Below are 72089 nucleotides of genomic sequence, written 5' to 3' on the forward strand. Positions count from 1 at the left end.
AAGGTTTTTTGACTTTATTACCAGAGGCCAATTTAATGCCATCCAGGTTAAGTGATTGACTAAACAGTTTCTTTTTCAAAGACTTGGGTCCAAAGATGACAACTTCCACAGTGTCTGCGTTTGGAAGCAGAAAATTTTAAATCATCCAAGTTGTTATGTCTTCAACGACATGCTTGTAGTCTATCTAACTGGTTGGGCTCATCAGGATTTATGGATAAGTAAACCTGAGTATCATCAGCATAACAGTGAAAATTTATCGTATGCTGTTTGATAATTTGACCTATTAGAAGCATATATATAGTAAAGAGAATTGGCCCAAGTACTGAACCCTGTGGTACTCCACAGTTAACCCTGGAGTTTGAAGATGATTTATCATTTACATGAACAAACTGGAATCTTTGAGACAAGTAAGATTGAAACCAGCCTAGTGTTGTTCCTCTGATACCTACAGCATTTTCCGGCCTTTCTAAGAGAATATTGTGATCGATTGTATCAAATGCAGCACTGAGATCTAACAGGACAAGTACAGACACAAGTCCATTATCTGAGGCCATAAGAATATCATTAGTGACTTTCAGCAGAGCTGTTTCAGTGCTATGATGAGCTCTGAAACTTGACTGAAACTCTTCAAACAGATCATTGCTGTGTAAATGCTCAAACACTTGATTAGCAGCTATTTTTTCAAGAATTTTAGATGAGAATGGTAGATTGGATATAGGTCTGGACTTTATTAAGTCACCTCGATCAAGCGAAGGTTTCTTAAGTAAAGGTTTAATTACAGCTACCTTAAACCAGAAAACCAGACGTCTTTCTAGGGGCACCTGACTTTGACTGGTCTACGTTGAAATTGTCCTTTCCACTTCAGGATTATGGTTGCAGCAGCGCTCACTGGAACAGTCAGAAGCTTAGAAATGCAGCTGTAATCATCAAGTTTTACCCTTAACTTTCTTTGTGGAATAATTGGCTTTAATTTCTTATTATATGAGGAGTATTTGATAGTTGCCAACATCTGGTGTGAATTCTAATGTCATTGTTTTTAAAATAAATATTTAAACAGAAAAAACGTTGACGTGTTCATTGTTTATTGTACCTGCTTTAAAACCTGATTATTCCACATTGAAACTACTGAAAATATTAATTATACGGCACACTGGAAACAATTGTACACAAGCGAGATGGAGACAAAAAAGACTAAAATGGTTTCAGTATATGGTTGTTAAGAATAAGTGAAAAGATCATGACATAAATCAACAGACATAAGAAGCAACAATGCAAAACAAAAGGATAAGAATAAATGGTAATTAAATAAAATAATTTAATGTAATGAAAGCACCTAAATATATCTTTATTAAAAAGTCACCCAGTCCAGGCTGAAGTCAAAAAACTTTCTAATATGCATGATGTGTTTCAGTGTTTCCTGCAGATGTTAAGCAGATGCTGATGGTTAAAGAAGAAGCTCCTGTAAACCACAGACCTTGTGCTGGCCTACATGACCCAAAGCCCCACCACATAAAGGAGGAACAGGAGGAGGTCTTCAACAGTCTGGGGGGAGAGCAGCTCAATGGGAAGGAGGAGATTGATGCCATCAGGTTTCCAGTCACTGCTACTCCCATAAAGAGTGAGGATGATAAACAGTCCCCTCTGCTCTCACAGCTTTATCAAGACCAAATTAAAGGCAGAGCGCTTCCAGAAGACATCAATGGTGGAGAAGAATCCATCAAGATACAAGATCATGGAGATGGTTCCATTTCCTCAGAAACTGAAGACACTAAGAAGGATGAAAAGGCCGATGATGTAAAGCACCCCGTCTCTGAGCTCAAACACTTGTCAGACTCTGGACTGAAATCTAAGGATATGGACAATGACTGGAAGGACAGCAGAGCTCCTGAGTCAGATGGAAACATTAACAAACCTTTTAGCTCGCCTGAGTTTGCTGAAGAATTTGTTCACCGTGGCTTTCTTCAGAAAGACATGATAAATTCAGAAATAGGTGCTTTAAGCTCGCTGGATGGGAAGAAATTTTTCACAGAGAAGAAAAATGTGGAATCACCAAAGAAAGTTCAGACAGGATTGAAGTTTCGCTGTGAAGACTGTGGTGAAACCTTTATTGGAAAATGCACTTTAAACAGACATAAGAGAATCCACACTGGAGAAAAACCTTTCTGTTGTGATCTATGTGGACAAAGATTTAACCAAAAAACAAATTTAAACAGACACATGAGAATCCACACCGGAAAGAAACCTTTCTGTTGTGATCTATGTGGACAAAGATTTAACCGAAAGACAAATTTAAACACACACATGAGAATCCACACTGGACAGAAGCCTTTCTGTTGTGATCTTTGTGGACAAAGATTTAACCGAAAGACAAATTTAAACACACACTTGAGAATCCACACTGGACAGAAGCCTTTCTGTTGTGATCTTTGTGGACAAAGATTTAACCAAAAAGGAAGTTTAAACATACACATGAGAATCCACACTGGACAGAAACCTTTCGGTTGTGATCTATGTGAACAAAGATTTAACCGAAAAGAACATTTAAACACACACTTGAGAATCCACACTGATCAGAAGCCTTTCTGTTGTGATCTATGTGGACAAAGATTTAACCAAAAGGGAAGTTTAAACACACACATGAGAATCCACACTGGTCAGAAGCCTTTCGGTTGTGATCTATGTGGACAAAGATTTAACCAAAAAGGAAGTTTAAACACACACATGAGAATCCACACTGATCAGAAGCCTTTCTGTTGTGATCTATGTGGACAAAGATTTAGCCACAAAGGAAGTTTAAACATGCATAAGAGAATCCACACTGGAGAGAGACCTTTCTGTTGTGATCTATGTGGACAAAGATTTAACCGAAAAACAAATTTAAACACACACATGAGAATCCACACTGGACAGAAGCCTTTCTGTTGTGATTTATGTGGACACAGATTTACTGAAAAAGGACATTTAAACACACACATGAGAATCCACACTGGACAGAAGCCTTTCTGTTGTGAACTATGTGGACAAAGATTTAGCCGAAAAGAACATTTAAACACACACATGAGAATCCATACTTGTCAGAAAACGGTCGCTGTAAAAGTTGTGATGTGAAGTTCAAGGCCAGTGGCAGGAATACTTCTAATCTGAGGAATCACCTAGTTAAGCACCAGATGTTCATCAAGGTTGAGGAGTTCACAATTTTGGTCAGCCTCAATATATGGCTAGAACTCCTGCATTCAGCACCGTTAACACGGCTGCTAATGGATGCAATTTGTGCATTAAATTTGTGCCTTATTAAGGAAACAAACTGCATAGTTAAGGGTTTTCATGCTGAAAAAATGTTTGAAACATCTGAGATGTTACAATACAAACAGCTGGATGTTGTTTTGTTATATTCAATAAAGTTTATATATTGAGAAATACATACACTACCGGTCAAACGTTTTAGATACACTTTCTCAATTAATGGGTCTCTTTATTTTCATGACTATTTACATTGTAGATTCTCATCAAAGGCAACAAAACTTTGAAGGAACACATATAGAGTTATGTAGTAAACAAAAAATGTGAAATAATTCTAAACATTTTTATATTTTAGATAACAGCTTTATTTTAGATTTACAGCTTTTATTAAAGCTATAATTTTTCTATTTTAGATTCTTCCAAATAGCCTCCCTTTGCTCTGATTACTGCTTTGCTCTCGTAACATTCTCTCCATGAGCTTCATGAGGTGGTCACCTGAAATGGTTTTCCAAAGAGTCTTGAAAGATCTTACCAAAGGTTCATTGAGAGACGGCCAAAGGTTAATAATTCAGTCATTACAGCAAAGGGTGTCTACTTTAGGCAATCTAAAATATAAAACATATTTAAAGTTCTTTTACAATTTTTCATTTGCTACATAAATCCATATGTGTTTATTCACAGTTTTCATGCCTTTGGTGAGAATCTACATACAAATTGTCATAAACATAAAAAACATTGAAAGAGAAAGTCGTTCTAAAACATTCGACCGGTAGTGAATGTTAAATGGAAAATTTTATTTTATAACATTTAATACCACATAACACCAGCGAGTATAGTTGATGCAGAAAATCCTTCAAAGGAAACTGTATGTCTTGCTGTCAGGAATGTTGCTGTTGCACTTAAACTGTTAGTGTACAGCAGAAGTGCCCATGGTGTCGACTGCAAACATTCAGTGATGTCAGGTTGTCCTCCTTAGCAGAGTGTTGCGTGTCCCTACCTGCCACACAGGACACCAGGCTTTAATTCTGTGTAAAAAGTGTAATAGTGGTTTATGTCATCAGACATACATAGCTTAGGTTTAGTTAAATTTTAACTGTGATTCTAGATGAGAGCCTCCACCACTCCCTAACACACAGACACACAAGAATAATAAAAGAAGAATTTCACAGAACTGCAAGAATCAGTGAAAGCAATAATTTAGTTGCTATCACATTTTGAGACTTCAAGCATTATCTATTGATATATTTCTGGGTTTCCAGGCATCATTTGCTGCATACATGACAGTTACATTCACTGAATAAAGGAGATTGTTTTATTTGTTTTATATTCTATTGCACAGTTTATCATCTGCTCAACAAGTGTTAACATTGATTCTGTCATCTGACTATGCTTTATATATTCTTGTATTATATCTCAATCTAAAGTACATTTTGAATCTTTTTTCTTTTCCATCAATGCCATATCCACCACTGCCTCTGGCTATAGCCACAGTGGTACCACCGGCAAAGGCAACATTGAACTTATTTCTTTATGATATATTTGAAATTCTTCTATGTTATTGATAATCCAACCAAAATTCTTAGTTTTTTTTTTTTCTTTTTCCCAGCATGGTTTTAAAATATCACGTGTTTCCAGGCATCATTCACTGCATACATGGCAGTTACATTCACTGCTCCTTCACTGAATAAAGGAGATTGTTTTATTTGTTTTATATTCTATTGCACAGTTTATCATCTGCTCAACAAGTGTTAACATTGATTCTGTCATCTGACTATGCTGTGCCTCATTTAATTAATCTGAATATGTGTGGAAGCTTAAAGCTTTGTTTGTTAGATTAGAAGTGTTATTGTTTTTACCATATGTAAAATGAATTGTGTGAAGAGGAAAAGTTCCTGGCATAAGGAAAGATTGATGAGCTTGTTATTGTAGTTAAGGCAGGACATCTCTTGATACCCTGACTCCTGCCAGGTCACTTTGACATTAGTTCAGCAGTCCAGTTTAGCGCAGGAATGAAGAGTTGACCAAAATCATGAGATTGTTATTATGTAACTGTCACTAGGCCAATCTGAACTTTTCCAGATGTTTGGCTGGAATTGTATTCCGGGAACTGTGATTGAGAATCAATGTTGTTGTGAAGTTTTACATAAATGAGTATGATGATTTCAATTGGTCAGGAGGACCCCATTCACACCAATGCTTTGTATCTGTATAAAAACGCCCTGTAAGAACTAAAAGGAGGAAACTTCTGGAATTTTTGAAGATGTTTTGTGCGTTGTAAGAAATAAAGTTCCCCCCTGTGAAGGCTGGGAAGAGAGAAAGACTGTGAGTTTTGTGTTAATTGCTTTTATCTTGGTAGTAAGGCCGCACTCTTCCACATATGCTTTGTTGATAACCACAAAGTTTGTTCAAATGTAAATTTAATGTTTTGTGGGTTTTGTTCTCTTTTACTAGATAGCCTCTTTTTGTGAGTGCTCTTTTTCCTGATTGGTTCTTCTATTATTTTTTGGTGGTTGGCCAATAACTTTGAGGTGTGCATTACCGCCACCGACTGGTATGGAGTGTGGTTCTTCATGGGTTTTAAATTTACTTATGTATTATTACAATAATCAAATTCTACAACCCTGAAGCAGGGTTAAGACAGTCTTGCCCACGGCCAAAATTGAATAGGTTAAAAAATAATCTAAAAGGAGGAAATCAGGAAAATCTCATAAAAATAAAAACAACTCAGACTGAAAAGAAAAATAAAACAATTAAATGTGGCCTACTGAACATAAAATCTCTCTCTTCAAAGACTTTGCTAGTTAGTGACCTGATTTGTGACAAACAGATTGATTTATTTTGCCTCACAGAAACCTGGCTGCAGCAAGAGGATTATGTTACTATAAATGAGTCAACTCCTAATTATTTAAATTTTCACATTCCTCGAAATACTGGGTAAGGAGGAGGAGTAGCAACCATCTTTCAGTCCAATTTATTGATTAGTCCCAGACCAATCAATAGCTACAACTCTTTTGAATATTTAATCCTTAGTTTTCCTCATCCAAATTGCAAAGCAGTAAAACCACTTCTGTTTGTTGTTTTGTACCGTCCACCAGGCCCTAACTCTCAATTTTTAGATCAGTTTTCAGACCTTTTATCTGATTTAGTGTTAAATACAGATAAAGTTATTATAGTGGGGGATTTTAACATTCATGTTGACGCTGAAAGTGATAGCCTAAATATAGCGTTTAATGCTATCTTAGACTCAATTGGCTTTGCTCAAAGCATTAACAACCTACCCACCTTTGTCTTCATTCTCTGGACCTTGTGCTGACATATGGCATTAAGTGTAAAGACATAACAATATTCTCTCATAACCCTGTCCTGTCTGACCATTTATTAATAACTTTTGAGTTTAATTTAACCGAGTACTCCACACCTGAAAGAAAATTTCATTAAAGTAGATCATCAGGCGATGCTGTAACAACCTTTAAAGAATCTGTTCCACTTTTAATTTCCTCATTATCACTGAAAAGCACAGTGGAGGGCAATAATTCTGTTTCTGCCCCTTCTCAAATTGATTCTTTTATTCATAGTGTTTCTTCATCATTGCGTGCATTAGACAGTGCAATAATTCTGTTTCTGCCCCTTCTCAAATTGATTCTTTTATTCATAGTGTTTCTTCATCATTGCGTGCATTAGACAGTGCAGCCCCCTTGAAAAAGAAGGTAATCATTCATAGGAGGCTAGCTCCTTGGTTTAATTCAGAGCTGTGTACTTTAAAGCACAATGTTCGAAAACTGGATAGAAAATGGTGCTCTACACACCTAGAGGATTCCTACTTAATCTGGAAAAATAGCCTAATGTTGTATAAAAAGACACTTCGCTGAGCCAGAACAGCTTATTTCTCATCATTAATAGAAGAGAACAAGAATAATCCTAGGTTGCTCTTTAGTACAGTTGCTAAACTTACACAGAGTCATAGCTCTGTTGAGCCATCCATTCCCTTAGCTCTTAGCAGCTATGACTTTATGGGATTCTTCTTAAATAAAATTGATTCTATTAAAAAGAAAATCTTTGACATACTCCCGAAGATGATTACTTCATCCTCAGCAAGTCAAACAACATTGGAAATAACTGCAGAATTTCATTTGTGTTTGGACTGTTTTGATCCTGTGGAGCTTCCTGAGTTATCAGAAATATTAGCTTCATCTAAATCTTCAACTTGTATGTTAGACCCAATCCCACCCAAATTATTTAAGGAAGTGTTCCCTCTGATTACCACCCCCATTTTAGATATGATTAATCTATCTTTAGTAAATGCATATGTACCACAGGCTTTTAAGTTAGCTGTAATTAAACCTTTACTTAAGAAACCTTCACTTGATCGAGATGACTTGAAAAATTACAGACCTTTAACCAATCTTCCATTCTTATCTAAAATTCTTGAGAAAATAGTTGCTAATCAAATGTGTGAGCAGTTACACAGCAATGACCTGTTTGAAGAGTTTCAGTCAGGTTTCAGAGCTCATCATAGCACCGAAACAGCTCTGCTGAAAGTCACTAATGATATTCTTATGGCCTCAGATAATGGACTTGTGTCTGTTCTGGTTCTGTTAGATCTCAGTGCTGCATTTGATACAGTCAACCATAATATTCTCTTAAAATGGCTGGAATATGCTGTAGGGATCAGGGGAACAGCGCTAGGCTGGTTTAAATATTATCTGTCTGACAGATTCCAGTTTATTAATGTAAATGATAAATCATCTTTAAACTCCAGGGTTAATTGTGGAGTACCTCAGGGTTCAGTACTTGGCCAATTCTCTTTATTATATATATGCTTCCAATAGGTCAAATTATCAGGCAGCATGGGATAAATTTTCACTGTTACGCTGATGATACTCATCTTTACTTATCCATAAATCCTGATGAGCCCAACCAGTTAGATAGACTACAAGCATGTCTTGAAGATATAAAAACTTGGATGACTTTAAATTTTTTGCTTCTAAATTCAGACAAGACAGAAGTTGTCATCTTTGGACCGGAGTCTTTATGAAAGAAACTGCTTAGTCAATCACTTATCCTGGATGGCATTAAATTGACCTCCGATAATAAAGTAAAAAACCTTGGTGTTATTTTTGACCAGGACATGTCATTTAAATCCTATATGTGATGGAAATTCTTGCAGTAAGCATTCCAAAGTGTATGACCTTTGGGTTACCTCACTCCTGTGAACCTCTGTGTTAGAGGAGGAAGCTGTAAAAAGCCATTATCAGAAGTTTAATGGTTAAGACCCATCTTTTAGGACGATGTCAGGAAGGGCAGTTAGGTCTGTTCCTAGATAACCTTGTCACCTTTGAACTCAAGAAGGGTTTGGGTCATAAAACACAGACTCTTTGAAGTTGAGATAACACAGTCATGTTCTGGTATAAATACTGTGTGTAAATGTTGATCGTGGCTCTGTTTCACTGACTAACCTCAGTGTCAGGGTCTTCAAACGCTGAATGCCTTTGAATAAAACTTATAAGACAAAGTCCGGATTTTCTCTTGTTATGAGTCAACTTCTACCCACTTTGATAAGAAAATTCCACAACAATTTTGGCGTCACGAACAGGATCTAACGTGCCAGAGGAGACCGCAGGAGGGGGACACGGACGCCTGGCCAGCCTGAGAGTTGTTCTCAGTCCACTTCCATTTTACGGTAGTGGAGTCCTCATGTCCGCCTGCGGCTTCTGGCTGATTAGATCCGAACTATTTGTCTTCAAATATATCTGGGTGAGAAGTTGCTCTGTATGATATAATGTATATTATTATTTTTATTACACATTAACCATCATCTCCTAACTAATTAATTAGGTTCCAGAGTTGCGAGAGGGAGGACATCAACTGAGGGCCCGGTTACCCTGCAAAAGGAATTGCAGGGAGGTTCTTATTGGTAACAATAAGATAAAGCAAAACACAGGGTTTTGCGGGTGGTTTTTAGCAATTTTCTACACCTCATAAAGGAGAAAAGCCAGTGGGCAGACGTGCCGCTGAACAGGTAAAAAAAAAAATGGTTCCGGAACCTTGAGGCATCAGGGGTGTCTCCTTCTTCAGACTCTGATTTATAAAATAATGAAAGGAAAAAGTGGGGATGATTGTGTTAAATGTGCTTTAATTTGGAAGATAAGTTTGGTTTTTCACAGTGTGGAAGTTTGAGTGTAAATAAGTGAAATAGTTTAAAAAGTTTCAAGTAAAACAGTTGATGGAAAAATAAAAAAAACATAAGAAAAGATTAAAATGCACAGAGTGCATCAATTAAGGGGTTGAAGAGTTAAAACTTTCCTGAAGGAAGTTTTGTTTGTCTTAAATATTGCGATCAGTCGGTAAAGAAGGTAAAAGTGAAAAGGGACATTAGAGATGCGAAAAGAAAGTTGATTTAGAAAGGAGTATAGTTCATGTTGTGGAAGGAAGTGACAGGCAGGGGGACAACTGACTGACTGACTGATAATATTTCTGTGTACAAAATCTGAACCTATACTAAACTTTTCTTCTGCCTCTCTCACACACAAATACACACATATATGGGATTTGAGTTCAACATCTGCGTTTTTGAGTCTGGATTTTAGAAACCTGCCCTTCTCCATGGCTACTCAGCCAGAGACGCTTCTCCAGCACGGCCTGAAAGAGAGAGATCTGCCTTCCTGCATGTTGAAAATCGCAGTGTGACTTTCTACAAGAAAAAAAAAAAAAAACGAAACTCAGAAGAAATCTGGACTCTCTGAGATGGACAAAGATCCATGCTGTTTGCAAGAGCCAGAAGAGTGATACACTGGATTTATATTGAAAGCATCTTATGCGGCAGAAGAGAAACCGGAGCAAAGTTTCTTCTTTCTCCCTCCTGGAGAAGTTAAAGTGGACAAAGAATGATTGAATGTCTCACCAACAGACCGGGGAAGGGCCTGGTTGTTTTTTGGACTGATAGAGGACTGTGTACCATGACAGTCTGACTGTGGAGCGATTTAGAAACTGATGGGGGTAACGTACAAACACACACACATTTGCATAAATCTTTTCCTATTTTCTGCAATGAAGAACGCTCATTAAACGCTGCTCATGTGACGCTTGCTTGACGTTGACAGATATAGCGGGTTAAAATATTATTTTAGGGTTAGAAAAGTATCTTTAAAAAGGTGATAACTTAGTTCATTTGATACTTTCCAGTTAATTCTTTCAGAGAAGCAAGTTCTCTTTCGTCGTGGAATATTCAGGGTCAATTATTCTAGTTATTAAAAGTTATTAAAAGCAGAGGAAGTTACAACATCTCCAAAACTCAGCAGTAACCAAGTGTTTCTATGTTATTCTCAGGACAGATCTCATGAAGGAGCATTTTTAAAACCCAGCGAATGCGTAAAACCTGATGGGTTTCTCCTTCAGGTATAATTTTCTGTTGTCAGAGTTTGTATTCCATAAATCTAATGGGTAGAGACCTCATTAAAACAGGCTTAGTTCTACTGCAGATGGTCTTCATACAGTCTCTGACAGTATTTACAGTTTGGTGCAGTTTTTGTCCACAAGTGTTAACTGACGCTTATGGAAAGTACAAATTCATTGTTTTTCACAGCAGCTGCTGGGAAGAGGTTATATTAGTGTTTTTTGTCTTCCCTCTTCTGATTCATGCAGCGTGTTGATTTACACTGTACCTTATATCAGGTCCTGACAAAAAACTATGAAAGGTTTGGTTCTGCAGGTTCTTTTTTCTCCCTTTGGGGAAGGAAAGGACACCTGATCAGTTCTGTGTTGCATAGAAATATTAAAACACTTGTTGTTTTCTAAGATATAACCAGCTAAAACTTTTAAAACTTTTGAGAGTAATTGGTTTTGTTCAACACATTTCCCTTGGCAAAACAAACCTTTAAAATGAGTATGAAAAAATTGGGTTATTTAGAAAGAATCTGATTGGACAGTGGTACCACACAAAAATTAAACTAATCTCATGTTTCCTAAAAGACTCTGCATGAAAAGGCCTTCAGAACCGTGGAGTTATTTTCCATCACAGTAACAAGTTTTTTTTAAGCATGCTTTTTCTTTATTTTAAAACAGATCTGGTTTTTGTTTTGTTTTTGGTTTTTTTAGCATAATGTTTGTCTGAAGCTTCTTATGAACTGGGTTAGGAGCAAATATGATCTGAGGTAAATTAGGAGCTGTGAACTAATTATTTTAAATCTGATTATTGTCCAAGCAGAAATAATATATTTAGCCAATCCTTCAATCTCTGCAGAAAGTTAACACCATTGTTCAATGCAGTAGTATTCAACTTGTGGTTCCTGGACTCCTGAAGCCTGTAAGCCATAGATTTTGGGTCCATGAAATTATAAGACTTAATTAAAGGTAGGCTGATTACTTATTAAAATAGATCTAAGCCAATGATGGGTTCCAGTCATTTGGTGACTTTGAAATGCAATAATACTCAAAATTTCTACTTTGGGGAACACAGATTGGGGTTGAAGAGTTTAGTTTTGGAACCAAGGTTAGAACTTGTATAACGGAATAAAGACAAGTAAAATCCTTTATTTTAGGAAAAGAAAAGAAATAAAGGCCCTCTTAACAGTAAGAGGATGGTCGGCTCAAACTCAAGTCTCCTTGTTTGATTTCTTAAGGTTTAAAGATTAAAAGAATACATATGAGTACAAAGGTACACAAGGTGATTTCAGATTACTAAGAGATAAAATATTGGAACATTTATCACCATTTGGATTATTAAAGAGGGGTTCTAGTGATAAGTTCTCCCCAACTCACAAAATTTAAATAGCCAAATTAAAGAAAATTATGTTTGTTCTTTTTGAAACACTATGTGGGAAAAAGTCCAGTTTGGAGACAAGCTTCTTATCTTAATTTCTGATTAAGTCAAACACTGCAGTTTTGTTTAGTTTGGGTATAACATGAAAATGTCAACGCTGACTTTTTTAATTTCCCCTCGGGGATCAATAAAGTATCTTTGAATTTGAATTGAATTAAATTAAAAATACTTCTTTGCATTTAACTTGAAATTCTGCAATACAGCTGCAATAAAATTGAGCCAAACAAAAAGAGAACTATAACAATAACTCTCAGGATTGTAGTTATTATTACAGAGTTACAGTACAAAGAATTAGCAAAAGGTTTCAGCATCAGTAAATTTGGATTAATTTAAGAGAAAACTGTTGCTGTGCTTCTAAATACTTTGAGATTTTTTGGACTATGTGCACTCATTTAAAAAAAAAAAAACAATCCTGAAGATTGTCATAACAACATTGATCAATTATAGCATTAAAAGATATGGTTGAGAAAACATATTCTGAAAAGAGATTGTTAAAAATTTCTTTGAATTCTTGAAGCTTCAAATTTGGCCATTTGTCTGTCTTTGATGTTTTGTCTTTGTTTTGATGGAATGAATGTTTGATTATATGTTGCATGAAACAATAATCCATGTTTAGAATAATGTTTCTAAATCCCAGATTGATTCAACTTTGAGTTTTCAGGAGAGTTAAGAAGCAGCTTGTTTCTCAGGTAGGTGCATGTTAACAGTTTTGCAGTTTAAGTTACACTAATGTGGGATGGGATGAAGAAACTGTGGTTCCGCCCATAGACTGTCAATCAGAGGTTAGTTCTGCCTGACTCCGCCCACCTACCAGGTTGGTTCATGCCTTTGTTGTCATGGTAACGCTCAGCACCTCCCTTCCTGAGTTTTAACACTGTTTAAGAGACAATAGAATCAAAATGCTTGTAATGATTGTTGCCTTAAAAACATGTTTTTTTTTGTATAATAATTAAGGATGTAGCATGACTTTTAGATTTATGTGTTTTACTATTAAAAGGTTAATGAAATAGTTTAAACTAGTTTGAAGAATTAGTTTTGCATGCAGAATCATTGGTGATTTATTAGATTGAAAGTTTCCCTGGTGCCATTAAGTTAGCTGACAGTTCAAGATATGCAAAAGTAAGGAATATATTTTTGATAAAGAATCAGAGTCATGCCTTTATACTTGGTGGGAATTATTTATTAGATTCAATTTGTAGGGTTTATTCATCCAAATTACATTGGATGTCCATTAATCTAATACTCATCTTTGTACAAGACAAATTAGGATGATATGTGACTAATTTCTAAGTGAGACATTGATGACGTGAATAACTAAAGTTTGTGTTTAGTTGTTGATGGAACTGAATTGCAGTTAAAAACATCTGGATTTTCTTTGTGTTGCTTTCGTTAAATTCATAGTGACACATAGTTATGTCAGAATTCATTTCTTTGGTTCTAGGTTATGTGATCTTGGTTACTAAAACATTTTTGTACAAACTTTTTGCTGGATTGTCGCATGGGTTGGACCCTGCGCCAGAAGAGGGGAATGTCAGAATAAAGTAGCATGGGGTTCCAAAAGTTTTAGCACTCATGGGAAAAAGGGTAGCTCATACCTCCAGTGAGGACTTAGTGACAATGCGAGAGAGACGTTGTACTTTGTTTATATAAATGGTGCATAGCTCCCTAAGACCACATTATGAAAACCTCTCTGAAATTATGGTGTTGATTCTTTTGTGAAATTTTATATCTCCACAGATTAGACCATTTTTGAAATTCTTTTTGGGTATTCTGAAACTATGAAATGTTGACCTGTAATCAGACCTTCCTCAAACATCATGTCACATTTTTGATATTCAGAATATTTAGCTGATGGTCACTGCTAGTATATCAGGTGAAGTCAGAAGATCAATTATTTGGATTTTGTTGGATGTTTTGATGAAGTTCATGTAGTTAAGCACTTAGGTTTGAGAATGGGACTTTGAATTGAAAATTAGCCAAGTGTTGTCAAGGCTCTACCTATTGTTCTCACTTATATGAGATTGAGACAAAGGACACAGGCAAATCTCAGTCCTTTTGAAGTGCTGTGTGGCAGGTCTCCTAATTTGGACATGGAGTTATAGCCAAGATAATTTTCTTCCACATCTTTGTGTGAAGATAGGATGTTGTTTTACTGTCAAAACCTGTCCACTGTGTTTTCTCAAGTTTCACAGACGGTGAAGGCTGCATTACCAGAAACAGCCACTTCCACCCTCCAGTCCTTTATTCCTGGGGACTGGATTCTGGTCAGAGAATTTAGGAGAAAAAGCAGGAAGTCCAGGTGCTGGAATGGCCCATATCAGATCCTACTAGACACCCAGAAAAGCTGCAGGAAAGCTGCAGGAAAGCTCCAGCTCCTCCAGCTTCATCTGGCTTCCAGGACGCAAGTCATCTTCCAACTGGATCATCCACGGCCTGAAAGGTGTGAGGACAGCGGACCACCATAAGATAAAGAACTGTAAGCTGATCACTGGCAAGTGATTGAACAGGTGGTTGAAGAACACAGTTCTTACAAGGGCACAATAATCCCTTGGGCAGTGCAACGTTATTTCAGAATCTACTTAAGGCCATCGCATTGCCTGAAAGTTAGAAATCATAAGGTCATTTGCCTCACTGCACACACACCACAGTGAGAGATTCTTTCCTCCCACTTTGACAGCGAGACTGACTCTAAGGAGGATATCTCGGATGCTTTTATCTAACTTTTATGTTTATTGCTTGATATTTATCATTATGGTATTATTACAAATTTGAATGTGTTCATTTCCACCGTTGTTTAGTTGGACTATGGAAGCCTAACTTCCAGCAGGTTAGAGTTCCTGTTTCTAAATATATTTCTAGAGGAGCTTCCTACAACCGCCCACCTGTACCAGACTGGTAACAGGGCAGCTTGAAGCGCAGAAGCCACTCAGGAGAGGCAGCAGGATTTTTTTTTTTTTTTTTTTAAGTTGTGTTTATAATTTGTTTTCTTTGAGAAAAAAAACTGTTTGCTTTCAGTACCAGAAGAAAGGACATTCCACTTCAAGGTCATGAGGCAGCTATATGGAAGATAGTCTGTTCTGATGCTAATGATTGGTATTGCAAGTATTTTTATAACTCTTGTGTTCATTTTGGGAAAAGGTGCAGCAAAGACAATGTAAGGCTAATTTGAGGAATTGTGCTAATAATATTCATCAGCTGATTCGAAGAGAGATCCATCACTTTTCTGACTACTATGATCATGCTGATAATGTCTGGTGGCAACTGATGCATCAAACCGTGAGGAAGATAAGAAATGATAGTTGCTATGTTTGTTGTTTGATTCCACATGCTATTAATGATCAACCATTTTTGGTACCAGTTCCTATTGATACTGCTTATACTCTAGCTACTTTCTTTCCAGATAACCGGTTGGTGGAGGTCATTTTTCCTTGGGTGAGGAATTATACTGTAAGAAAAAGCAGAAATGTTAGTAAATTTTCTAGTGAGACTAATTTAACGTGTGCTTCTACAGGAACTCTTTATAGAATTCGGGGTATTAGAAATCCGATTAAAGATCCAGATATTTGTATTACACAGGAGGAAAGTACACCTTATTTCCTTGGAAAGACGGAGGGTTGTAAAACTATTATACCAGTTTCATGTGCCTCGACCCACATTAATACATCTAGACCTTGTCCTGTCAGGACTGATCCTTATACTATTTCAGAATGTTCGGCTCCAGATCCCTTTGTGTTAACTCTTAATCTTACAGCCTTACCGAATGGAAGTCAATTGTATGGCCAGGCGGATAAATTAACCAGGGTTTTTGTTCCTTTTCCTTATGAGATGGGTGATGGTTTTGAAGAATTTTCCTTTAGTTGTGATTATCTTGTAATCAGAAGAAGGGAGTGTGATGGAAATTCTTGCAGTAAGCATTCCACAGTGTATGACCTTTGGGTTACCTCACTCCTGTGAACCTCTGTGTTAGAGGAGGAAGCTGTAAAAAGCCATTATCAGAAGTTTAATGGTTAAGACCCATCTTTTAGGACGATGTCAGGAAGGGCAGTTAGGTCTGTTCCTAGATAACCTTGTCACCTTTGAACTCAAGAAGGGTTTGGGTCATAAAACACAGACTCTTTGAAGTTGAGATAACACAGTCATGTTCTGGTATAAATACTGTGTGTAAATGTTGATCGTGGCTCTGTTTCACTGACTAACCTCAGTGTCAGGGTCTTCAAACGCTGAATGCCTTTGAATAAAACTTATAAGACAAAGTCCGGATTTTCTCTTGTTATGAGTCAACTTCTACCCACTTTGATAAGAAAATTCCACAACATATATTAAACAGGTTTCTAGGATTTCCTTCTTTCACCTTCGGAACATTGCCAAAATTAGAAATATCCTATCCAGGAGTAACACTGAAAAACTAGTCCATGCATTTGTTACTTCAAGGCTGGACTATTGTAATTCTTTACTATCTGGATGTCCACAAAATGCTGTTAAAAGCCTTCAGCTGATTCAGAATGCTGCAGCAAGAGTTCTGATGAAAATTAAAAAGAGAGATCATATTTCTCCTACTTTAGCTTCCCTTCATTGCTTCCCTGTTAAATTTAGAATAGAATTTAAAATTATCCTCCTCTCATATAAAGCTCTTAATGATCTAGCTCCATCATACATCAGAGATCTGATTGTTCCATACGTTCCTAACAGGGCACTTTGTTCTCAGATTGCAGGTTTACTGGTGGTTCCTAGAGTCTATAGAAGTAGAATGGGAGGCAGATCGTTTAGTTATCAGGCTCCTCTCCTGTGGAACCAGCTTCCAGCTATAGTCCGTGAGGCAGACACCCTGTCTACTTTTAAGGCTAGGCTTAAAACTTTCCTTTTTGATAAAGCTTATAGTTAGAGTGGCTTAGTTTATCAGTGAGGGAGCCTTCCTCCCTCCCTGTTGGATGGAGTAAGGGGGAGTCAGGTTTAGCCTAAACCGGCTCAGTTATGGTTGAGGTGCAAACACACCCTCCATTTCTGCTACCTGTATGACCCCTTCTCTTTTCCAATGATTATAATCAGTCTGACAGAAAGAGGTATCCCAATCCTTGTGGTTTTTAGTATAACAATGACAATCAGAGAGACCCTTTGTGGGGTGCCTTGAGACGACATTGTTGTAAATAAGCGCCGTTTAACTAAATAAACTGAACTGACACTATCTGTTGTTGGGACAACACAGCCATGGGTTTTCAACACTAAAACTCCGGTACATACTTTCCTGGAACCTTTCAAAATAAAGTGCATTAACCTTCTTCCAGCACAGCCAGAAAAGGGGGTAACTGCGGACTTCCTGTGGCGCCAATACCCAAATAAAAGCCCCACCTTTCCACAAGTCTTTCTCTTCCACGCAGCTCTCCATAGGAACCGGATAGGAGGGGAAAGCGCGCTGAATGTCTTTTGCTGGTAAAAAGACATAAATTCAACTGGATCCAAGGACCGATCATATGCAAAAGTTAAGTAGAATGAAATACTGTCTGTGTATCCGGTATTTTCATTCATGAACGGGGAAATTAAGGTGTAAGAGTTGCTTACATTTTCTCTTCGAGGCCCCACAGAAGCAAACGGGTTCGAGAGAAGCCGGTGGAGAAGCTGTTTCGACAAGCCGAGTCTGGAGGAAAGACTACGGCCCGCAAACGTGTTTACGGTAACGAACAGCTGGTCACCTTCTGATCGGGAGAAACTGAGGAAGTTAGCGGGAAGCTAACCTTTCTTCACAGAACGAACGCACCTTCGGATCGGAAGAAACTGAAGAAGTTAGCGCGAAGCTAACTCTTTGTTCACGACGGATATCTTCTTCAAACTTCGCCCTTGGACAACATTCCCTCAACAGGTTCAGAGGTTGGGTTTTGGGCAGATTAACAGATTGGTTTAGGATGAAATGATCTAAACGTTTTCATGTTATGAAGTTTGTTTTGTGGAACTCGGCTATCTTGGTGCTAGCATGCTACCTGTAGCACAAAGGCCGGTTCGTGTTCTTTGTATGTTTTGAAGCTAAGATAAACTTTATTTAAAGGGTGGTTTTAACCAGAACATTGCTCATAACGCACCGTCAGCGCTTATGCATTTTAACCCTGGTATTTTAAAGGTATGTGTTGATTCTGGCGCTACGCTATCTCTAGCTTAACACTTTAGCTAGCTTCTTTATTAGCCCAACGGCCAGCCGGTAAGAACACGTGTGCTAGCATTAAGGCTAGTCAACAGAAAGGTTGTTAGTTTTCAAGCTAGTGAATAATAGTCCCTGAACATCATTTTCTAGAGTTGATAACTAAGTCAACACCATTAAGCCCCATTTCTCCAGAAAGATTTGGCTCTTTTCCAAAATACTCAATAATATTTCTTCAAATATTATTTTAATAAATAAAGGCAGTTAATTAGACACCGTTGAGAATTAGTCATCCAGGAGGTTGGTTTTATTCAGCAGATCATTATTTAAAACATTATTTTATTAAAATAATATTTAATCTGATCTTGCATTGTGAATGGTTGTCTAAAGGTTGCTGATTATTTTCTAAGTTAGTTTCAAAACTAACTTAACTTCACTTCCAGATACTTCAAGATAATCCTTGGTTCTCAAACATAAACATTGCATGGTAATGTTGCATCACTCTTTTTGGTCATGATTTCTAATCATCTTTAATCAACTTGTTTATATTGTACATAGTCCATTAGTCTTCATTATTCTTTAATTCTGCTTGGTAGTTTAGTTGGATTGTTTTAGCATAGTAAAGAGTTTGTTGATTGAAATATGTTTGACTATGAGTTGACTTATTTTTGTTAATAAATTCTTGTATTTTAAGAAATTGTGTGAATTCATTCCATATATGTGCAGAGTTTATGCTGTTCAATAATGCCTGAGCTCGTCTCACACCTTTCTATTCTGTCCTAATACCATCGCCGTAATGGGGCTGGTATTCACAGGACAATCCTTAACAGACCGGAATATTATTTGGTAAAATATTTAAATATTAATATTTAAATATTAAATATTAAATAATATTCTCAGATTCATATTTACAACACTGTTTAGTTATGCTGCTATAGGCTTAGGCTGCTGGGGGACATAACGACCACTTTCACACTCTTCGCTACATTCTCACACTGCTCTCCAATTTTGCATTATTTGCTGTTATTTCAGCTTTTAACCTTGTTCTCTCTATTCTCTTCCTAGAAGCTACACCTGGCCTGGCTCTGTGTCTACCCGTGACACCTTTCTGGATAGGGGAATCGTCCGAGGTTCTGCTGGCAACAACTTAATGCTCACCCTCTACCGATGATCCACATAACCCTGTCTTTTAGTGTTTAGCCCTTTCTCTCTCCTAGACATGGCAATTGACTGAGGTTAACTGTAACAAACTCTATGAGCTCTGTTTCAGACTCTTACCTTGAAAACTGGCTCAGAGTTTATCTGTTCTTTCTTTCTAGGTGAAACGACTAAAGGAGCTACATCCATTAACATTTAATTTTCCTTCCCATAGAAAGTACTCCTGGATCAGTGCTTCTTTGTTCTTTTTGTGTCTCTGCTCTGTTCTCTCAAACCCCCAGTCGGTCGTGGCAGATGGCTCACACTGAGCCTGGTTCTGCTGGAGGTTTCTTCCTGTTAAAAGGGAGTTTTTCCTCTCCACTGTCGCTACATGCATGCTCAGTATGAAGAATTGCTGCAAAGTCAACGCCAGTGACTGTCCACTGTCTCTACATGCTCATCCAGGAGGAGTGAATGCTACAAGTCACTGACTGGATGCAATCTGCTGGGTGTCCTTACATAGAAAAACTTTTTATCCAATTTGAATAAAAAGCTACCTCCGACTGCACTGTTCAATGGTTAGGATTAATTGGAATATATGTATCTGACTGTTGTGAAGTGCCTTGAGACAACATGTGTTGTGAATTGGCGCTATATAAATAAAACTGAATTGAATTTATTAATTTAGTTTTTTTGAAAAATCTATGATTTGAATATGTCTGCTACCTAAATTTCATTGCAATGTATCTATCAAATTAATATTGTCTTTAATACCTACAAATTCTCTCCTCAAAATTGTTCTTTCTTGTTCATATTTCTGACACTTCAATATTACATGTTCTATTGTTTCCTCCTCTCCACAATAATCACATTTTCCTGTATTATGTTTCTTTATTTTAAACAATGTAGAATTAAGTCCTCTATGTCCAAATCTTAATCTTGTAATTAACCTTTCCTCTTTTCTGTTCCTTCTTCCAGTTCTTACTTCTACTATCTTGTTGATTCTATAAAACCATCTTCCTTTCCTCTCTTCATCCCACATTTCTGCCACTCTTTCTTGATTTTCTGTTTAATGATATTTCTTGCCTCTGCCCTATAAATATTAATGCAGTTCTATGTTGCCTTCTTTGCCATCCTGTCTGCCATCTCATTCCCTCCAATTCCTACATGTGCTAGTTAGTGAAGGATTTAAATATTATTTTACCCTATAAGTCCCCAAAAATGAAACCTTTATTTGAACATTTTCAAACTGTCATGAAATCAAACATTTCTCCCTGGGGAGGAGACTGGAGCTCTTCCTCTTTAATGTTAAAAGAGGGGCCTTTATTTATCCCTACAATAAAGGGCTTTACCTGCCTTTATACACCATAAATGTCTTTCCTTGGATTTTAATTCCTGAACCCTAATTACTTCTGCCTTCATTCTATTATAAAGGACTTTAGTCACTATGAGTTTAAATTTCCTGAATCCTAGCCCTGGCTCCAAAACAACCTTCAGCCTCAATCTGTTCCCCAGAGTAGAAACCTAATTTGAGTATTAATAGATTTTAAAGCCAGAACCCACCATTGGCTTAGATCTTTTATTTAATAAGTGTAGTATTTTGGGTTGTTTCTTTATTTGAATGTACTCTGTTCAGTTAAATGACATACCTTTATTGATTTATTTAAATTTTCTTCACTGACCCACAATCAATGGCTCACGGGCCTCAGGTGTCCAAGAACCACAGGTTGAGGACCATTGCTTTAAACACTGATATCAGCTTTTGCAGAGATTAAAGAAAATGGATTAAATACCATAAATATTTTCAGACTAAAGGGTTTATTATTTCTGGCAGCAACAATAACAGATTTAGGAGTCTCAATCAATAGTTCACAGCTCTAAATTAGCCCCACGTCATATTTTCTTTTAATCCAGAGTTCATAAGGAGCTTCAGACATTATAATAAAACAACACAGATCTGTTTTGGATTAAAGGAAAACCATGCTTAAAAATCTGGTTCTGTGATGGGAAATAGTTCCACACTTTCTGGAAGAAGGCCTTTCTAATCAGTGTCTTTAGAGAACATGATATTAGAGTATTTGTGGTACCACTTGTCCAATTAGATTCTTTCTTACCTTCAGAACCAGAAAATACATCTTTCCATTCTAATTTTACAGGTTTTTGCCAGGGAAGATGTGTTTAACTGAACCCATTACTCTGAAACATTTTGCTGTTGAAAATAACAAGTGTGTTTACAATCCAATGCAACACAGAAGTGATTAGATTTTCTTTCTTTTCCCAGAGGAGAAAAATGCAGAATCAAGCTTTTCATAGTTTTGTCAGGACCAGATATGAGGTACAGTGTAAGTCAGCAGGCTTCATAAAATCAGAAGAGTGGGAAAACCAGCTAATTTAACCTCTTCCCAGCAGCTGCTGTGAAAACAATGAATTTGCACCTTCCATTCAAGCTCTAGTTAACGCTTGTGGCCAAAGTTGTACCCCACAGGAAGTACTGTGTCAGACTGTACAGAGACCCTATGCAGTAAAACTAACCCTATTCTCAGAGGTCTCTACCCATTAGATTAACGAGGTTCACTCTGACAACAGGAAACTATGCCTGAAGGAGAGTCCATCAGGTGGTACACATGCGATGGACTTTAAAATGCTCCTTTGTGGGATCTGTCCTGACATAGAAAACACATGGTTACCGATTAGTTTTGGAGGTGTTTAAAAATTCTTCTGCCTTTTAAGGACTTTTAGTAGCAATATTTGACCCTGAATCTACCATGATGAGAGAGAGTACTTGTTTCTCTAAAATAATTACTTTATGACTTTTGGAAAAGAATCTCTTTAACACAGGAATAACATTTAACCTCTTGTTACATCTGTCAACGTCAAAACCACATCAGCAGCAGTTAATAAGTTTTCTTCATTGCAGAAAAACAGAAAAGATATTTGCAAATATGTGTGTGTTTGTACGTTACCCCCCTCAGTTTCTTGACAGCTCCAGAGTCGGACTGTTGTGGCATACAGTCCCCTATCAGTCCAAAAACCCAGGCCCTCCCCTGGCTTGTTGGTGGTGTTGTGGAATTTTCTTATCAAAGTGGGTAGAAGTTGACTCATAACAAGAGAAAATCCGGACTTTGTCTTTATAAGTTTTATTCAAAGGCATTCAGCGTTTGAAGACCCTGTCACTGAGGTTAGTCAGTGAAACAGAGCCCCGATCAACATTTACACACAGTATTTATACCAGAACATGACAGTGTTATCTCAACTTCAAAGAGTCTGTGTTTTATGACCCCAGACCCTTCTCGGGTTCAGAGGTGACAAGGTTACCTAGGAACAACCATCTACTCTCCCCGAGGCATCACCGTAACAAATGGCCTTAACCATTAAACTTCTGATAATGGCTTTTACAGCTTTCTCCAATAACACAGATGTTCACAGGAGTGAGGTAACCCAAAGGTAACACACTTTGGAACACTTAATAAAACAATTTCCATTACACTCCTTTCTTCTGATTACAAGATAATCACAACTAAAGGAAAATTATTCAAAACCATCACCCTCTCAGCTAACAAATAATCCAAAACCATTCTAGTTTGCAAACTCATCGTTCTAATAGCTTAGGCTGATTGAAGTATAAGTTGTGACTGTAGGTAGTAAATTAGCTGGATAACATACTCCAGACCAAGTAGCAGGCAGATACAAATATAATCTATTTCCACACATCCAACCCATGTTCTGAGGACACGAGTACCCATCTCATAAAGGAAAAGTAACAAAAACCCTGGTTAATTTACCTGCCTGGCCATACAACTAACCTCCATCCGGTAAGGCTGTAAGATTAAAAGTTAACACAAAGGGATCTGAAGCCAAAATTCTGAAATAGTATAAGGATCAGTTTTGATAGGACATGACACACATTTATGTCTGTTGATTAAAGCACATAAAACAGATATAATAGGTTCGCAACCTACTGTCTTCCCAAGGAAATAAGGTGTACTTTCCTCCTGTGTAATACAAATATCTGGATCTTTAATCGGATTTATATTACCCCGAATTCTATAAAAAGGTCCTGTAGAAGCACATGTTAAATTAGTCTCACCAGAAAATCTAACATTTCTGCTTTCCCTTACACTATAATTCCTCACAGTTTTGATGCATCAGTTGCCACCAAACATTATCAGTATGATCATAGTAGTCAGAAAAGTGATGAATCTCTCTTCGAATCTGCTGATGAGTATTATTAGTCAGATTAACCACACATTGTCTTTGCTGTACCTTTCCCAAAATGAACACAAGAGTTATAAAAATACTTGCAATACCAATCATTAGCATCAGAACAGACCATCTTCCATATAGCTGCATCGTGACCTTGAAGTGGAATGTCCTTTCTTCTGGTACTGAAAGCAAACAGCTTTTCCCAAAGAAAACAAATTATAAACACAACTTAAAAAACAGAAAAACAAAAAATCCTGCTGCCTCTCCTGAGTGGCTTCAAGCTGCCCTGTTACTAGTCTGGTACAGGTGGGCGGTCCTCTAGAAATATATTTAGAAACAGGAACTCTAACCTGCTGGAAGTTAGGCTTCCATAGTCCAACTAAACAACAATGGAAATGAACATTCAAATTTGTAATAATACCATAATGATAAATATCAAGCAATAAACATAAGTTAGATAAAAGCATCCGAGATTTCCTCCTCAGAGTCAGTCTCGCTGTCAAAGTGGGAGGAAAGAATCTCTCACTGTGGTGTGTGTGCAGTGAGGCAAATGACCTTATGATTTCTAACTTTCAGGCAATGCGATGGCCTTAAGTAGATTCTGAAATAACGTTGCACTGCCCAAGGGATTATTGTGCCCTTGTAAGAACAGTGTTCTTCAACCACCTCTTCAATCACTCACCAGTGATCAGCTTACAGTTCTTTGTCTTGTGGTGGTCCGCTGTCCTCAAACCTTTCAAGCCGTGGATGATCCAGTTGGAAGATGACTTGTCCTGGAAGCCAGATGAAGCTGGAGGAGCTAGAGCTTTCCTGCAGCTTTCCTGGGTGTCTAGTAGGATCTGATATGGGCCATTCCAGCCCTGGACTTCCTGTGTTTTCTCCTAAATTCTCTGACCAGAATCCAGTCGCCAGGAATAAAGGACTGGAGGGTGGAAGTGGCTGTTTCTGGTAATGCAGCCTTCACCATCTGTGAAACTTGAGAAAACACAGTGGACAGGTTTTGACAGTAATACAACATTCTATCTTTACACAAAGATGTGGAAGAAAATTATCTTGGCAATATCCCCATGTCCAAATTAGGAGACCTGCCACACAGCACTTCAAAAGGACTGAGATTTGCCTGTGTCCTTTGTCTCAATCTCATATAAGTGAGAATAGGGCCTTCACAACGCTTGGCTAATTTTCAATTCAAAGTCCCATTCTCAAACCTAAGTGCTTAACTACATGAACTTCATCAGAACATCCAACAAAACCAAAGAGAATTAATCTTCTGACTTCACCTGATATACTAGCAGTGACCATCAGCTAAATATTCTGAATATCAAAAATGTGACATGATGTTTGAGGAAGGTCTGATTACAGGTCAACATTTCATAGTTTCAGAATACCCAAAAATAATTTCAAAAATTGTCTAATCTTTAACGAAAGCAACATAAAGAAAATCCAGATGTTTTTAACTGCAATTCAGTTCCATCAACAACTAAACACAAACTTTAATTATTCAGTTCATCAATGTCTCACTTAGAAATTAGTCACATATCATCCTGATTTGTCTTGTATGAAGATGAGTATTAGATTAATGGACATCTAATGTAATTCAGATGCATAAACCCTACAAATTCAAATCTAATAAATAATTCCCACCAAGTATAAAGTCATGACTCAGATTCTTTATCAAAAATATATTCCTTACTTTTGCATATCTTGAACTGTCAGCTAGTTTAATGGTACCAGGGAAACTTTCAATCTAATAAATCACCAATGATTCTGTATGCAAAACTAATTCTTCAAACCAGTGTAAACTATTTCATTAACCTTTTAATAATAAAACACATAAATCTAAAAGTTATGCTACATCCAAAAAAACATGTTATCAAGGCAACAATCACTACAAGCATTTTGATTCTATTGTCTCTTAAACAGTGTTAAAACTCAGGAAGGGAGGTGCTGAGCGTTACCATGACAGCAAAGGCGTGAACCAACCTGGTAGGTGGGCGGAGTCAGGAAGAACTAACCTCTGATGGGCATTATGGGCGGACCCACAGTTTCTTCATTCCAACCCATCTTAGTGTATTTTAAACTGCAAAACTGTTAACATGCACCTACCTCAGAAACAAGCTGCTTCTTAACTCTCCTGAAAATTCAAAGTTTTAATCAATCTGGGATTTAGAAACATTATTCTAAACATGGATTATTGTTTCATGCAACATATAAACAAACATTCATTCCAACAAAACAAAGATAAAACATCAAAGACAGACAATTGGCCAAATCTGAAGCTTCAAGAATTCAAATAAATTTTTAACAATCTCTTTTCAGAATATGTTTTCTCAACCATATCTTTTAATGCTATAATTGATCAATGTTTTTATGACAATCTTCAGGATCCTTTTTTTTAAAAATGAGTGCACATAGTCCAAAAAATCTCAAAGTATTTAGAAGCACAGCAACAGTTTTCTCTTAAATGAATCCAAATTTACTGATGCTGAAACCTTTTGCTAATTCTTTGTACTTTAACTCTGTAATAATAACTACAATCCTGAGAGTTATTGTTATAGTTCACTTTTTGTTTGGCTCAATTTGATTGCAGCTGTATTGCAGAATTTCAAGTTAAATGCAAAGAAGTATTTTAATTCAATTCAATTCATATTCAAAGATACTTTATTGATCCCGAGGGGAAATTAGAAAAGTCGGCATTGACATTTTTATGGTATAGCCAAACTAAACAAAACTGCAGTGTTTGACCTAATCAGAAATTAAGATAAGAAGCTTGTCTCCAAACTGGACTTTTTTCCACATAGTGTTTCAAAAAAGAACAAACATCACTTTCTTTAATTTGGGCTATTTAAATTTTGAGAGTTTGGGAGAACTTATCACTAGAACCCCTCTTTTACAATCCAAATGCTGATAAATGTTCCAATATTTTATCTCTTAGTAATCTGAAATCACCTTGTATACCTTTGTACTCATATGTATTCCTTTAATCTTTAAACCCTAAGAAATCAAACAAGGAGACTGGAGTTTGAGCCGACCATCCTCTTACTGTTAAGAGGGCCTTTATTTCTTTTCTTTTCCTAAAATGAAGGATTTTCTTTATCCCGTTATAAAAATCCTAACCTTGGTTCCAAAACTAAACTCTTCAACCCCAATCTGTGTTCCCCAGAGTAGAAATTTTGAGTTTTATTGCATTTCAAAGCCACCAAAATGACTGGAACTCATCATTGGCTTAGATCTATTTTAATAGGTAATCGGTCTACCTTTAATTAAATATTATAATTTGATGGACCCAAAATCTATGGCTTACAGGCTTCAGGAGTCCAGGAACCACAAGTTGAGTACTACTGCATTGAACAATGGTGTTAACTTTCTGCAGAGATTGAAGGATTGGCTAAATATATTATTTCTGCTTGGACAATAATCAGATTTAAAATTATTAGTTCACAGCTTCTAATTTACCTCAGATCATATTTGCTTCTAACCCAGTTCATAAGAAGCTTCAGACAAACATTATGCTAAAAAGCCAAAAACAAAACAAACAAAAACCAGATCTGTTTTAAAATAAAGAAAAAGCATGCTTAAAAACTTGGTACTGTGGTGGAAAATAACTCCACGGTTCTGAAGGCCTTTTCATGCAGAGTCTTTTAGGAAACATTAGATTAGTTTAATTTTTGTGTGGTACCACTGTCCAATCAGATTCTTTCTAAATAACCCAATTTTTCATTCTCATTTTAAAGGTTTGTTTTACCAAGGGAAATGTGTTTAACAAAACCAATTACTCTCAAAGTTTTAAAAGTTTTTAGCTGGTGATATCTTAGAAAACAACAAGTGTTTTAAGATTCCTATGCAACACAGAACTGATCAGGTGTCCTTTCCTTCTCCAAAGGGAGAAAAAAGAACCTGCAGAACCAAACCTCTCATAGTTTTTGTCAGGACCTGATATAAGGTACAGTGTAAATCAACACGCTGCATGAATCAGAAGAGGGAAGAAAAACCTAATATAACCTCATACCAGCAGCTGCTGTGAAAAACAATGAATTTGTACTTTCCATAAGCGTCAGTTAGCACTTGTGGACAAAACTGCACCAAACTGTAAATACTGTGTCAGAGACTGTATGAAGACCATCTGCAGTAGAACTAAGCCTGTTTTAATGAGGTCTCTACCCATTAGATTTATGGGATACAAAATCTGACAACAGAAAATAATACCTGAAGGAGAAACCCATCAGGTTTTACGCATGCGCTGGGTTTTATAAATGCTCCTTCATGAGATCTGTCCTGAGAATAACATAGAAACACTTGGTTACTGGTGAGTTTTGGAGATGTTGTAACTTCCTCTGCTTTTTAATAACTTTAAATAACTAGAATAATTGACCCTGAATATTCCACAACGAAAGAGAACTTGTTTCTCTAAAATAATTAACTGGAAAGTATCAAATGAGCTAAGTTATCACCCTTTTAAAGATACTTTTCTAACCCTAAAATAATATTTTAACCCACTATATCTGTCAACGTCAAGCAAGCGTCACATGAGCAGCGGTTAATAAGCGTTCTTCGTTGCAGAAAATAGGAAAAGATTTATGCAAATGTGTGTATGTTTGTACGTTACCCCCATCAGTTTCTAAATCGCTCCAGAATCAGACTGTCATGGCACACAGTCCTCTATCAGTCCAAAAGAACAACCAGGCCTTTCCCAGGTCTGTTGGTGAGACATTCAATCCTTCTTTGTCCACTTTAACTTCTCCAGGAGGGAGAAAGAAGAAACTTTGCTCCGGTTTCTCTTCTGCCCGCATAAGATGCTTTCAATATAAATCCAGTGTATCACTCTTCTGGCTCTTGCAAACAGCATGGATCGTTGTCCATCTCAGTGGGTCCAGACTTCTTCTGAGTTTCGTTTTTTGTTTCCTAGTAGAAAGTCACACTGCGATTTTCAACATGCAGGAAGGCAGATCTCTCTCTTTCAGGCCATGCTGGAGAAGCGTTTCTGGTGTAGTAGCCATAGAGAAGGGCAGGTTTCTAAAATCCAGACTCAAAAACGCAGATGTTGAACTTAAATCCCATATAAGTGTGTATTTGTGTGTCAGAGAGGCAGAAGAAAAAGTTTAGTATTGGTTCAGATTTTGCACAAAGAAATATTATCAGTCAGTCAGTCAGTTGTCCCCCTGCCTGTCACTTCCTTTCATAACATGCACTATACTCCTTTCTAAGACAACTTTCTTTTCGACTCTCTAATGTCCCTGTTCACTATTTTACCTTATTTTCCGACTGATCGCAATATTTAACACAAACGAAACTTCCTTCAGGAAAGTTTTAACTTTTTTAATTTTTTTTACTCATTTACACTCAAACTTCCACACTGTGAAAAACCAATGTTATCTTCCAAATTAAAGCACATTTAACACAATCATCCCCACTTTGATGTTTAGGAGATGATGGTTAATGTGTAATAAAAATAGGAAGAACAATAATATAGCACTCACACAGTTAGTATTTTAACATATTTATGTCCCTTCAGCAATATGTATGGTCGACCTAGTTTAGTTTATGAGATCTCTTTATTATTTAACATTTAATTTCATTCCCTTCCGGCGGAATGTTACCAACCAAATTATCCAGTTCACTTTACGGCGCCTAGTCATTTTTAATCTCTTTACGGCGAGATAACGACCTAAATTTATCACTATTTCTTTGCGGCAAAATAACACCTTTCCAATGCAGTCTCCTTTCGGCGAGACACTACCAAATGACTTTTAAGTACTTTTCTTCTTTCATTTATATAGCGCTTACTTTTATCTCATGTACTGTATTTTAAAACTGTCTCACCTCTGAGTTGACTTTCAGGTGACTCTGTCGGATCTCTCGGACCCGCCCGGCATCGAGCAAGACAATAATCCACCGGCTAGATGCGAACGTCACACACCGGGACTTTCAGCCACCAGGCCTAGATGCGGCTGTGCGGCAGCGCTTAACTCGACGTCAGGCTGTTCCCAGAGATCCGCCAGTCACTGCAAAGAAAGATAAAATCAGTTTAGTTCTTATAATCTCCGGCTCCGAAGGACCAAATTAATGATAGGTATTATTTAATCAACTCAGAGGTAAGGAAAGACACCGAGTCAGTTTTACTTGCAAGGGTAGCTGTGCACTACAGACTACGAAGTATTAGCCCCCTCTCTCTTTATTTATACATGCTTGGTCACACACAGTTCAAACATCATTCAGGGTGGGGGTGTATATGTGTGTGTGTGTGGGGTCAGAAAGGTTAGGGTTCATCTGTCTTGATTATAAACAAACATAGGAAGTGGGAAGTGGGAAGTGGGCACCTGGTGTATAGCCCCCAGATGCTGCTAGTAATAAAAGCATAACTCATTCTTGTGACCATCTCCCCTCCTGCAACATGTAAGGAGGGAAAAGCACTTAGATGAGTGATAAACAATACAAAAAGTCATAAAAACCCTAACAGTAAGTGAAGAAAAAGGTTTATTAACAAAAACTCACTCACAGCAGGAGGCAGGAACAAAACAATCGGCAGATTAACTTGGACAGGTGAGCCGAATAAACTTAATTAACAGAACAAAACGTGACTGGAGCAAAACAGAGACTCTTGAACACAAACTAGAAAAACATGAAGCAAAAGCATAACCATATCTGAAAACTAAACTTGACAAAACATGAACAAGACGACAAAACAAAAGCATGACCAGGAAAATAAACAGAAACATGATTCAAAACTTGAACAGTGAAAAACAAAAGGAAAAAACCTGAAACCAAAAACCAAACAACCCCAAATCATGGCATATCCTTCCTGGCAGCTGTGCAGGAGGATGGGTTTAAACAGTGCATTCAGGGATTCTGAGTTTCTATTTGTTTGTCTGTGTAAATCAGCTATTGAGTCTCCAATTTATAAAGCCTGAAACAGATGCAACAAATAAATACAGCATATATGTGTGAAGGTTTAAAATATAAACTTTTAAGGAGCAATGTCTAAGAAGGAAGACAATGTGTTTAATTTATAAAAACTTTCGTGTCAAATAAAAAGAAAGAAATTGCAAGCAAATGTAAGAAGAACCCTTAAAAATGCAAGAGAATATTGGAGGAGTTTTTGTAATTTAGTGGGGAGGGAGACAGACATTTCTAAGGTATGGGCAATGATTAAAAGGATGAATGGGATTAAAAGAGTGAGTGGATATCCAATACAAATATTTTATTAGAATTGTATAATCAAGTATGGGAGGATTGAGAATTGCCAAAAAGTTGGAAAGAAACAGTGATTATACCAATTCAAAAACCAGGGAAAGATGAGACAAAACCAGAAAATTACCCACCTGTAGCTTTAACGTCAAACATATGTAAATTCATGGAGAGAATGATAAATGAAAGATTGTTATATTATATGGAAAATAAAGGTCTTATATCAACGTATCATAGTGGATTCAGGAGAGGGAGAAACACAATGGATCCAATATTATGTTTAGAGAATGAGATTAGAAAGGCTCAAGTGAATAAAGAGTGTTGAGGCGGTATTTTTGATAATGAAAGAGCATATGATATGATGTGGAGGGAAGGGTTATTAATGAAGATTAGAAGAATGGGAATAAATGGTCGTATGTTTAGATGGATTGAGAATTTTTTAGAAGGAAGACAAATACAAGTGAGGATAGGGAAGAAATATTCTGAGAGACTGAATATAGAAAATGAGACACCAAAGGGAAGCATAGTAAGCCCGTTATTAATTTCTGTTATAATTAATGATATGTTTAAGGAAGTAGGGGTTGGAATGGGATTTTCACTATTTGCTGATGATGGAGCAATGTGGAAAAGGGGAAGGAATTAAAAATTTATTGTAAAGAAGCTCCAGGGGCCAAATTCAGTTGTAGAAAAATGGTCATATAAATAGGGTTTTACGTTTTCAGTGGAAAAAACTAAAATAATGTTTTTTACATGGAAAAGAGTTGATGAAAAAATCAATTTGAAATTATATGATCAGAAGTTGGAAAGAGTTAAACAATTAAATTTTCTTGGGCTGTGGTTTGATGAAAGAAAGACATGGGGTGTACACATTAAGAAAATATTAGATAAATGTAGGAAGATGTTAAATATAATGAGGTGTTGCAGCCGAGTGGGGGAGCTGATAGAAAGGCAATGAAAGCCATTTATACTGGATTAATTAGGTCAGTCTTGGATTATGGGTGCATAGTATATAATTCAGCAGCAGATACAAATCTCCAAAAGCTAAATTATATTCAATATCAAGCTTTAAGAATATGTACAGGTGCTTTTAAAACATCTTCAATAGCAGCATTACAAGTTGAAATGGGAGAAATGCCTCTTAAATTTAGAAGGGACCAGTTATCTTTGAATTATTGGACAAATTTACAAGGACAAAGAAATGACCATCCAACATTAAAAGTGCTTACAACAGGTTGGGAAAAGAAAAAAAGAAAAAGCTTTGGATGGATAATAAATTCTAAAGCTAATGAAATTCATTTAGATAAATTAGATATAGGTCAGACAGTTCCATTACCTACAGTACCACCTTGGATACTTCCTGATGCAAAAATAGATTTTTCATTATTAGAAAAGAAGAACAAAAATAAGTTTATTATGAATAAATATATTGTACAAGAAAACATAAACCAGTATTATAACTATGTACATATATATACTGATACATCAAAAAATACTGAAAATAGGATAGGAATACCTTTTATTGTACCACAATTTAACATTAAAGTTGGAAAAAGGGTAAATGATGGAGTATCGGTTTATACAGGAGAAATGTTTGCTTTACTTCTAGCAGTTCAGTGGGTGGAAGAGGTTAGACTATTAAAATCAATCATTTCCTCAGACTCTAGTTCATCATTGACCAGTTTGCAACATAGTCAATCAGATAGTTGACCAGATATATTAATTGAAATACAACAAACACTTTATAAAATCATTATGATTCTATAAAAGGTTCCAGCACATCACGGGGTTAAGGGGAATGAAATGGCGGATAATATGGCTAAGAAGAGCACCAATAGGATAATGGTTGACATTAATGGTAGGTTTAGTGTAAAAGAAGTAAAGGGTATAATAAAACAAAAAATGGAAGAGAGGTGGCAGAAGTTATGGAAAGAAGAAAGGAAAGGACGCTGGTTTTATAAAATACAAAGGAAAATAGGAGAAATGAGAAGAACAGAAAGAAACAGGAGAGAAGAGACAATTATATCACGTCTTAGAATTAGACATACTGGATTGAACAGAACCTTATTTATAAAAGGAAAAGATCAAACAGGGAAATGTGAGTGCAGGGAAGATGAGACAATAGAACATGTTATTTTGCATTGTAGGAAATATCAGGTCCAGAGGAATAAGTTGGTTAGGAATCTTAGTGATATGAAAATGAAATTAGACATTGTTGATTTATTGCAAATGATTCAGAACACAGAGGATATCAAGTTATATTTTATTTTTTAAAACAGTGTTAGTTGTATAATAGGATTTAGTGCATGAAGGGGTTTGTATAAGTATGTATAGATGTCATGTGGTTCACACTCCTTACCAGTTGGTGGCGGTAATGCTTCCTTCAGTTGTTCGCCAACCGCCATTATAAGAAGAAGAAGAAGATTCGTTTGTCATCGGTCACGTGGTTTACCGCATTTACAAGCATTGAACCTTTTTACTCTGTAAACTCCTCGAAGCTTTGCTTCAAATGTTCCATCTCTAGAGTTTGGATCGAAGCCGAGTTATAACTACTCAGTAACTGTTAAAGGATCTTTTGAAGAGAAGCTAACAACAAAGATGTGGAGACAGCAGCTCAAACGGTGGCAGAGTGCAGCAGTGGGAGAGATTTCCCAAACAGCTAAAGAGGACAAAGAAGATCAGCAGCGTCTCAACATCCTGGAGGCTGATTTCAACCCTAAAGTTCTGCTGCACAGATTAGGTTTGTATGTTTTCATGTCAGTTACAGTTTAGGAACATTTTAGGTGACTAATGGATTAGCTTCTTAAAGTCCAAATGTTCACCATAGACTTAAAACGTAAACGCTTCGTTACTCGGTGGGAACGACCCACGTCCGCCATTTTGAGTGGTTTGTTGTCCTTCGACACCGATACAAGTTTGTTTAGAAACTAATTAATAGGGCTGCACGATATTAGAGAAACCTGTGATGTGTGATAACAGTGTCTAATAGTGTGATGACGATATGACTTGTAATATATGAACAAATACTTGCAGAGCATCAGGAAAGTATTCACAGCGCTTCATATTTTGTTAAGTTACAGCTTCTTTACAAATTGTATTAATCTCTATCCACCAAATTTCTACACATACTCCGTATTTGTTTGTAGAAATTTGAGGCAATAGATTAATACAAATTTGAATGAGGCTGTAACATAACAAAATGTGATGCGCTGTGAATACTTTCCTGATGCAGTGTTTGTCTTTCTGCTCTGGGTTCATAGAAATATAACAATTAAATATATAATTTCCATTCCAACACGTCAGTTCATCACACTCTATATAACACTGACTCTTAAAGGAACAACTCTTAAACGGTTTCTATCTTTTAGAACATTTAATCTGAATTAGGCAGAAGAATGATTACAGAGATCAGCGCTGAGGCTCCCGAAAGAAGGTCACATGTAGTTTTATATCTGGTTCTCCAATGCAATGGATGTCCACTCCCTCAGTGTTTATCAGTAGACTATGTGTCACCATTGTGGTGTCTATCTGGTAGGTTGTGTAGTAGTGGGTGTCCATCCTTAATCTAAGTGTTGCTGCAGCTTTCTAATCAAACCCAGTTCCAGTCGGCTCCACCATCAAAAACCCAGTCCACTAAGCCTCAGGTCATTCATAACGAACTTTGGGCCATTTCCTTGTAACGTGTTGATGAGCTTCCTTATCCTACTCTAACAAAAGGGAAACATTAGAACTTAAGCTTTATATTATTATAGTATAAGTGTGAGAAACAGCTATGAGTCATATTAATAAAGGTTATCCTTACAAAAAAATGCAACCAGACATAGCGTCTGTATTAGCATTGAAACAACAGACTGCATGATATAGTTTCTTAATGACTTCAAAACATCGTCCCCATAAACATTTTCTGATGTTCTAAATACAGAGAAACACCATTTAATATCAGGGTTTTTAAATAAATAAATAAAAACTTAAAATACGTTGAAGAACTTTAAATAAAAGTTAACATAACTTAAATTCAACTACAAATCCTCCCATTGCAGTTGTTCTACATTTTCTCTACACACCAAGTGGTTATAAGGCTGTTGTATTACTGGAGACAGGACTTTGCTAGATCAAACTAGGAGAAGGTTAAGGTACTGGCCAACAACGGTATGAGCAACAATGTAGGTAAACTCAAGAAACTCTTTTTAAAGTCTTAAGTGTGGTGAACTAAATTATAGTTTTATTTATTGTGTTTCTCTGTCTCTCATCCTGAGTGAATATGTTTTATTAGGGTAGGTTCTTGGTAAAAAGAAAAACCCAACATGTTCACTTTGCAAGGTTTTAAACATGTGTGCTGAGATGTTGTTATATTTCCTGATGTACCAAAAAGCCTCCCTGAATAAGAGTCAGTTTTATTGCCAAGTTCGTACATACAAACAAGGAATTTGACTCCGGTACACTTTGCTCTTTGGTTTTGTTTTTGTATTACAGAATATACATATTTACAATATAGACATATATAATAAAAAGGTGCATTTGCAACATCTGTATGCTGTTGTTTTGTCAGTCGGTCATTTTCTACCGCTTATTCCATAGTGTGTCGCGGGGAAGCTGGTGCCTATCTCCATCAGTCTATGGGCGAGAGGCAGGGTACACCCTGGACAGGTCGCCAGTCCATCGCAGGGTAAGCAAACAGCAGGGGGCCTGTGATGTCTTTCAGGTGCTTCAGCACCAGCCGCTCAAAGGATTTCATGACCACAGACGTCAGGGCTACAGGCCTGTAGTCATTTAATCCTACGATGGTGGGTTTCTTGGGAAGGGGACCTCACATTTCTTCAGTGACTTGTTGAAGATCCTTGTGAAGATCGGAGCAAGTTGATGTGCGCAGGCTTTCAGGCATGATGGGGAGACGTTATCAGGTCCTCCAGCTTTCTTTGTTTTCATACGCTGAAAGAGCCTGTTTACATCTTCCTCTGAGATCTTTAGTGCAGGCAGAGGATCTGATGGTGGGGGGTTGGTTGCTTTATGGGAGGGATTTGTTCCTGAATGGGATGTAGAGGGGATGATTTGAGGTGTGAATGGCTTCTTGTCATGTCTGCAGTAGAAGCCATTCAGACGGTTGGCCAGGAGACGACTCTGTTCAGGATGGATGGAGGGGCTCTTGTAGGCAGTCAGGTTTCTCAGACTAGTCCATACAGCTGAAGTATCACCAGTAGAAAGGCTGTTCTTAAGCTTCTCACTGTAGCTTCTCTTAGCTGCTTTGATCTCTTTTGTTAGTTTGTTCCTGGCCTGCCAATCTCCACTGCTGTGAGCTTCTTCCTTTTCCCTGCGCAGGTTCCTGAGGTGTGGAGTAAACCATGGCTTATTGTTCCCAAAGGTCTCGGTCTGCACACACATGTCCTCACAGAAACTGATGTATGATGTCACCACATCAGTTAGTTGGTTTAAGTCAGTGGCTGAGGTTTCAAAAACAGTCCAGTCTGTGCATTCAAAGCAGGCCTGTAGCGTCTGCTTTGATTCCTCAGTCCACTTCTTAACAGTGTGAACCTTGGGTTTGGAAGCTCTTAGTCTCTGTCTCTAGGTTGGGATGAGGTGGATTAGATAATGATCCGAAAAACCCAGAGCCGCCCTGGTAACAGCATGATATGAGTCCTTTAAAGCTGTGTAACAATGGTCCAGTGTGTTTTTATCTCTGGTGGGACACTTAATGTGCTGTCTGTATTTGGGGAGTTCATTTGAGAGGTTTGCTCTGTTAAAATCTCCCAGTATTATGATGAAAGAGTACGTGTATTTTTTTCTCCAGGTCTGTAATCAGCTCAACAAGATGTTTGTCCGCTTTAGAAGTGCAGCCATGCGGTGGAAAATATGAGCCGATTATTATAAACGAGGAAAACTCTCTCGGTGAATAAAACGGCTTACAGTTTATGGAAAATGACTCCAGATCCGGGCTACATGTTTTTCCCAGCACTTTTACGTCTCTGCACCAACCTTCAATTATATAAAAGCAGATTCCACCTCCTCGCCTCTTCCCCGATAGCTCCGCGCTGCGATCCGCTCTGAACAGCTGGAAGTCCAGCATCAGCAGTGCGCGGTCCGGGATGTTTTCACTCAGCCATGTCTCAGTGAAGCAGAAAACCGCTGATCCGCAGGAGTCTGAGTTTTTACCGATGAGGAGAAGCAGCTCGTCCATCTTGTTGTTGAGAGAGCGGACATTTGCCAGATGGATTGAAGGCAGTGGTGTGCGAAGTCCTCTTTTGCGGAGCTTTACCAGCGCGCTTTCCTCTCCGACGCTTCCTGTGCAGAATCTTGTATAGAGCCGCAGCTCCACTCGCCAGGAGCTCAGTGAACCTCGGATCGATAAAAGATGGTGAAAAAATCCCAAGAGAGGACTCTCTGATGTTGAGAAGTTCCTCTCTACTGAATGAGACCACCGGAGTGTGGCCCGACACCACAGAACTGTGGCTCGAAAAACACACAAAATACAGAAACAAAGAGAGAGCGAAGCTCTGAGGCTGCCATCGTCGGCGCCATCTTGGAATGCAGCTCATTAAGGTGAACTTCTTGCAGGTATGCAGAGATACTTTCTAAGTAATTTTGGTGGAGTCCCCACCATGCCAAGGGGTCTCCCTCATTGTCTATGACGGGGAACAACAAGTAACTGCTAAGCTCAGCTTCTACAGCTTGTGAAAGTTGCACAAAAGATGAGGCAGGAAGTGGTGCTTTCTTGAAGAAACTGCCCAGTGATTTCTTTGCCTTCTTCGTGGTGGCACTGGGTGGATCATTGGTCTGGGCCTCTGGATCAGTGAAGCTTCTCTCCTAGAACAGAGAAAATAATATATGGGAAATAAACTCTTTAATTATCATGATATACATACAGGTCCTTCTAAAAATATTAGCATATTGTGATAAAGTTCATTATTTTCCATAATGTAATGATGAAAATTTAACATTCATATATTTTAGATTCATTGCACACTAACTGAAATATTTCAGGTTTTTTATTGTCTTAATACGGATGATTTTGGCATACGGCTCATGAAAACCCAAAATTCCTATCTCACAAAATTAGCATATCATTAAAAGGGTCTCTAAACGAGCTATGAACCTAATCATCTGAATCAATGAGTTAACTCTAAACACCTGCAAAAGATTCCTGAGGCCTTTAAAACTCCCAGCCTGGTTCATCACTCAAAACCCCAATCATGGGTAAGACTGCCGACCTGACTGCTGTCCAGAAGGCCACTATTGACACCCTCAAGCAAGAGGGTAAGACACAGAAAAAATTTCTGAACGAATAGGCTGTTCCCAGAGTGCTGTATCAAGGCACCTCAGTGGGAAGTCTGTGGGAAGGAAAAAGTGTGGCAGAAAACGCTGCACAACGAGAAGAGGTGACCAGACCCTGAGGAAGATTGTGGAGAAGGGCCGATTCCAGACCTTGGGGGACCTGCGGAAGCAGTGGACTGAGTCTGGAGTAGAAACATCCAGAGCCACCGTGTACAGGCGTGTGCAGGAAATGGGCTACAGGTGCCGCATTCCCCAGACCTGGGCTACAGAGAAGCAGCACCGGACTGTTGCTCAGTGGTCCAAAGTACTTTTTTCGGATGAAAGCAAATTCTGCATGTCATTCGGAAATCAAGGTGCCAGAGTCTGGAGGAAGACTGGGGAGAAGGAAATGCCAAAATGCCAGAAGTCCAGTGTCAAGTACCCACAGTCAGTGATGGTCTGGGGTGCCGTGTCAGCTGCTGGTGTTGGTCCACTGTGTTTTATCAAGGGCAGGGTCAATGCAGCTAGCTATCAGGAGATTTTGGAGCACTTCATGCTTCCATCTGCTGAAAAGCTTTATGGAGATGAAGATTTCATTTTTCAGCACGACCTGGCACTAGGGATGGCGTGATTATCGATTATCGTGTCTATCGGCGATTGAAGGGTTGGATCATGATTTATTTTTTCAAAGGGCGATCTTTATTAATTAATTTAATGCCGTGCTGGGGATGTAAAATCAATTCTATATGCGCACTTCTCTGTAATTTAAAATGTTTTAATCATCATCCCCGTGATTTGTGCAATAGAGGGAATAAAATGCGTCTTTCTCTTTTTTCCTTTCACTTTTCTCGGAGTAAGCGCCAACGCGGCTCCTCTTCGTATCTCCGTCGTCATCCGTAGAGTCCCGCACAGTCACAGGTGGTCCGGAAGTAGTCTGCTTCCAGAACAGCACCATCTCATCCTCCAGCTGGGTTCTGATGTAGTCCAGGTCAATACTGCCCACGTGAGTAGCTTTGTACCGCGGGTCAAGGAGGGCAGCTGTGCGCATTAACTGGATGATCTTGTCATTGTCATATCTACTGTCAAGTTGCTCCAGGATCGTTTGTTTAATGGCTGCAGTCAGTTTGGCATCGCTCTCTTTTTCCTTGAGAGTATCTTTAATCAAGTGAAGCTGAGGCAGCAGCGATGAGATGGTGACGTCACGCTCACTTGACAAGATGTCTGTAAATTCAGATACAGATTTCAGGCCTTCTGTGACAGCCAATGGTTGGTAGTGTGCGCCGAGTCCTGTCATCAGCAAAAACCCTTCTGATGTGAGGCAGCAGGGTGAGAATCCTCTCTGTCATGGCATATTTGCTGCCCCAGCGCGTTGCACAATCCTGTTTTATAAGAGAAAATATAATGGGCAAAGGGCAGTTATAGGCTGAGTAAAAGCAATGTGCGTATTGTTACTTTCTAAATGCGCTGTCTTCTGTGTGTATGTTTGTATGCAGACACCGATAAAACTATCCTCCAATCTATGTTATGTTATTATTGGTAATAATACAGTGGCAACACTAAGCTAGTGATGAAATTGTACATTTTTAACAGAAAACATATGATTGAAACTGAGTTTGTTATCGCTTGGTGGGATAACGGCTATATGTTAATACTTACAGTTATTAAAGAAAGCGGTTTCTTTATCCCCTGTTGCTCTTGCTCTTTCCTGAGTTGCTGTCGCCTTTGCCAACTGTGTGAAAAGGCTCCATTTATTTGGCGACACACTCCGAAAGCCCGGTCCGTTTTGTTTTTTTCTTTATTCAAGGCATTGTTGACGGCTAAGTTCAAATTATGCCCGAAACAACTGATCCATGGCCACTTAAGATCACGAACAGCTGCAACGATGTTGGCTCCGTTGTCGCTTGTAATGCAGACGACTTTCTCTTCTCCTATTTCCCATGCTTGCAACCCATCCTGGAGTGCTTCAGCTAGCACCGCCGCGGTGTGACTCTCTGGGGTAAAAGCTGTCTCGAGACATTTGGATTTTAATGTCCAGTCTTTTGAGACATAGTGTGCAGTTATGGACATATAAGGAGACATGTTAATGCTTGACCACATATCCGTAGTCAAAGCAATGAAGTTGGCCTCTTTTAATTCATTAACTATTTCCCCTCTCAGCTGTTCATACAGTTTTGGCACAGCAGTCTCCGAGAAATATTTCCTCCCAGGCGGTTCATACTGCGCATCCAGTGTAGTCAACATTTTTTTGAAACTTTCTCTTTCAACCGCCTGAAATGGGACGCACTCCTTCGCCAGAAATCTTGCAACAGCTGTTGTACACTTGGTCCATCTTTCGCTGCCTGGCCTGTATTTAGTTGATTTAGCAAAAGCTGCTGATATTGTGGGCTGCCCCCATGGCTGTCCCCCAGAAGCACCTGCAGCGCTGCTGGTTGGAGGCAGTTTTGCGGCCTCGGCGGGGTGATGGACTCGAATGTGCGCAAATAAATTTGTGGTTTGCCTATCCTTCGCAGGCACACATAATTTGCATAATGTGCAAATAGGCTGTGTTAGGTCTTGAGGCTCACCGTTAGCATTTGGATAGAACCTAAAATATGCCCAAATAACCGACTTAGCATTCTTTTTGGGCACCAAATTGCTGTCTGACTTTGCCATGTTTTCGGCACCAAGATTTTATTTTTTTTGATGACATAATTGCGCCCGCCCCATCAGCCGATTGGATCGTCTATCGGCGATAGCCAGTGACCTCGATCTTATGATCAGAAAATAGGGCGATTTCCCATCCCTACCTGGTACCTGCTCACAGTGCCAAAACCACTGGTAAATGGTTTACTGACCATGGTATCACTGTGCTCAATTGGCCTGCCAACTCTCCTGACCTGAACCCCATAGAGAATCTGTGGGATATTGTGAAGAGAACGTTGAGAGACTCAAGACCCAACATTCTGGATGAGCTAAAGGCCGCTATCAAAGCATCCTGGGCCTCCATAAGACCTCAGCAGTGCCACAGGCTGATTGCCTCCATGCCACGCCGCATTGAAGCAGTCATTTCTGCCAAAGGATTCCCGACCCAGTATTGAGTGCATAACTGTACATGATTATTTGAAGGTTGACGTTTTTTGTATTAAAAACACTTTTCTTTTATTGGTCGGATGGAAATTTTGGGTTTTCATGAGCTGTATGCCAAAATTATCCGTATTAAGACAATAAAAGACCTGAAATATTTCAGTTAGTGTGCAATGAATCTAAAATATATGAATGTTAAATTTTCATCATTACATTATAGAAAATAATGAACTTTATCACAATATGCTAATTTTTTTAGAAGGACCTGTATATATATTCCTCCACCAGAAGCTCACACAGCTCAACGTCCCAGCCTCCACCTGTCAGTGGATCAACAGCTTCCTGACAGACCGACAGCAGCTGGTGAGACTGGGGAGCATCTTCTCCCGAACCAGATCAGTAAGTACTGGTGCCCCCCAGGGGTGCGTTCTATCCCCACTCCTCTTCTCTCTGTACACAAATGATTGCACCTCATCGGACTCGTCCGTGAAACTCCTTCAGTTTGCAGATGACACCACTGTCATTGGACTGATCCAGGACGGTGATGAGTCTGCATACAGACAGCAGGTGGATCGGCTGGTACACTGGTGCAGTCAGAACTACCTTGAACTAAACCCTCTCAAGACTGTGGAAATGGTGGTGGACTTTCGGAGAACACCACCCCCATACACCCCCCTCACCATCCTCAACAACACTGTATCGGCCGTGGACCACTTCAGGTTCTTAGGAACCACCATCTCTGAGGACCTGAGATGGTCTTCACACATAGACACTGTTCAAAAGAAGGCCCAGCAGAGACTGTACTTCCTGAGGCAACTCAAGAAGTTCAACCTTCCACAGGAGCTGTTGGTCATCTTCTACACTGCCATCATTCAGTCTGTCCTGTCTTCGTCCATTTCAGTGTGGTTTGGCTCTTCCACAAAACAGGACAGGTCCAGACTGCAACGAATAATCAGGATTGCAGAGAGAATAATCAGAGCTGACCTTCCCTCCATCCAGGACTTATACAGGTCTAGGGTCAAGAAAAGAGCTGCCAAAATCTCTGCAGACCCCACACACCCTGCACATAAACTGTTTAGAACTTTACCTTCAGGCCGCCGCTACAGAGCACTGTTTACTAAAACCAGCCGCCACAGAGACAGTTTATTCCCCCAGGCTGTTTCTCTGATGAACATTCAATAGAGTACCAAACAACAGCATACAGATGTTGCAAATGCACCTTTTTTATTAGACATGTGTATATTGTACATTGTAAATTTGTATATTCTGTAATGCAAAAACAGAACAAAAGAGCATAGTGTACCGGAGGCAAATTCCTTGTTTGTATGTACGAACTTGGCAATAAAGCTGATTCTGATATTCGAATTAAAGCAATAAAAAGAAATGATGTGAAATTCAATTAATTATAAGGCAGCATGCTGTCCAATACTGTATCTGCTGTAAATTTTTTATCAGTTTAATGTCTTTTATATTGCACTACAGTATCAGTTTCATAAATTTATCTGTGTATGTACATTGTGGTCTCTCCACTCCATTCTCTCACATTAGTTTTAATACAGTAACAAAAGAAAACGAAATCATGACAAATTGAGCACTATCCTTATCAATAATATAGTAAAAATGTTCATTTAAATCTATTAGAGCTATTCAAAATTATTTGATTATGTAGAACACCTTTACAGTGCTAAACAGATGTTTTTTGCCACAGCCATTAATAAACTTACAGATTGCAAGGTACAGTCTGTGTCCAAAACACTGAAGCCTGACCCAGTTGTTTAGTTCTGTAGCTTTCACAATGTCCGAGATGATACATACTTGTTGGTCTTTTTGAAGATCACAGCTGGACAAACACCTCACATAATCCAAGGGATCTATTTTCACCGGTGTGCAACTCTGGAAAATACACAGGCTCTAGACACCGTTCAAAGTTTTCGGTGAGGAAGTGCACAGTAAAACTCATGTATGGCTCTGTCTTGCGACTTGACCAAAGGTCTGTAGTACTTGCGTAGTATTCAGCTCAGTTCGGATTTTACTGTCTTACGGCATATTTCGTACATTTACAGAATGGTGACATGGGAAAAGTAATTCCGTGACGGGATGTGGTATCTTCGGTTTATCAGACTGACGAAACCCTCCTGGCTCACTGTATTCAGGGGCATCATGTCCTTAGCCAAATAACGTGCAATGGCCTCAGTTATGTCTTTGTATCGCTTTGATGTTTTCTCATAAGTAGTGATACATGGACGTCTGCTATTTTTACTTTGCTAGCGTTTGTTTTTTGAAACTCCTCATACGGGTCTTTGTGGTTGTATTGGAGGTGACAATCAAGATTCATTGTGTTTCCTCTCCTAGTTGTTACATGCGTTCGGCATGCCTTGCAGAGTACCTCAGTTTGTAAAACGTAGTCTCTCGTAAAACCGAAATATTTCCAAATAAGAAACGTGCAGTTTTTTTTAACCACGAATTCTTCATTACTTACAGTTTCCTCACTTGTCTTGCTCTCAGCCATAGCAACTCTCACTAAAATTGCTTAGTTCTTTGCGCTCCATTTGCGTCTACATAGGGGGCTGGCATCTAATGTAAAGAGATCCATCCGATTAGCAAAACACATGAAGGACTCCATTTGATTGGTCAACTGCTCTAAGCTTTCATGTGATTGACAAAGGGTGTTAATTTAAGAATTTATGTAAATCATAAACGTAAATATTTGAGCCAACTTTGTAGATTTTTGGAGAAATATTGGTTCAAAGTACCTACTAATGCTCATCCAGAGATTGTGACTCTTAGTGACTCCAGTCACCAAGAGTCACAATCTCTTGGTGATTTTGTGTCACCTATACTATAACCACAATATATATTTTAGAATTTTACTTCAGAGTTTTGGAGAAATACACAAAGCTTATCCAGTATATGCATCTGTCCCATATTCACAATATGGGTTAGGGTTTATTTATATGATACAGAGAGTCAAGCACAAAAACAAATCAAATTACATTGATAATCCTCTGAGGTAAACTGGTAAGAGCTGGTTCTAAACCAATCTTTCTAAAGAGATAATTATAAAGCAATATCAAGCAAGAAAAGGTTAATATTGATCCTTGTGCTCGCTGGTATAATGCATTTGTAGTCCCATCATTCAAACAATAACAGTCATTTGCATTCACTGAGATCTAACTAAGCAATCCATTTAATTCTAACTATGGAAGCTGGGTTACTGGTGTAGAAACAGCTTTAGTCCAAATGTTCAATTATTAATATTAATATTTGGCTTTCGCTGGTAATCCTTTTGAGAAATGTGAAAATCTATGAAAAGAAATTAAATCACACATTTAGTTAAAGTAAGATAGGAAGAAAAAATCATATTTCAAACCCTATCCTTAGCTGGATACAGTTTGAAGTAGTAAAAAAAACCTCAGCACGAGTAAGCAACACACACCTAAGCAAAGATTTCGCAAGGACATGGTGGAGTCCTGAGGGTGCAAATATTTAAGTGTGAGCGTGTTTGAAAGAATTAGACTGTTAACACTGATAGAAGCGCCATTGTTCTTGAAAAAAGAGATGGAAATTTTATAAATCGGCCACAAAGTCCTATTTAGGTCACAGCTGGTACAGAGAGTTCTGGGAGAGAGCGTCATGTTTATATAACATCCAGGAGAAATTTGGTTGAAGCCAGCCAGTAGAAATTGCCAAGGCCATATTAGGGCACCAAATTTAGAAAAACAATAAATGTTTTGGTTTAGGCAGTTGTAAATTTCCATCCAACATTGCAGGCAGCTTTGGACTGCTTTGAAGAGCTGCCCACGTTTTGCGAATCACTCAATAAGCCAAGTAATTGGCAACTCCAAAAAGCAGAAATCATATTATGAAAAATCCAATAATGTACACATCTTCCATGTCCTCGACTGACATCGTTGCCAGGCACACAATCTTCCACTGCTGCCAAGGATCCATTGTGTATCCAGAGAAGAAGCGATGGTGCCCGTGGTTATTAAAGGGGGTCATTACAACTAAAACAAGTTTTCCCTGTATTAAGAAGGTAGAGGCTTAGATTATTTTGGTGCTCATGGGAAAGGTATTATAAAATGCTAAGATTACAGTGTATCAAAAATATTTGGTCATAATGAGTCAATGGGACCAAATTAGTAACAAAGGTAAAGAGTGTATGCTAAAGTCGTAGCTCTTGTTCTACGTACCTTGCAATCAAAAGGATAAACTAATTTAAAAAATAAAAGTTAAAAGAAAATCCTGGCCAAGTTTCATAGAACTGACCTTTAAATTGTCTGAGATATTGAGAATTAAAAAAAAAAGCAGAAAGCACACGTTTGGTCACCAAAGGTGCCTAGTGGGTTAAAGTAAGTTTTAGAGCTTCTTTCACACAGAAAACGCAGTTTCTAAGCAGACTTGTATCGGTCCCGTAGACCGACTCACCACTATCAAATGGCAGACGTGAGTCGTTTCTACCAAGTAACAAAGCGTTTACTGTTTTACGTCAGAAATATGTGGTTATAATGGGAGTCAATGAGATCAATTGGGCAGGACAGGGTAAAGATGTGCCTCTAGTAAAATAATATTAGGAAGCATAAATAAATAATAGAAACAACCATGATTTAAAAGGTGAACAGAATTACAAACCATATAGTACAGAATTATTTCAATATTTAGACTGTAAAATGCTTTCAAAAATAAATATTTGGCAGAAATGGGAAAAAAATATACATAAATACAAACTCTAGACAAGATAAAGTACATAAATCTAAACACTAAATACATCGAAGGAAGATGTAAATGAGGTGAATAAGTATTTGCTGTATTGTACATGATGATGTTATTAGCCTAAGCCTAAATGGTGAAGCCTAAAGTGGTGTCTTGGTGGTTTATCTCCATCATGTTTGACTTGGCCAGTGGGAGATGACCCTTTTGTGCTTTTTTCACCATAGAAACTTTCCATTGATGCCATTTTAAACCAGGGTCTTTCTTATATTTCAGTCTAGAATACTGACCTTAAATAAGGAATGTCATGCCTTCAGTGGTTTAGATGTTGTCCTGGGTTTTGTTATGAACTATTAGATGAGTTCTCTTGGAGTATTTATAATTTTTCTTCTAGCAACGGATGAATTCCTTACCACAGAGGACTTAATGAGCTAATTACCTCTTTTAGAAAGATTGCATTAGAACCAGCTCTTACCAGTAAACTCCCAAGGATTATTAAAATCATTTGATTTGTTTTTCTGTATCATTGTAATGTTTTTCCTCATGTACTGCGCTTTGAGTGCCTTGTTTCTGAAAAGCGCTATATAAATAAATTTGACTTGACTTTTTTTGGTTGGCATGTTACTCCTGGAAAGGTTCCCTGTTGTTCCACATTGTCTCTTTTTATGGAGGATGGCTCTCTCGGTGGTTATCTGGATTCCCAAATCTTTTGAAATGTCTTTAACCCTTTCCAGACGCATAGATTTCAATGACTTTGTTATGAACCAGGATGAATGTAGTATTCATATTCTAGGAGTATGCTCTTTTCACAGCCTTCCATTGGAAACAGGTTTTTTTTACCAGCATTATGAAGCAGTGAGTAACATTCAAGGGAAGGAACAACAAGGCTGTGAGACAGGAACATAGCACAGTTCATAGCACAGATTTCTGCCATGGCAACCATGGATAGCTATACGGGAGCCAGCAGCCAGATCATAAAGGCAATATTGTACGGTGGCCCAGAGGTGTCAGATCAAATACAAGAGCCACAACACAAATACAAAAGCCACAACACAACCACAACGTAAGTCATTCAACAGCAGTATTATTTAGTGTCTTTATTTTCTTGTTATACACTGTTTACTCCGCCATTTTACCAACGATGAGTAAGAAAGTGGGATGAGGGAAACTTTGTAAATCTTAAGCATAAGATTAGGGAAACTGTGGATTTTCTGTTTTAAAAAGTCGAGAACAGATGGCGTTAACCTATAGATATGTTGCTGCACTGCGGTCAAGTGAGCCGACAGTCAGAAATACGCGGTCACGCCAGCCGACACTAGCTCTCTTAAAGATTAGCTTTGCGCATACAAGGTGCATTACGGTAATGGAGCAGAAAGGACCCGATCCTGGCAACGGTTGAGAATATAAGAGGAAAACAGGAAAATGACCTTCAGAACATTTATTTTAATTACATTTTTACAACTTTCACATAAATGTTTTATGTAAAGAAATAAATATGTAATAATAATCTTCAACCACGGTGAGGATGGCTCTCACGGTGGTTATCTGGATTCCCAAATCTTTTGAAATGTCTTTAACCCTTTCCAGACGCATAGATTTCAATGACTTTATTATGAACCAGGATGAATGTGGTATTCAGATTCTAGGAGTATGCTCTTTTAACAGCTTTCCATTGGAAACAAGTTTTTCTACCAACATTATGAAGCAGTGAGTAACATTCAAGGGAAGAAACAACGAGGCTGGGAGACAGGAACATAGCACAGTTCATAGCAAAGATATCTGCCATGGCAACCACGGATATCTATACGGGAGCCAGCAGCCAGACCATAAAGGCAATATTGGCTTGTTTTTTTCACTAAACATAAAGTTTTTCAGCTAATGAAGTGTATCGTTTCACAGAGGTTGTTGCTATCGGGGACAGTGCCTCTGGACTGGCAGACTGGGGTGGTGGTCCCCCTTTATAAGAAGGGGGACCGGAGGGTGTGTTCCAACTACAGGGGGATCACACTCTTCAGCCTACCTGGTAAGGCCTATGCCAGGGTATTGAAGAGGAGAGTCCGACCGATAGTCGAACCTCGGCTTCAGGAGGAGCAGTGTGGTTTTCTTCACGGCCGTGGAACACTGGACCAGCTCTATACCCTCTACAGGGTGCTCGAGGGTTCATGGGAGTTTGCCCAACCGGTTCACATGTGTTTTGTGGACCTGGAGAAGGCATTCGACTGTGTCCCTCGTGATGCCCTGTGGGGGGTGCTCCAGGAGTATGGAATCGGGGGCCCTTTATTAGGGGCCATCCGGTCCCTGTACGAGCGGAGCAGGAGTTTGGTCCGCATTGCCGGCACTAAGTCGGACCTGTTCCCAGTGCATATTGGACTCCGGCAGGGCTGCCATTGTCACCGGTCCTGTTCATAACTTTTATGGACAGGATTTCTAGACGCAGCCAAGGGCCGGAGGGGGTCTGGTTTGGGGACCAGTGGATTTCGTCTCTTCTTTTTGCAGATGACGTGGTCCTGCTGGCCCCCTCTAGCCAAGACCTACAGCATGCGCTGTGGCGGTTCGCAGCCGAGTGTCAAGCGGCTGGGATGAGGATCAGCTCCTCCAAGTCTGAGGCCATGGTACTCGACCGGAAAAGGGTGGCTTGTCCTCTTCAGGTTGGAGGGGAGTTCCTGCCTCAAGTGGAGGAGTTTAAGTATCTCGGGGTCTTGTTCACGAGTGAGGGAAGAATGGAGCGGGAGATCGACAGACGGATTGGTGCGGCTGCCACAGTAATGGGGGCGCTGTGCCGGTCCATAGTGGTGAAGAGAGAGGTGAGCCGAAAAGCAAAGCTCTCAATTTACTGGTCGGTCTACGTTCCTACCCTCACCTATGGCCATGAACTTTGGGTCATGACCGAAAGAACGAGATCCCGGATACAAGCGGCTGAAATGAGCTTCCTCCGTAGGGTGGCCGGGCACTCCCTTAGAGATAGGGTGAGGAGCTTGGCCATCCGGGAGGGGCTCGGAGTAGAGCCGCTGCTCCTCCACATCGAGAGGAGCCAGTTGATGTGGCTCGGGCATCTATACCGGATGCCTCCTGGACGCCTTCCTCGGGAGGTGTTCCAGGCACGACCCACCGGGAGGAGGCCCAGGGGACGGCCCAGGACACGCTGGAGGGACTATGTCTCTCGGCTGGCCTGGGAACGCCTTGGGCTCCCCCTGGAGGAACTGGAGGAGGTGTCTGGAGAGAGGGACGTCTGGGCATCTCTGCTGAGTCTGCTGCCCCCGCGACCCGGTCCTGGATAAGCGGAAGACAATGAGTACGAGTAAAATCAAACATCTGACATCCAAAGGTTTCATTATCAAATTAAGACAATCAATGATATGTTTTCAGAAAACCGTAGTAGGACTTAGTGTCATGATTTGTGATCGGCCATGTTGCTCAGTTTAGCACAACTGTCTCATCATTTCACTCACCTGTTTCTCCACCGATCCCAGATCATTTATTTGCCTTGCCACAGCGTTCCAGCAGTTTTCATGATCAACTTATTGTGTATGACCCAGTTTCTGTTGCTACATCTATGATTCTTGCTAAACACTTGTTGGACCAAGCCTTCTGTGAATGCTCTTTTGCCTGCCTTCTCGTACCTCCATGTCTTCTAGTAGGCTTGTTATTCTCTGCCTCCTCTGTGTATGAACCTATTCTGAAGACCATTGCAGTTTAAAACATTACAAATTGGGGAAAAGCTTTACCTTTTTTTTCAGGTCTTTCTTAGGCTTTCTGTAAGTGCTCCTTGACTCTTGGACAACTTGTTTGATTATTCTTTTGACTCCTCTGTCAGAATTCAGTTTTATTTATATAGTGCAAATTCACAACACGTCATCTTAAACCACTTTACAAAGTCAATTCAATCAAATCATGCAGATTTCAAGTCAGGTACATACATTCCAGTTCTTCCTGACTTTCAAACATTGCAGTCAATTCAGTTATTTATTGAAATTGGTTAAAACATTTTCTATCTAAGGAAACCTAGCAGATTGCATCGAGTCACTGACTTGCAGCATTAACCTCTCCTGGATTAGCATGTACAGACAGTGGATAGTCACTGTCATTGATTTTGCAGCATCCCTCATACTCAGCAGGCATATGAGTATGAAAGGGAGCACATACATTTAGTCACAGTGGTTAGTAGTTAGTCACAATAAAAGCTCAGTCAGTAGCTATGTCTAGGAGAAAGATGGGGTTAAACACCGAAAGACGGGGCCAAGTGTATCATCGGTAGAAGGTAAACATCAAGTTGTTGGCAGCAGAAGCTTGGTCGATGCCCCCCCTCCATGAAGGTGTAACAGGTAGATACAGTGTCAGGCTAGGTGTCGCTTCTAGGAAGAGAAAAGAGAGAGAACATAAAGTTAAAAGCTGAAAAAACAGCAAATAATGTAAGTTTGGAGAGTAGTATGAGAATGTAGCAGAGCGTGAAAGTGGTCATTATGTCCTCCAGCAGCTTAAGCCTATAGCAGCATAACTACAGAGATAACTCAAGATAACCTAAGTCACGCTAACTATAAGCTTTATCAAAAAGGAAAGTTTTAAGCCTAACCTTAAAAGTAGACAGGGTGTCTGCCTCACGGACTAAAACTGGGAGCTGGATCCACAGCAGAGGAGCCTGATAACTAAAGAATCTGCCTCCCATTCTACTTCTAGAGACTCTAGGAACCACAAGTAAACCTGCAGTTTGAGAACAAAGTGCTCTGTTAGGAATATATGGACCAATCAGATCTCTGATGTATGAAGAAGTTTAATCATTAAGGGTTTTGTATGTGAGAAGGAGAATTTAAAATTCTATTCTGGATTTAACAGGGACCCAATGAAGGAGAGATAGGAGATATATGATCTCTCATTTTAATTTTCATCACAGCTCTTGCTGCAGCATTTTGGATTTGTTGAATGTTTACAATACTACAGCCTTGAAGTAACAGATGCATGGACAAATTTTTTAGCGTCACTCGTGAGTAGGATATTTCTAATTTTGGCAATGAAAGAAGGAAATCCTAGAAACCTGTTAAATGTGGAAATTAAATTACATGTCCTAGTCGAAAACAACACCAAGGTTTTTTTACTTTATTACCGGAGGTCAATTTAATGCCATCCAGGTTAAGTGATTGACTAAACAGTTTCTTTTTCAAAGAGACACATCTTTTTTGGATTTAGAAGCAGAAAATTTAAAATCATCCAAGTTTTTATGTCTTCAAGACATGCTTGTAGTCTATCTAACTGGTTGGTTTCATCAGGATTTGTGGATAAGTAAAGCTGAGTATCATCAGCATAACAGAAATTTTATCCTATACTGCCTGATAATTTTACCTATTGGAAGCATATATGCAGGGGTTTGACAATGAAACTGAAACACCTGTCATTTTAGTGTGGGAGGTTTCATGGCTAAATTGGACCAGCCTGGAAGCCAGTTGACATTGATTGCACATTGCACCAGTAAGAGCTGGATTGCACGTGGTCCTCAAGAATGGTTTGGTAGTCCTTGGCAGTGACGCGCCCATCTAGCACTAGTATTGGGCCAAGGGAATGCCATGATGTGGCAGCCCGAACCATCACTGATCCACCCCCATGCTTCACTCTGGTTATGCAACAGTCTGGGTGGTACGCTTCTTTGGGGCTTCTCCACACCGTAACTCTCCCGTATGTGGGGAAAACAGTAAAGGTGGACTCATCTGAGAACAATACATGTTTCACATTGTCCACAGCCCAAGATTTGTGCTCCTTGCACCATTAAAACCGATGTTTGGCATTGGCATGAGTGACCAAAGGTTTGGCTATAGCAGCCCGGCTGTGTATATTGACCCTGTGGAGCTCCCGACGGACAGTTCTGGTGGAAACAGGAGAGTTGAGGTACACATTTAATTCTGCCGTGATTTGGCAGCTGTGATTTTATGTTTTTTGGATACAATCCGGGTTAGCACCCAAACATCCCTTTCAGACAGCTTCCTCTTGCGTCCACAGTTAATCCTGTTGAATGTGGTTCGTCCTTCTTGGTGGTATGCTGACATTACCCTGGATACCGTGGCACTTGATACATCAGAAAGGTTTGCTGTCTTGGATCTAAGATGTGTCAGCAAGACGTGCACCAACAATTTGTCCTCTTTTGAACTTTGGTATGTCACCCATAATGTGTGCATTTAAATATTTTGAGCAAAACTGTGCTCTTACCCCGCTAATTGAACCTTCACACTCTGCTCTTGCTGGTGCAATGTGCAATCAATGAAGACTGGTTACCAGGCTGGTCCAATTTAGCCATGAAACCTCCCACACTAAAATGACAGGTGTTTCAGTTTCATTGTCCAACCCGTGTATATCTCATCTCTTTAGGAACTGATTTGACCCACATGCAGTTAGCACTCAGGAGACGGAGTTTCATAGTCCAACCCCTGCATATAGTGAAGAGACTTTGCCCAAGTACTAAGCCCCGTGGTACTCCACAGTTAACCCTGGATTTTAAAGATGATTTATCATTTACATGAACAAACTGGAATCTGTTAGACAAATAAGATTGAAACCAGCCTAGCGCTGTTCCCCTGATCCCTACAGCATATTCCAGCCATTCTAAGAGAATATTGTGATCGACTTTCAAATGCAGCACTAAGATCTAACAGAACCAGTACAGACACAAGTCCATTATCTGAGGCCAGAAGAATATCATTAGTGACTTTCAGCAGAGCTGTATCAGTGCTATGATGAGCTCTGAAACCTGACTGAAACTCTTCAAACAGATCATTGCTGTGTAAATGTTCACACATTTGATTAGCAACTATTTTCTCAAGAATTTTAGATGAGAACCGTAGATTGGATATAGGTCTGTAATTTAATAAGTCACCTTGATCAAGTGAAGATTTCTTAAGTAAAGGTTTATTTACAGCTACCTTAAACCAGAAGACCAGACATCTTTCTAGGGGCACCAGGCTTTGACTGTTCTACGTTTAAATTGTCCTTTCCACTTCAGGATTATGGTTGCAGCAGCGCTCACTGGAACAGTTAGAAGCTTAGAAATGCAGCTGTAACCATTGCCATTAGTATGTTTTGCAATAGTAAGACCTTTTTGTGAAGGTCTCTTTGCTTTTGCCAGTTTTACCCCTCTGTGCAATACTTTAAAAATAAGAAACTTTCTTATAGGGTATCAATAGATTTTAAACCAGCTAATATTGATTTGAACATATAAAATATGCTTTCTAAATGCTCACAGATTTAATATGGTTGTTTGGCTTTTTATACACCTTCAGACATCCATTTCTTCGTGGGTTAAATCCTTATTCTCTGTGTCATTCCAAGTTTTTACCCTTAACTTTCTTTGTGTAATAATTGGCTTTAATTTCTTATTATATGAGGAATATTTGATAGTTGCCAACATCTGGTGTGAATTCTATATCACTGTTTTTAAAAGAAATATTTAAACAGTGAAAAAGTTGACATGTTCATTGCTTATTGTACCTGCTCTAAAACCTCATTATTCCACATAGAAACTAGTTAAAAAGATTAATTATGCAGCACACTGGAAACAATCGTAGACAAGCGAGATGGAGACAAAAATGACTAAAATGGTTTCAGTATATGGTTGTTGAGAATAAGTGAACAGATCATGACATAAATCAACAGACATAAGAAGTAACAATGCAAAATAAAAGGATACGAATAAATGGTAATTAAATCATAGAATTTAATGTAATCAAAGCACCTAAATATATCTTTATTAAAAAGTGACTCAGTCCAGGCTGAAGTCAAAAAACTTTCTAATATGCATGATGTGTTTCATTGTTTCCTGCAGATGTTAAGCAGATGCTGATGGTTAAAGAAGAAGCTCCTCTAAACCATAGACCTTGTGCTGGCCTACATGACCCAAAGCCCCACCACATAAAAGAGGAACAGGAGGAGGTCTACACCAGTCTGGGGGGAGAGCAGCTCAATGGGAAGGAGGAAATTGATGCCATCAGGTTTCCAGTCATTGCTACTCCCATAAAGAGTGAGGATGATAAACAGTCCCCTCTGCTCTCAAAGCTTTATCAAGACCAAAGTGAAGGCAGAGCGCTTCCAGAAGACATCGATGGAGGAGAAGAATCCATCAGGATACAAGATCATGGAGATGGTTCCATTTCCTCAGAAACTGAAGACACTGAGAAGAATGAAAAGACCGATGATGTAAAGCACCCCGTCTCTGATCTCAAACACTCCTCAGACTCTGGACTGAAATCTAAGGACATGGACAATGACTGGAAGGACAGCAGAGCTCCTGAGTCAGATGGAAACATTAACAAACCTTTTAGCTCCCCTGAGTTTGCTGAACAATTTGTTCACCATGGCTTTCTTCAGAAAGACATGATAAATTCAGAAATAGGATCTTTAAGCTCGCTGGATGGGAAGAAATGTTTCACAGAGAAGAAAATTGTGAAATTGCTAAAGAAACTTCAGACAGGAGTGAAGTTTAGCTGTGAAGACTGTGGTAAAACCTTTACTGGAAAACGCACTTTAAAGAGACATAAGAGAATCCACACTGGAGAGAGACCTTTCTGTTGTGACCTATGTGGACAAAGATTTAACCGAAAAACAAATTTAAACAGACACATGAGAATCCACACTGGACAGAAGCCTTTCTGTTGTGATCAATGTGGACAAAGATTTAGCCTAAAAGGACCTTTAAATGGACACATGAGAATCCACACTGGACAGAAGCCTTTCTGTTGTGATCAATGTGGACAAAGATTTAGCCTAAAAGGACCTTTAAACAGACACATGAGAATCCACACTGGACAGAAACCTTTCTGTTGTGATCTATGTGGACAAAGATTTAACCAAAAAACAAATTTAAACAGACACATGAGAATCCACACTGGACAGAAACCTTTTTGTTGTAATCTGTGTGGACAAAGATTTACCCGAAAAGGACATTTAAACAAACACATGAGAATACACACTAGAGAGGAAAATGATTAAAGTTTAAATGCTCAAACATATTACGGTCGCTGTAAAATTTGTGATGTAAAGTGCAAGGCCACAATTTTTGTCAGCCTCAGATATATGTCTACAACTCCTGCACTCAGCATCGTTAACACGCCTGCTAATGGATGCAATTTGTGCATTATTAAGAAAACAAAAACTGTGTAGTTAAGGGTTTTTATGTTGAAGAAATGTTTGAAACATCTGAGATGTTACAATAGAAACAGCTGGATGTTGTTATGATATATTAATTAAGGTTTATATATTGAGAAATACAGGGGTTGGACAATGAAAACTGAAACACCTGTCATTTTAGTGTGGGAGGTTTCATGGCTAAATTGGACCAGCCTGGTAGTCAGTCTTCATTGATTGCACATTGCACCAGTAAGAGCAGAGTGTGAAGGTTCAATTAGCAGGGTAAGAGCACAGTTTTGCTCAAAATATTAAAATGCCCACAGCATTATGGGTGACATACCAGAGTTCAAAAGAGAGCAAATTGTTGGTGCACGTCTTGCTGTCGCATCTGTGACCAAGACAGCAAGTCTTTGTGATGTATCAAGAGCCACGGTATCCAGGGTAATGTCAGCATACCACCAAGAAGGATGAACCACATCCAACAGGATTAACTGTGGACGCGAGAGGAAGCTGTCTGAAAGGGATGTTCGGGTGCTAACCTGGATTGTATCAAAAAAACATAAAACCACGGCTGCCAAATCACAGCAAAATTAAATGTGCACCTCAACTCTCCTGTTTCCACCAGAACTGTCCGTCAGGAGCTCCACAAGGTCAATATACACGGCTGGGCTGCTATAGCCAAACCCTTGGTCACTCATGCCAATGCCAAACGTCGGTTTCAATGCTGCAAGGAGCGCAAATCTTGGGCTGTGGACAATGTGAAACATGTACAGGTCCTTCTCAAAATATTAGCATATTGTGATAAAGTTCATTATTTTCCATAATGTAATGAAGAAAATGTAATATTCATATATTTTAGATTCATTGCACACTAACTGAAATATTTCAGGTCTTTCATTGTCTTAATACGGATGATTTCGGCATACAGCTCATGAAAACCCAAAATTCCTATCTCACAAAATTAGCATATTTCATCCGACCAATAAAAGAAAAGTGTTTTTAATACAAAAAACGTCAACCTTCAAATAATCGTGTACAGTTATACACTCAATACTTGGTCGGGAATCCTTTTGCAGAAATGACTGCTTCAATGCGGCGTGGCATGGAGGCAATCAGCCTGTGGCACTGCTGAGGTCTTATGGAGGCCCAGGATGCTTCGATGGCGGCCTTTAGCTCATCCAGAGTGTTGGGTCTTGAGTCTCTCAACGTTCTCTTCACAATATCCCACAGATTCTCTATGGGGTTCAGGTCAGGAGAGTTGGCAGGCCAATTGAGCACAGTGATACCATGGTCAGTAAACCATTTACCAGTGGTTTTGGCACTTTGAAGGAACACATATAGAATTATGTAGTAAACAAAAAATGTGTAATAACTCTAAACATTTTTACATTTTAGATTACAACTTTATTTTAGATTTACAGCTTCTATAAAAGATATAATTTTTCAACTTTAGATTCTTCCAAATAGCCTCCCTTTGCTGTGATTACTGCTTTGCTCTCGTAACATTCTCTCCATGAGCTTCATGAGGTGGTCGCCTGAAATGGTTTTCCAAAGACTCTTGAAAGAACTTACCAGAGCTTCATGTGGAGACGGCCAAAGGTTAATAATTCTGTCATCACAGCAAAGGGCGGCTACTTTAGGCAATCTAAAATATAAAACCTATTTAAAGTTATTTTTCAATTTTTCGTTTGCTACATGAATCCATATGTGTTCATTCACAGTTTTGATGCCTTTAGTGAGAATCTACGTACAATGGAAATTGGCATAAACATAAAAAACATTGAAAGAGAAAGTGGTTCTAAAACGTTCGACTGGTAGTGAATGTTAAATGGAAAATGTTTGAGATTTTATAACATTTAATGCCACATAACACACATAAAAGTATTGAAAACTGGTACCAGCGAGTACCGGTTTAAATTCCCAGGTACCAAGTATTGGTGCCATATCTGTTCAAATGTGAAAGGGACCCATCCCTGGTCAGGAGAGGGTGATCAGACGGCATTTAGATGTCTTGTCATTTTCAAATGAATATATTTTAGAGCGTTACTGTTTTTTGCCACAGTCAATGTATCTCTATAATATTCTCAGCCCACACATTGCTCCTATGACACAATGACTGCACATCGTTTTTATGCCAACAACAGCTTTTTTCTATAATATTGGTGATGCAGAAAATCCTTCAAAGGCAACTGTATGTCGTGCTGTCAGGGATGTTACTGTTGCTCTTAAACTGTTACTGTACAGCTGAGGTGTCCATGGTGTCGATTGCAAACATTCAGTGAAGTCAGGTTGTCCTCCTTAGCAGTGTTACATGTCCCTAACTGCCACACAGGACACCAGGGTTTAATTCTGTGTAAAAAGTGTAATTGTGGTTTATGTCATCAGACATACATAGCTTAGGTTTAGTTAAAGTTTAACTGTGATTCTAGATGGGAGCCTCCACCACTCACTAACACACAGACACACAAGAATAATGAAAGAAGAATTTCACAGAACTGCAGGAATCAGTGAAAGCAGTGATTTAGTTGGTATCACATTTTGAGATTTCAAGCATTATCTATTGATATATTTCTGGGTTTCCAGGCATCATTCACTGCATACATGGCAGTTACATTCACTACTCCTTCACTGAATGAAGGGGATTGTTTTATTTGTTCTATATTATATTACAGAGTTTATCATTTGTGCAACAAGTGTTAACATTGATTCTGTCATCTGACTATGCTGCACCTCTCATTTAATTAATCTGAGTATGTTTGTTGGTAACTACACAGTTTGTTCAAATGTAAATTTAATGTTTCCTGGGTTTTATTCTCCTTTACTATACAGCCTCTTCAAACTTTTTGTGACTCCTGTTTTTCCCAATTGGTTCTTATGGCATCTATTCTGGTAACCTTTTCTATGGTTTCTAGTGATGTATGAACCTTGATGCTTTCATTGCCTTTTGTTTTGTTTCTGACACACCCACATTTCTCCCATTGTGGGACAATAAAGGATTTTCTACTCTACTCTGTATTAAGTACTTATTTAATATAAATGTAGTTAACATAGCATCTGAGAAGAACATGTATGATGCAGCCCACATTATCAGCAATGTCTGGGTCTGTGCATGACTCCATACTGAGTTCTAGGCTTGCCCGTGGTGAGTTTATATATAATCATAGTTATAATAATTTCTGATTTACCAATCACTTCTCTAACTAAAGACAATTGTCCTTTTATTTCTTTAATTGTTCTTTATTGCCTGGAAGTGAAAATACAGTAGTTTTTTTGTTAAATAAATAAAATCATCCACCTCTAGGGGCACCTCATCCACATTTAACTGATGCTCCAGCAGTTTTATTTTACGGAGCCCGGCAAGTGTCAGCAGGTACAAAAAAAACCAAAGCCGGTAGAAATCCATGCTCACGCTTTATTAAACTGCTTTTGGTTTTGTAATCTCTGCACATAGATTACTCGGTGACATCTGACACCAGCTTTGTTTTAGTTTTTTTTTAACTGCTGTCTCTTGCCAGGCTCCATATTATTCCAATTTGTGTTTTCTGCAGCTGCATTTTTAGGTATTCCTTTCTGATTTCACGTTTCTGTTTTCTTGTAAATACAACTTGCACAGCTTTTACAGCGTAATTTAGTTGGTAAAAGTTAAACAGAACAATTATTCTGCAACTTTTAGATGCATCCTTTCTCACACTTGGTCTGGGCAGCTGCCCTAAGTTATATGCTGTTATACAAGCAACATACAAAGTTTATTTTTCACACTCATGATGCATCTAAAAGCTGCAGGACGGGACCTCTTGAGGACTGGAGCTGTGTATCCTGCTTAGATACTTTGCCAGAACTGACTCTGTATCATGAGTGCTCACAAATAAAAATATAAGATGACGCTTAAATGTAAATGCCAAAATATGCTGGAATTGTGGATGTATTTATTTGTTAACAATAGGATAAAATGGTAAAAATGAGGATTAGGTCAGAATGGGCCATAAGAGACACTTCAAACCAAAGGGTTTCAAACTGGCAGCAAAAGGGTAGTAAAGTGGATCTACGGAGTAGAACCGAACCTGTGGATCAAGAGCGTCATTTCCACATGTTTTATAGTCTGACTAATAATAACACCATCCAGTCTCCCTGCTCCCACCATCCTCAACAACACAGTGTCTTCTATGGATCACCTACAGTTCCTAGGAACCACCCTTTCTCTGGACCAGACATTGTCCTGTGGAAAATAGGAATTCGTACTCATGTTTAATAATAAAATAAAAAATGTTCAATTTAACATATTTATTTCTCAATATATAAACTTTAATGAGTATGAGTAAACAATAAGAATCAGCTTTGTTGCGAAGTTTGTGCACACAACAAATAAGGGATTTGACTTTGGAACACTTTGCTCTGTGAATAATTTTTTTTTATAATGGAAAAATGAAAAATACTTATTTAAATGTACATATATACACAATTGACTTTAGAATACAATATAATATGAGATCAGTCCAAAACTCTGACTTTCAAGTGTTCATCAGAGACAGTTTCTTCCCCCAGGAAGAAACTGTCTCTGATGAACACTTGAAAGTCGGCTGGTTTTTGCTGACTACCGCTCTGTAGCGCCGACCTGAACAGTTTATGTGCAGGGTGTGTGGGGTCTGCAGTGACTTTAGCAGCCTTCTTCCTGACCCTAGACCTGTATAAGTCCTTGATTGAGGGAAGGTCAGCCCTGATGATCGTCTCTGCAGACCTGATTGTTCGTTGAAGTCTGGACCTGTTCTATTTTGTTGATGAGCAAAACCACACTTGAGATGGAGGAAGTCAGGACAGACTGAATTATGGCAGTGTAGAAGATGACCAGCAGCTCCTGGGGAAGGTTGAACTTCTTGAGTTGCCTCAGGAAGTACAGTCTCTGCTGGGCCTTCTTCTGAACATTGTCCTTGTGTGAGGACCATCTCAGATTTTGAGAAATTGTGATTCCTAGGAACAGGAGGTGGTCCTTTAGGAGCGGGTGGTCTGATCACCGAGCTAAGATAATGAAAACAAAACTCAGAGACATCTCTCATCTAACAGCCCTCACGGGAGGGAACTTTTATTCTTCAAAAAGCGCACAGAATCATCTTCATCAAAAATTCCAGAAGTCTCCCCATCTTTCAGTCTTTACGAGACGGTTTTTATACAAAGCATTAGTGTGTATTTGGGCGCTCTTCACCAATTGAAATCATTCATTTACGTAATACTTCTGGCATCCACAACATTGCTTTCTCTACTTTTCCAGCCAAACATCTGGAAAACATCAGATTGGGCTACTTGACATTTTATAATAACATTCTCAAGAATTATCTGAATGCAAACTCTCAGGTCAAATTGACCTGGCAGGGGCCAGCATATCACAAAATTTCCTGCAATAACAATCCCATTAGTTTTTTCCTTTCGGCAAGAACGTTTCCCTAATGTAATCTGTTTCCAGACAGGCCTATTTCCTTATGCACAGAACAAAGAATTCACAGAATTCATCTTCGTTCGTTCGTTCGTCGTCTTTACGAGACGGTTTTTATACAAAGCATTAGTGTGTATTTGGGTGCTCTTCACCAATTGAAATCATTCATTTACGTAATACTTCTGGCATCCACAACATTGCTTTCTCTACTTTTCCAGCCAAACATCTGGAAAACATCAGATTGGGCTACTTGACATTTTATAATAACATTCTCAAGAATTATCTGAATGCAAACTCTCAGGTCAAATTGACCTGGCAGGGGCCAGCATATCACAAAATTTCCTGCAATAACAATCCCATTAGTTTTTTCCTTTCGGCAAGAACGTTTCCCTAATGTAATCTGTTTCCAGACAGGCCTATTTCCTTATGCACAGAACAAAGAATTCACAGAATTCATCTTCGTTCGTTCGTTCGTCGTCTTCCGCTTATCCAGGACCGGGTCGCGGGGGCAGCAGACTCAGCAGAGACCCCCAGACGTCCCTCTCTCCAGACACCTCCTCCAGTTCCTCCAGGGGGAGCCCAAGGCGTTCCCAGGCCAGCCGAGAGACATAGTCCCTCCAGTGTGTCCTGGGCCGTCCCCTGGGCCTCCTCCCGGTGGGACGTGCCTGGAACACCTCCCGAGGAAGGCGTCCAGGAGGCATCCGGTATAGATGCCCGAGCCACCTCAACTGGCTCCTCTCGATGTGGAGGAGCAGCGGCTCTACTCCGAGCCCCTCCCGGATGGCCGAGCTCCTCACCCTATCTCTAAGGGAGTGCCCGGCCACCCTACGGAGGAAGCTCATTTCAGCCGCTTGTATCCGTGATCTCGTTCTATCGGTCATGACCCAAAGTTCATGGCCATAGGTGAGGGTAGGAACGTAGACCGACCAGTAAATTGAGAGCTTTGCTTTTCGGCTCAGCTCTCTCTTCACCACAATGGACCGGCACAGCGCCCCCATTACTGTGGCAGCTGCACCGATCCGTCTGTCGATCTCCCGCTCCATTCTTCCCTCACTCGTGAACAAGACCCCGAGATACTTAAACTCCTCCACTTGAGGCAGGAACTCCCCTCCAACCTGAAGAGGACAAGCCACCCTTTTCCGGTCGAGTACCATGGCCTCGGACTTGGAGGAGCTGATCCTCATCCCAGCCGCTTCACACTCGGCTGCGAACCGCCACAGCGCATGCTGTAGGTCTTGGCTAGAGGGGGCCAGCAGGACCACGTCATCCGCAAAAAGAAGAGACGAAATCCACTGGTCCCCAAACCAGACCCCCTCCGGCCCTTGGCTGCGTCTAGAAATCCTGTCCATAAAAGTTATGAACAGGACCGGCGACAATGGCAGCCCTGCCGGAGTCCAACATGCACTGGGAACAGGTCCGACTTAGTGCCGGCAATGCGGACCAAACTCCTGCTCCGCTCGTACAGGGACCGGATGGCCCCTAATAAAGGGCCCCCGATTCCATACTCCTGGAGCACCCCCCACAGGGCATCACAAGGGACACAGTCGAATGCCTTCTCCAGGTCCACAAAACACATGTGAACCGGTTGGGCAAACTCCCATGAACCCTCGAGCACCCTGTAGAGGGTATAGAGCTGGTCCAGTGTTCCACGGCTGGGACGAAAACCACACTGTTCCTCCTGAAGCCGAGGTTCGGACTCTCCTCTCCAATACCCTGGCGTAGGCCTTACCAGGGAGGCTGAGGAGTGTGATCCCCCTGTAGTTGGAACACACCCTCCGGTCCCCCTTCTTATAAAGGGGGACCACCACCCCAGTCTGCCAGTCCAGAGGCACTGTCCCCGACCGCCACGCAATGTTGAAGAGGCGTGTCAACCATGACAGCCCTACAACATCCAGAGACTTGAGGTACTCAGGGCGGATCTCATCCACCCCCGAAGCCTTGCCACCGCGGAGCTTTTTAACCACCTCGGTGACTTCAGCCTGGGTGATGAAAGAGTCCAACCCCGAGTCCCCAGCCTCTGTTTCCACCACGGAATGCGTGATGGCAGGATTGAGGAGATCCTCGAAGTACTCCTTCCACCGCCCGATAATGTCCTCAGTCGAGGTCAGCAGTCTCCCGCCCCCACTATAAACAGTGTTGGCAGAGCACTGCTTCCCCCTCCTGAGGCGTCGGATGGTTTGCCAGAATCGCTTCGAGGCCAACCGGTAGTCCTTCTCCATGGCCTCACCGAACTCTTCCCAGGCCCGAGTTTTTGCCTCTGCCACAGCCCGGGCCGCAGCACGCTTGGCCTCACGGTACCCGTCAGCCGCCTCAGGAGTCCCACAAGCCAACCACAGCCGATAGGACTCCTTCTTCAGCTTAACAGCATCCCTTACTGCCGGTGTCCACCACCGAGTTCTGGGATTGCCGCCACGACAGGCACCGCAGACCTTACGGCCGCAGCTATGGGCAGCAGCATCGACAATAGATGCAGAGAACATGGTCCACTCTGAGTCTATGTCTCCAACATCCCCCGGGATCTGGTCGAAGCTCTCCCGGAGGTGGGAGTTGAATACATCCCTGGCCGAGGGCTCCGCCAGGCGTTCCCAGCAGACCCTCACTATGCGCTTGGGCCTGCCGAGTCTGTCCGGCTTTCTCCTCCTCCAGCGGATCTAACTCACCACCAGGTGATGATCAGTGGACAGCTCAGCCCCTCTCTTCACCCGAGTGTCCAAAACATGCGGCCGAAGGTCTGATGATACGACAACAAAGTCGATCATCGACCTCCTGCCTAGGGTGTCCTGGTGCCAAGTGCACTGATGGACACCCTTATGTTTGAACATGGTGTTCGTTATGGACAATCCGTGACTAGCGCAGAAGTCCAATAACAAAACACCACTCGGATTCAGATCGGGGAGGCCATTCCTCCCGATCACGCCTCTCCAGGTGTCACTGTCGTTCCCCACGTGGGCGTTGAAGTCCCCCAGCAGAATAATGGAGTCCCCGGGAGGGGCACTATCCAGCACCCCCGACAGGGACGCCAAGAAGGCAGGGTACTCTGCACTACCACTCGGCCCGTAGGCTGAAATGATAGTCAGAGACCTCTCCCCAACCCAAAGGCGCAGGGATACAACCCTCTCATCCACTGGGGTAAACCCCAACACGAGACGGCTGAGCTGGGGGGCAACAAGCAAACCCACACCAGCCCGCCGCCTCTCCCCGTGGGCCACTCCAGAGTAGAAGAGAGTCCAACCCCTCTCAAGGAGATGGGTTCCAGAGCCCACGCTGTGCGTGGAGGCGAGCCCGACTATTTCTAGTCGATATCTCTCGACCTCCCGCACAAGCTCAGACTCCTTCCCCCCCAGCGAGGTGACATTCCACGTCCCTAGAGCCAGCCTAAGCATCCGGGGATCGGGCCGTTGAGGTCTCCACCTTCGTCCGCCACCCAATCCTCTTTGCACCGGTCCCTCACGGTTCCCCCTGCAGGTGGTGGGCCCACTGGAGGATGGCCTCGCGTCTCTCGTTCGGGCTTGGCCCGGCCGGGTCCCGCGAGGAGCAACCCGGCCACCAGGCGCTCTCCGACGAGTCCCGACCCCAGGCCTGGCTCCAGGGTGGGACCCCGGCTCCGCCGTACCGGGCGACGTCACGTGCCTCGATATTGTGTTCTTCATGAGGGGTTCTTGAACCATTCTTTGTCTGACCCATCACCTAGAACCTGTTTGCCATGGGAGACCCTACCAGGGGCATTTAGGCCCCAGACAACATAGCCTCTAGGATCAAACCCCTCCACCACGTTAAGGTGACGGTTCAAGGAGGGGACAGAATTCATCTTATAAAGGTAAACACAATAATAACACTTTTAATCTATTCAAACACCGCTTTATGCCTCCACAGTCCACAGTAGATACTGTTGTTGAGGATGGTGAGAGGGGTGTTCTCCGAAAGTCCACCATCATCTCCACAGTCTTGAGTGGGTTAAGTTCTAGGTTCTGACCACACCAGTGTACCAGCTGATCTACCTTCTATCTGTATGCAGACCCATCGCTGTGTGTGGTAGAGATGTTACAGGATGAAGTGTAGTCCCAAGTTGACTGCATCGTCTGCCGGCCTGTTTGCCCGGTAGGCAAACTGCAGGGGGGTCCAGCAGGAGGGCATTGATATCCCACAGATGTCAGGGTGACAGGTCTGGAGTCATTTAATCCTGTGATAGTGGGTTTCTTGGGTACTGGGATAATAGTGGAACATTTGAAGCATGAGGGAACCTGATACAGCTCCAGTGACTTGTTGAAGATCTGAGTGAAAATGGGTGCTAGTTGGTCAGCGCAGACTGTCAGGCATGATGGTGAGACATTATCAGGTCCTCAGGCCTTCCTTGTTTTTAGGCACTGAAAGAGCCGTTTTACATCTTCCTCTGTTAAGGAGGAAGGAAGAACTGTTAATAATTTTTTTTTATAAACCCCTTGCAAGATGAGTCTTTAATGTTTCTAAAACGAGTCGCCAACTTAGGTTTTGACAAATACGTTCGGTTTTGCACCAATTTAAAAACACAAGATGCCATTTAAAGATCCACCAGAAGTTGCTGACTAAACCGGAAAAAACGCTACAGTAAACACACGTTGTCACACATGTATCATTGGTATCATTGAAAACTACAGACTCTCCCCTTTTCAACAGAGCATCATGTGACTTTGTGAGACATTGTCAGGTGACGCAATTTCTGTGCGTAACGCAGGGAGTAAAATTCGGATTCACAGTTGCTTTACGCGCAGTGTGTTTTACGCACCGCTCCAGACAACGCTTGGCGAGTTGTTTTTGACATATCTTTCGGTGGTGATTTTTTTCCCTTGAACACCAATATTTATAAGAGGAAAATAACCTTTTTTTAGAAGCCTTAGAAAAACTTTGGAACAACAGTTATGTTGAAATAGAAGAATCATCGGACAGCAGCGAGATTTCTAAAGCAGAGGAGGAAGAGGAATCTTTTCTTATGGACCCAGTTCACGAGTAAGTTATACTGTTACTTTATAATAAATAATAATTTATTATAAAATAATAAATTCTGAGATAATGTATTATCCTGTAATAGCAAAACTTTGCAAAAAAACTACATCCCCATCCCCGCGTGCAGAACAAAGGGAAAACATTTACCTGTATGTGGAATTGTTTCAAGGAATGTTATTAAGCTGTTACGTCATTGATACTTTACCAATACAATTTTACTGTTACAGCGTTATAAACTAGTTTTTTTTTTTTTTTTTTTTACATTGTTTGGTTATTTTTGCAGTACAATAATAAGTCATGTATTATCTTGTAATCAGAAAAAGAACAACCCTACAGGACCGTCTGAAACTCAAAGAACCCAGCCTCCCACCACTTTGCTTGAGCCTTTATCTTCTTCTTTGAGGTGAGACGTCTATTCTGCACACCATTGTAGTTACAAAATAAGCCTGATGTGTCATTACAGTGTTAGCATTGTATTCCTAAGCTTATTGTAAGTCAGCGTCAGATGCAACATCCTTTTTAGCATGCCATTTAGAAAAGCTGAATCAAATTTATTCTTGAGCATATTTCTCTCTGTTTCTGCCGTGACGATGGTGCAGAAGAAGAAGATGATTATAAGCCACCTGCCATCATCTACGTATTGCCTCAAGACCTGTGAAACACAAGGGAGCTTCTGCCCCAAGACAAAGGAGCAGCTCATCCAGGCCAGCTCATCCAGCCCATGCAGGCCAAAGAGTGGGAAACAAGGCTCGAGGCAGACGAGTCAGGATACCCCTCCACCTGGTGATGTCAACATGGAAATGTGGCACTCTCCAGGTGAGCCCGATACTGAGCTACAAGCACCTACATTTACACAGAGCCATCCTCCAGGACCTTAAATTGACATCATAAAATCCTGGTCACCGCTGAGCCCTTTAAAACTGTTTATTAGTGGAAGCACCACCCAGACCAAAATCCAGAACACAAATAAAAATGCACAAAGAATGATTGAAAATTCTTGTTTTCAATACAATCCCATTGTTTGGAGATAAAACTATATAATTCAACTTGTTTTTTGTTCATTATATTGATGTTATGCTGTGCACAATGATGCATTTTGATGATACACAGGGTAAATGTCATGACCAAAGGCTATGTCATATGCGGACTGACTCCTACAATGGTAATCAGTACTTTTATTTGACCAGATTCCTTTTTTTGAGGTGAAAAACACATTTGGCACATTTGGCTAAATTGTGCCGAAATCCTAGCTCCGCCTGCCACATTGCCCACTAAAACCTTTGTGGAACATAAATGCTTCAACTGATTCAGTCCAAATTGGCTGCAGTTATAGATGAGATGTTGATGAATACAACCTGGGGGTTCTCCTGGAATTCCCTAAGGATTTCCATGGTATTTTACAATGTTTATTTTGAACAAAATTTAGGCGAGGACCACCAAAAAATAGAACATTATCTGTGTTTAATCATGAATAAATCAGACGTAGTAACAGTTGCAACAGTGGTTCCACTGGAAATATATTCATTTATGTCTTACCTTTACACAGGTATCAAAGGTTTGCATGTAGTCCTTGTAGTTGTGGAGCTATACTTGATTTATTTAAGGTATGTAATTTCAGGAGGAAATTGCTCTAAAAACCCCTTAGGGCTTAACAGGTTAAGGGCAGGCAGGGGGTCTGAAGGTAGGGGGGTGGTTGGTGTATGGCAAGAATTTGTGTCTGAATGGGGTGTTATGGGTTGAGGTGTAAACTGCTGCTTTCATACCTGCAGTAGAAGCCATTCATTTGATTTGCCAGAGAAGGATTCTGTTCAAGGTTGGGGAAGTGCTCCTGTAAGCAGCCAGGTTTTTTAAACCATTCCAAACTGCAGGAGCGTCTCCATGTGAGAAACCTTTCTTTAGCTTCTCACTGTAGCTTCTCTTCTGCTTTGATATCCTTGGTCAATTTGTTCTTGGTCTGCTTAAACAGAGCCCGGTCCCCACTTATCCTTGCACAGCTTCCTCAGAGGAGAAGTGAACCAAGATTTGTTGTTATTGTAAGTGCAGAAGGTCTTGGTCTCCACACACATGTCCTCAGAAACTATTGTATGATGTCACCATCCACATCCAGCTGTTTGTATTGTATCATCTCAGTTGTTTCAAATATTTTTTCTCCCATGTTGCTGGCTGCAGACAATGAGTCGCTAACGGATGCAAGCATGCTAATGGTGCTGAATGGATGAGTTGTAGCAGTAGACCTGAGGTTATCAAAAATTGTGCATGGTTCAGCCTTGAAAAAAATATTGTGCTTAACTGGGTTCTTCCTGAGATTAGAAGTATTCCCATCACTGGCCTTGCACTTCGTCTCAAAAATATTGCAGGGAGTGTAATCTATAATAATCTTTATTTGTCATTATATTTCATACCAATGAAATTGTTCTCAGCATTTAACCCATCCCTATAAGCGAGTTGCGCAGCGCATTTGCACATGTGGGGGCTAATCGAGTTCAAAGATTTTGGCTACCAAATCAACCACGCCGCCTCTGTGATTTGTATGGAGTGACGGTAGTGGACGTGATCATAAGGCTCACAGGAATTGGTTTTAAAGCTTAAAGCCTTTAATATAATTGCTGTATAAAGACCGGTGCACATTGTGCCATTTTCAATTGCTCCAATGGTTTTCGTAGGCTTGAACAGTGGCGGAAAAATCACGATTGCAAGGAGACGTGTAGTTGCAAACCTCCGTTCACTCTTCACAATTTCCTGACATAAAGGAAAGATCCAGACAGACGTAAAAGATGGACTCAGTAACATTTAATCTTGGATAAAACGCTGACGGAGGTAAAAGCTAAGAAACATCTTTATTGTGTTTCTCAGAAAGAGTCCGTAGATGCAGCTGTTTACTGTGTGAGGCTAAAGGCTTTGCATCGAGGTGTTAGCGGTAGCTAACTTGTTTACATAGCCATATGCTCTGGGATTATTATACCCTATGATCACAATTATGGAAAAATGCTCGTATCAATTAATTGTGCCTATTTTCATTTCACATTTTGTTATTATTGTATGTCTACCCACCCCAAATGTTCTAAAGCTGATATTTGTCAAATTATAAAAAACAAACACCATACCAAAATTCCTTGTAGTCATTGTAAAGCTGGTGGAATAGCGACTTCTCATCCCTGCTGAGCAACTACTCTGCAATATCCGATAACATGCAAGGTGGCCACAGTTTCAGGCCTTGGACATCGTCCAACTATCTGTCAGTTGCCTTCAAGGGGTCGGAAATTTGTTTGTTTCCGACTACCATCAAGGAATGATAGTCTTTTTTGACGACATCTCTCTCATCCTCCTTTGTCCTAAACAATGGCAGGTTTTGGATCGATGCAGCGGATGCTAGGGCAGCCAGTTTTTCCTTTCGTTTCTGCCGATTGTCAACTTTCCAGCATTTAAAATGGTCCAAATCAAAGATCTCTTTGTTACTTTCCGCCATTGTCTCTCTCAGTAACCCAGAGTGGCAGTCTGTAGAATTCGAACCCAGGTCCTTGTGGCTTCTCCAGGACACAAATGCCCTGCTCTCTAACCACTAGGCCACCACCCCCTTTGCATTGGATCTTGAAAAGTGAAGCCATACTTTCAAGCTCTTTCTATCAGACATGCTTGCTTTGTTGACGGTACCAGCGACTACTGACGTCATTACGCTCTTGTGCGTGCAATGCTGTGTTCATGTCTGCCATGGAAAATCGCCGACTCTTCCACTCCCTTAGTGTCACAATGATGCATTTAGGTACTTAAACAGGGTACTGTTTGATTTTACGTCAAATGGTACTTGGTAGTCCCAATGGAATTCGGTCGGTACCTAAAAAAGTACCAAATTCGGTATCCATCCTTAGTGATGAAGGCTGTTTAATTAGCAGTCTTGTACTATATGGTCATGGTTTTGCATAGTCTCTTCAGGATGACACCTGCGAGGGACCAATCCAGAGAGACTGGCTGGACCGGGAACCCCTTTAGCGCACTTGACTCAAAAACCTAAGGACACGTAGAGAGTATTTGGGAGCCCTGAACGAAGACAATATAATGGCAGAATAATAAAATTAAAAAGCACCAGTCCAGGAGGCAGCGAATTGTTCCAGCAAATTGAGGACAGGGACTGAGTTATACTGTGACATGACTAAGAACTTAATTGATGTTTGGATGGAAGCATCAACTTTGGTGTGGTTCTGCTTCTGAGGTTTAACATGACCAATGTTTTCTGTTGATATATATTTTGATAAAAGGAATGATGGAACAGGACCGGATTGGCATTAAAGGTCCCTCAAATAGATGATAATGATACTTATTAGATGCAATCCAGGAACGTCTTGCTCAGATTGGCCAAGAGCAATATTTCTCTGAGACCTCCAGATGTTTTCTCCTACCTTTTAGGAGCGGTGGATTTTTCGATTGAAAGGGCCTAAGTTGAACTGTGGGTGGCTCCCGCGACACAGTTTGTGGGTCTGAAGGACATGGATTTTGTCCATGATGGGTGAGCTATATGGCGGAGAGTAGATGAATTTAGTCTAATTTGCAAATAGGTTTAGTTTACCTAGTCTAACAGTTAAAATAATGTGTGCATAGAAACTTATATAGGATCCTAATTCATTAGTTGAACCTAAAAATGAAAATCTAAACCAGAGCAATCATCTCAGGTTGATTAATTTCTTTGTAACCCATGTTATTTTAGCAAATATGAATTAGAGCTTGTAATGCACCATATTGCCGATAGGTGGCAGTAAATGGCTTCAAAGTAGTCTATAGCTACAGTGATATGCTACAGAATATGAGCTAGAACAACCAGAAGAAGTAAAAAATCGTTTTGTGGTCACTTTATTGACAAAACTCAGTTTTCTTTTCAATATTTTTCAAGAATTAGTTTTCGTCTATGTTTAATTTTTGATTCCTCTGGATCTGGAAGAAGTTGGTTTTTTGAGATTTCATTTCTTTTTCTTGCTGCAAATCTCCGGTGAGTGCTGTGCTATAATTAGCTTCGTTAACTATCGATTAGCCACAAGTTTGCTGTTATGTATTGAAAGTTATATTGTAATTTAATTTTATAGTTTCAATGTTAAAAAGGAAAAAAAACAACAATCGGAGATACTTGTTTATGGGTAAGAATGCATGTTCTTTACATGATGTTTTGAATGTGAATTAACAATGTTTATTATGGCTAACTCACAAAGGCTATTTTGCTAAAATTGCGCTTTTTCTTTTTGAAATGCTGATACTGATGAAGTATTTAGTGACAGTGAGTTATTTATTCCACTGTATGGAATTTAAGAGTGCTGAAACAAAAGATATTGATGTCAATTCAGTGAATATTATTTTGTGATGTTTTGTTGAGCTAAAAGACAAAAGTTATTTATCATAGCTGGAAATAATTTTGAGTGAGGAGATAAAATTTCACTCAAGTGACTTAGAATTTTATATGACACTATAGTGAAAGGTGTTTCTGCTACATGCAGGTTGTTTTTTTTGTGTTGAGAGACAACGCATGAAGAACGGCGAGCCAGGATCCACAAGAGCGGATTCACATTTTGTCCACTACGATGCCAAAGAAGAACCTTCTTCTGTTCCACTAGATTGGTGGGATTTCACATATTAACACTACCTGGGTAGCTACAATATAACAATTCAGATCTGAAAACTGAACTGAAAACAAATCATAGGAAAATAAATTTTTGAACTTGACTGACTTGACTTAGGACTACTAAAAGAAAACATTGACTATTTTGTTCTGTTCGTTTTATTGTCAAATTGTGTAATAAATATGTGTTTCTTTCAACACATTGTTTCCCTTGCTCCTCCTGAGTTGAACCTAGTTCTGATACGCAGGTGACTTACCAGGTTAATAGAACTTACATAAGTGGCGAGCCAGCCAGGAGGAGCAGTTGAAAAGGGAAGATACTATTTAACATGAAGTACCTTTAAGTAACTTTAGGTATTTTGTTTTGAAATCATATTTTTGGAAAAGCCTAGAATCCCACATATCTGAAAAAAAAAAATGGATCTTGTCCAGTGTTATGGGATTGATGTAACAGGAGCCATCAGTATAAATGGAGTCACTGAAACAGATTCTAACTGTGATATTAGGGCTTCCTTTGAAAAATATGGAGCAGTAAGCAAAATCCTCAGAGTGCAGAACACCGAAGCACAAGGGGGAGAATCTGTCATTTTAGAGTTTGGGTCAGAAATATCTCTCGCTAATATTGGTTCACATTTCCCTTGTGAAATAGGGAATGTTGCCAACCCGGATGTGAAGTGGTATGCAACTTGTCTTAACATACCTGAACCCGACCAGAATTTGAGCCCTGATCTACCTCTGCATGAGTCAAGTGATGACACAGACAATGACAGTTCTTCTGACCACAGTACAACTCCTCTAATAAAATGCACAAAGCCCACTTTTGTGCTCAATGAGGACTGCCCTTCTCCTCCACCCCCTAAATCAAGCAGTTCTCAGACTGACGTGGTTAAAAAAAAAAGCTGAGACAAACCTCCAAAACTGACCAGCGATGTTCCCCTTCCCTTGGATAATCTCCTTGAAATAGAAGGAGCTGCAGGTCAAATCGTTCCCTATTTGGGGTATATCGAGATCGACATCACTTTCCCTCAGAGTTTCACAGATGAGGAAAAACTGGTCACAGTCCTAGCTCTAATTGTTCCAGACAACAGAACCAATTCAGAAATCCCAGTCCTGATTGGCACAAACGGTCTGGATATTTTGTATGAAGACTTCAGTGAACAGATGAACATCCATGATGACTGTGCTTCCCCTAATTAGGCAACTTCATGCCATCTACAAGAAAAAGACAAGACAGGAAAATGATGTGAGGTCTGTCAAA

The 72089-nt window shown here is 39.8% G+C and overlaps 2 protein-coding genes across 2 annotated transcripts; one reads left to right on the forward strand and one right to left on the reverse strand.

Annotated features, from left to right (window-relative positions):
• Positions 1-39150: 39150 nt before the first annotated feature.
• LOC124881169 (E3 SUMO-protein ligase ZBED1-like) lies at positions 39151-40336 on the reverse strand. The gene is made up of 2 exons (XM_047386705.1): positions 39609-40336; positions 39151-39331 (listed from the first exon to the last, which is right to left on the reverse strand). The coding sequence occupies exons 1-2, from the start codon at positions 40191-40193 to the stop codon at positions 39182-39184; spliced, it is 735 nt and encodes a 244-aa protein (XP_047242661.1). The 5' UTR covers positions 40194-40336; the 3' UTR covers positions 39151-39181.
• Positions 40337-51716: 11380 nt separating this feature from the next.
• On the forward strand, positions 51717-57109 carry LOC124880975 (oocyte zinc finger protein XlCOF7.1-like). The gene is made up of 3 exons (XM_047386445.1): positions 51717-51862; positions 53527-54363; positions 57072-57109. The coding sequence occupies exons 2-3, from the start codon at positions 53538-53540 to the stop codon at positions 57107-57109; spliced, it is 864 nt and encodes a 287-aa protein (XP_047242401.1). The 5' UTR covers positions 51717-51862; positions 53527-53537.
• Positions 57110-72089: the final 14980 nt, after the last annotated feature.

This window comes from Girardinichthys multiradiatus, chromosome 14 (genome assembly GCF_021462225.1).
Source record: "Girardinichthys multiradiatus isolate DD_20200921_A chromosome 14, DD_fGirMul_XY1, whole genome shotgun sequence".
In the NCBI taxonomy this organism is placed as follows: domain Eukaryota; kingdom Metazoa; phylum Chordata; class Actinopteri; order Cyprinodontiformes; family Goodeidae; genus Girardinichthys; species Girardinichthys multiradiatus.

Coding starts and splice junctions, on each gene's coding strand:
- LOC124880975 (XM_047386445.1), top strand. CDS start 53,538: ATGCTGATGGTTAAAGAAGAAGCTCCTCTAAACCATAGACCTTGTGCT. Junction 54,364..57,071: donor GCCTTTCTGTTGTGATCAAT/GTGGACAAAGAT, acceptor GTTACTGTACAG/CTGAGGTGTCCATGGTGTCG.
- LOC124881169 (XM_047386705.1), bottom strand. CDS start 40,193: ATGTTGACTACACTGGATGCGCAGTATGAACCGCCTGGGAGGAAATAT. Junction 39,332..39,608: donor AACCGCTTTCTTTAATAACT/GTAAGTATTAAC, acceptor CTTATAAAACAG/GATTGTGCAACGCGCTGGGG.